Genomic DNA, 72,089 nt, shown 5'->3' with positions numbered 1-72,089 from the left:
ATCACACACACACATGGTACAGTGTATGCTAGTTTTAACATTTGATCTTGGAGGAAGTGTAATTTATGCCTGAAATCAATATTTCGAGCAGGCTGACAATTGAAGTTTATGTTTTTGTTAACCTACCCTGGACGACAAAGTCTTCGATTTTTATTATTTTCTTTCTTAAGTCAGCACTCATAAGTGGGCACACTTCTCAAGATCCAGGGACTTTCATCAAGTGCTGATGATCCTTTGTGCATAGTGACACAGACAGGGATTTTCTTGTCTTAGAGATACATATATGTACATGAATGACATAGGATGCGCATGTGTGTAGATCTCGTATGATAATATTCAGCTCATTTACTGACCTACACAAGATGCAGGTGGTGAACTGCCAACATGAACTGTAAGTTAAATGTACTTCATACCATTTTCTTCTATAAATTCGTTCCAAAACAACATGGTCTAAACAATATCAATGTCTTCAAGAAATGAGAACAGGCAAAATGAGTAGTTTTTTTTTCATAGAGAAAAGAAGCGATAATATTTTTGTTTATAAGTGGTTAAGTGATGATTCATTAATGCATTCCTTCAAGGACATGTACATGCGCCCAGATCTGGTTTCCATTCGTCAAGTTTATTAGTTTCACATAACACTACCACTATGATACAGTAGAACAAGGAAGTGCCTCGTAAATCATAAATAATCAAGAAGTTTGGCAATATAAATGACAAAGAAACATGAAAATAGACCATATTAGAAACCAAAACGGCTTACAAGTTTTGCCCCATTCTGTTAAAAACTACATTGTACAGTATAATCACTCATGCCACATGTAACTACTCAAGTTGAAATGTTGATATCTTGAAGGGAGTTGCATGTTTCAGTTCGAGAGTAGTTCACTGCTTAATACAAAATTAACATTTTGAAACAATTTTTCATCAAATAAACATGCAAATACTCTACATGTTTGATATGTGGAGGTTTAAAAGTGATATCAAAAAACAAAAATAATGTATAAATGTCAGAATATGAAGAATGATGTATTGTACAGTGAAAGCATGTTAATTTTTAACTTCAATTAAACATAGCCTCCATGTACATGTATGTGTACAGGGGGGGGGGGTTGCTGTACAGGGGAAAAGGGGTACCCCACCCCCTCGATCTGAAGTGATTTTAAAAAAATCCAGGAGAAAAAAAAGGTAAAGAAGAGTAGAAAAAAGATGATTTGACCATGTGTACATGTACACTGCTAATACTTGGAAAAAAAGAAGAAAAAAGAAGAAAAAAAGAAAAGAAAAAAGAAACACCTACACATGTAGTATTGGTAGTTACTTACTTTTAGGTCATATCCCCCCCTAAAATTCACTGGGTCGCTTCCTTGTATATATAGCTTTATACATCAGTACACTTCAGTAGTAAATGGACTATTAATGGTTATATGAAAATTGGAATGCAATTCTATTTCTATAATGTAGTTCATGCCTGGAAATCTGTCCTACAGCCATTCATGTACATGTACAGAAAATGACAAGGGAATTTTAAAAAAAGTCCTAAAACATATCTATTAGGACTTTCATCACGCTTGACAATCATCTTCTTTCTGTATGAAAGTAACCTTGGATCACGTTTACCAAATCACCACGATGACTTTTATCAAGAAGATAAGTTATTACCAATGTTCTTGTCGTTCTTTGTAAAGCTGCAGATGACATAACGCTTTGAATTTCAGGCATTTTGCCACAACTGTTTATCACCTTGGTGATAAAGTATAATCCCACAAATGAGAGTTTATTCCCATCTTGTTTCCTTGTGTAGATACTCTAAAATATGAGGAAAAATCAGAAAAATATGTGTAGGACTTGAGTAAAGCCTCCCCTGACTGCGACTGTCTTAAACAAAATCCAGTGCATGAATGCAAATCAAACAACTTTCAAGCAGGGACTTTCCAACTTGAACACAACTTCCCCTTTATTATTTGCTTGGCGAGCCATAGCAAATGTAACGTGAAAATACTTTTTCGATGTTTACGTCGTAGAAACCTCTCTCACTTGCACACATTATATACCGCTTCCTCTCGTACATCTCAGATAACTAGAAAAAAATATATATCTCATGGAGTCTCTTGTAACCTCCTAATGTCCGTCGTCGTAGGTGGATAAAAGAGCGGCCTCTACGGGTTCCATGCAAGACGGACACGTGAAAGAGCGCATCAACCAGTCGTCTATACATTTCGTGTGGTAGATGTGCATGCACGGCAGTAGACGGATGGGATCGTTTAATTGGAAATCAAGCATACATATCACACACCTGGAAGATTGAGGGGGGGGGTGGAGAAAAAAAGAAACAGAAAAACAATGACTAGTCTATCACTCAGTTATATTGTCCTAGGGGGCCGTTCATAAAGCTGTTCGTAAGTGAAGAGTGACTTTAAGAACAACTGGCGATCCTTTCTTACACACTAAACCATCGCCATACCATTTACCGTAAGAAAGGTTCACCAGTCGTTCTTAAAGAGAAATTCCAGTAGTTGCAGTTAACACTGATTTCATGAGAAAGTCTGTAAAACAAGGCTTAATTGCCAGTATATCATCGAGGATCTAGATCTGGTACAGTTACATTAACTGGACTTTGTGAAATCTTGAAATCTACGCTGAAAAATATTCACACCGAAATTCCCAACACAGATAAGCGCACGTGGGACAATGTATAATTATTGCTCAGGGCGTCGGGCCCGACGCCCTACCCGAATCCAGTGCTTATTTGCTGATTTCTCAGCAATTACACAATTTCTTCCAGAATCCTTTGGCACATGCGTTTTATTTATACAAACAGACACTTTAGTGGTCATTTCATTGGATTCTGTACGAACTCATTTTGATATCGTTACCAAAACTAGCATTTACCTTTAAAGTCGCTCTGACCTTACGAACAGCTTTATGAAGCACTCGCCTGGGCTGCATTTTAGCCTCATACATGTACATGTATCTCAAAATGTAAAGATTCTGAGGGCAGGTCGTACCTACATGTACATGTAAAATGTAATGTGGCAATCCTGCTTTTTGTCTGAAGTCTCTCACAAGTAATTCATGTAGAAAACTATTTCAAGGCAAAAGAAGTTTGTCATTTGTGTCGTGACCATTTTCCGAGCTATGCGTTACATTTACATGCATGTTTGAATTTTGAGATACAAGGTTTCAAGAGCCCAGCAATGATATGCGTTATGACAGCAACAAATGAAAATATATTTAATGTGGTACATCTGTATTATGAGAGAATACCTATAAAACTACAATGAAAATTTAACAATAATGCATTAAAAAAACGCTGCATAGAAAAACAGCCTTAGATAGAGAAAAATCTAATTGAATTCAAATCGACAGTGTACATGTACAACTGTACATCAGTTGAAAGTCAATAGCTTTAATAGCCCTTCTAAATGGGCTATACACTTGAGCTTGGCTAAATATCAACCGAGGTCTTTTAACTGATCGAATATACTGAAGAGTTAAAGGTCAAGTCCACCTCAGAAAAATGTTGATTTGAATCAATAGAGAAAAATCAGACAAGCACAACGCTGAAAATTTCATCAAAGTCGGATATATAAAATAAGAAAGTTATGACATTTCAAAGTTTCGCTCATATTCAACAAAATAGTTGTATGAACGAGCTAGTTACATCCAAATGAGAGAGTCGATGATGTCACTCACTATTTCTTTTGTTTTTTATTGTTTGAATTATACAATATAATTTTTACGAATTTGACAAAAATTTTAGGACCTCCTTGCCTGAAGCACAAAATGTTAAAATCATGGAATTCCATGTGTTCAGAGAGGAATGAAACTTAATTTCACATGACAATGACGAGAAAATAGAAATATTTCATATAATAAAATACAGAAGAAATAGTGAGTGAGTGATGTCATTGGTTCCTCATTTGCATATACCAACCGAGATGTGCATATAACTGTTTTGTGAAATGAAGCGAAACTTTTAAATGCCATAACTTTCTTATTTTACATCCAATTTTGATGAAATTGCAGTGTTATGCTTGTTGAATTTTTCTCTTTTTAATCAAATCAAGTTTTTGTAGGGGTGGACTTGTCCTTTAATATCAGGGCTTACTTCATTTCAAAAATTATTTATACATGTATGCCTTTTTTTACCTACATACATGTACAAGTACATGTACACAAAGGGTAATCTGCTGCGTGTACATGTATGTAGATCTTCTTTACACCATGTACCCCCAAAAGATTTATAATCATGAAGCCACAATGACCTCAAATCATTGTTTGCCAGAAATACACTTGGCAAAGAGCTTGAAAAGGGCTACAGAACACGTAGAACACTTACCCGCACTTCAAAAAATAATAATAGAATTTCAATATGAATTTGGCATTAATGCATTAATATCAGCTCGGCTGTTTTACTCAAGGTTTCAAGGTATTTCAATGAATTTTTAGAATAGGGGAGACCGGGGTTAGTTGGAACATGGGGTAAGTTGAAACATTGTGATTTTCTTTAACGCCTGTAAAGTAAATTTATGCAATAATGCCCTCAATTTATTGCAGTAATAATTGAACACTGTTGTATTATTAATAGCAATAAATTGAGGGCAGTATTGCATAAATTTATTTTACAGGCTTTAAAGAAAAATATAATGTTTCAACTTACCCCATGTTCCAACTAACCCCAGTCTCCCCTACAACAAAAGTGTATGGTCAAATTACAATATAGTCTGTTGTGTTGGTTTATTTTCAACTGGTCCAATGCCAATTCGTCCAATTACCAACTCGTCGACGTCTACTACCGATTGGTCTATACCATCAGTTTGTCCACTATACACATGGTCTAAAATGTCATTTCCCTGGGCGAAATTAAAGGAGAATGAAACCATTGGAACAAGGTAGCTTGTGTGAAAACAGAAAAATCAAAGAAACAGATCAACGAAAGTTTGAGAAAAATCTGACAAATAATGAGAAAGTAATGAGCATTTTAATATTGCGATCACTAATGCTATGGAGATAGCAAATTGGCAATGCGACAAAGATGTGTGATGTCACTTGTGAACAACTCTCCCCATTACTGTAGCATATATTTCACTTGAATTGCCTCTTTTATCACATCTATCCATAAATGATAAATCATGTGTTCTTTCTACATGTACATGTACATGAGGGCATGTACATGTAATACATATTTTTTTAAGAATACATCATGGATAAAGAGTTTGTATCATCATAAGAAAAAGCAAAAAGAGACATTTTGAGGGTATTTTATAGTCCACCAAAGGGAAAGTTGTTCATCAGTGACATCACACATCCTTGTCGCATTGCCAATAGGAGGATCTCCATAGCATTAGTGATTGAAATATTCAAATGCTCATAACTTTCTCACTATTTGTCAGATTTTTCTCAAACTTTCTTTGTTCTTATTCTTTGATTTTTCTGTTTCTACACAAGCCTATTTGTTCCAAAGGTTTCATTCCCCTTTAATGAAAGTAAAAGGGATATTAAACCAACTACATACATAGTTGTAAGACGAAACGGTCATAGACAAATTGGCGATTCGACGAAGTGATGATTTGACAAAATGGTAATTAGACCAAGTGGTTGTTACTAAAATTTTGATGGACGTAATTGCATTGTGGTGGACTACCAATGGGGGCATGTGGTGAGTGGACGAGTTGGCAGTAGAAAAAAATATTTTACCATTTGAAACCTCACTCTGACTGCAGTACATGTATGTTCTGATTGGCACTGCTATTTTGCTTGCTAACTATGAGTCAGCAAATGCACAACACCTACCAGAATTCATGAAAACAATAACATGACAAATATACTTCAATTTTGTCAATTCATGACGTTTGTGCGTACTGGGCTATTAATGTACACAAATATGCCATCAACATTTATGTAAATGTAATGTACATACTGTACATAAAGGGTAACAAAAAGAATATGCATGTCTGATATTTGAATCGTTACACATCTACATGTATATTGTCTCATGAAAAACTGATCATGATGCAGACATGTGATATGAGGCTTACAGTGTGCGTAAGGATCATGAAGTGGAATGATGATGTCATCACCTCATGTTTCATTAAACTTAGCTAAGTATGACACAGCTAGTATGAACAGCAATCTCCAAACCTACACGTAGGGCTCCAAACTAACCCTTTTTTCTACTGGTCAAACCAGTTTACATGTATGTCGGACCAGTAGATTCCCAGTTTTTCAATTTTTCACTGGTCCGAACCTAAAATTTACCGGTCCCCCCAAAATAAAGAAAACATAAAAAAGACTTTAGTTTATTAGTTCAAAGTATGAACAAGCCAGTTACATCCAAATGAGAGAGTCGATGATGTCACTCACTCACTATTTCTTTTGTTTTTTATTGTTTGAATTATACAATATTTCAATTTTTATGAATTTGACAATTAGGACCTCCTTGCCTGTGTTTTTATTGCCCCCCCCCCACAAAAAAAACATACAACAATACAGTACATGTACACTCACAACATATTCATGAGAGCAATTTCTCAATTTTGGATAGCCATTTTTTAAGATAACAGAGCAATTTTTTTAATTCACAAAAGAGGAGAAAATATCGTTTGTATCAGTTTGATATATATTTTTAATGGTGGGACCAATAAATCTGGCTATTTCTAAAAAGTTACTGGCCTGACAGGCTAGTGACAGCAATTGTTACTGGTCTGGGACCGTCGGACCAGTGCCAGTGTCGCGGACTGTGTAAATTGTATTACACACAAACCATATGAATCCTTTTATTATGAAATGCAATAGGTAGTCTATAAAGTGTACTGGACAAAGATGTACATGTACAAAGAAGAATACATTTCAATCTGATATTTGAAACATTTACACATATTTTTTACTGGAGATCAAATGACCATCAAATTCAAATTCAACCAAAATTTATATTTAATATATATGTATGTAGAAAAAGCTCTTTGAAGGGTTGCTCTTAGATAGGTGACCCAATAATATGAATAAATATCAGCTGAAATACATAAACTTGGGCCAAATAATTTTTGTATGTCATGGTGTCAGTACATAACTGTTGTTTAAAGCAAACACTATAAAAGAAATATCTTCAATAATTCATTTCACTGAACGAATGTCTTTTACTCAAAATACATACTTCTTGTTTGTGAAAAGGGAAGTGCTTAATTAGTGCACTAGGATCCAGGACAATCCGATAATTCCTTCATAGACATTCTCTACAGTAGAGCTCTGATCCTCCTTTTGTCACACCTTTCCCTTTTCTCAATACAAAACAAAAACAAAGAGGCCGCTTGGGTAGGCTACGGATTGTTTTCTAAAAAGAACAATCTGAAGGACAAGGGCAGAATGGATTAGGAGTCAATGGCCAATTGGCCATAGTGTATTCTGAACTTCAGTCTCTGTAATACCTCCATGGTTTAACCAACTGAAACGGTGCCGTTCAAAGAGAAATTCCAGTAGTTGCAGTAAACACTGATTTCATGAGAAAGTCTGTAAAACAAGGCTTAATTGTCAGTATATCATCGAGGATCTAGATCTTTGACAGACTTTACATTAACTGAACTTTGTGAAATCTTGAAATCTACGCTGAAAAATGTTCACACCGAAGATCCCCAACACAGATAAGCGCACGTGGGACAATGTATAATTATTGCTTAGAGCGTCGAGCCCGACGCCCTACCCGATTCCTGTGCTTATTTGGTGATTTCTCAGCAATTACACAATTTCTTCCAGAATCCTTATGCACATGCGTTTCATTTATACAAACAGACACTTTGGTGGTCATTTCATTGGATTCTGTACGAACTCATTTTGATATCGTTACCAAAACTAGCATTTACCTTTAAAGTAACATGTATGGTTTACCCAAGGAGGTACATGTAGACCATGAAAACCCTAATATTAATAGTAGTGTAGAAGTTCAATTTATCTACACTCTGGCAAACAAATTCTCAAAGTCATTAATATCTTGTACTTTTGTTTAATAGTTTCTATTTATTGGTGGATCCAGGGGGGGGCAAAGCCGGCCCATGCCCCTTCCCCCTTTTGAGAGGTGCACTTAAAATTTGTAAATGTAAAAATGCCATTAAAACCTTTTTTTTTGGGGGGGGCTTGTCAATTTTTTCCTCAGGAAAATGTGCCCCCTTTTGGACAATCCTGGATCTGCCCCTGTTTCTATTACTGCAAACCACATACAAATATACAGACAGTGTGTGTGTGTGTGTGATGGGGGGGGGGTCCCATTATTCTATGGACCATTGTTCATAACTCCAGTGTATGGACATACATGTACCCCATATACATGCATGTAGGCCTACATGTATGCCTTCATAAAGATCTACAGGTACATACTGGGAATCTCCTCTTTCAGAGAGAAAAAAATGCATCTGATATTAAAGTTTATGGTGGTTTGACGTGTCTGATGACAAATGATGAGGTCAGGCCAGTGAACATTCAAGAAGCATGCATCATTAAAGGTATTATTTAACTTTGTGAGCAGCTGATTTAAAAAATTCTCAAACCAAGATGAAACATGTGTACAAGTGCATGTATTAGAACTAATAAACCCTGAAAACAACCATTATTGAGAATGAAAAGCTAAAACTAAGGGGCAAACCCCGATTTTGTAAATAGGCGTCTTATAGACACCTAAATAGTACACATAAGTGTATGGGATGAAATTAAGATGGTGTTTCCGGTCACTTTATATTTCAATTTTTGAAGCACTAAATAATCATTTTCGAACGCAATTTTTTCTGGGCTTCATTTTTGGAACATATCACTGACACAGGTGACAAGTGTGACCTTCTAGCTCAGATTTTTTAAAAGTCAAACCAATGTTAACCAATCACTTTAAGGGTGTGTTCAATGTCAATTTTCAAATTTAAACAGCAATATGAATCATGATTGAAAACTCAATTACAAAACACCGAACACAAACACGATCAGCGGTGCACCGCTCAGTGTCGGAAATATAAAGTCGTTTATACGTTGGCCCTCTTTAAATTTCCTGCTTTCGATAGCTCAGCCTTAGTGCTCAGTTTGACCCATCCCAAGAAAGGTCAGTTCTGGCACTTGTTTTTTTTGTAGGCTTCCACTGTGAGAGCAAATTTAAAAACGCTTCAAAACTCAATTGTGTTCAATGTCGCATTCATGATGCTCAAGGTTGTAAAAATGAGCTGATCTCGTTTACAAACGCATCTTTTTCGATGTTTAAATTTTCCTCTGAACCATGATTTGAAAGACGTTTACTTTTAACTTTAAGACTGGGAACAGCGGACATTATATCTGCGTTTTGTAATCACTTTTTCAATCATGATCTATGTTGCCGTTTAAACTTGAAAACTGTTACTGAACACACCCTAAGAGCTGATATAAAATCCATTCAGATTTGGCAAGGTTATTGATTCATATTTGTTTGGACACAGTTTGGAGCTGACCAGACAAGCATGTCTCACTATACATACATGTACATGTAAGCTATTAAAAATCATTATCTTCATTTTATGACTATCAAGTTGTTTGTTTGACCCTGAACCGGGACAAATTATGCAAAAATATACTCACTCTCTAGCCTTTTTGCTACCATCATACTGCCCTATGGGCAAGTGCTGTATAAGGCCAATTCTTTTGGCAATTCTAACTTGTTCTTCTTCAGTCAGCTGACTCGCTGATCTTCTCTGATTTGGTGTCACATGGTAAACGGGAGCTTCCTCCTAGAAATAGAACAAGAAAAAAGAATAAATCTTTTACCACATGTATGATGTGCCAAATGCAAGCTTCACTTCAGTCAATATCATCATTCCTTTCTGATTTTCACTTCACATGTAATGCACAAAATGTTACTTTGTTAAATTTTAAAAGAATCTTCATTGTGCCCATCTGACTATAGCAGCCACCTGCCTATAGTGACCACTAAAACTGATTCCCATGGAGGCAGATTGTGTGTATAAGAATCTGTCTATAGCAGTCATCCGTCTATTATAGTGACCACTAAAACTGATTCCCATAGAGGCAGATTGAGTATACATACATGTATGTATAACATTAGCCTACGAGGGGGGGGGGGGTTCAGAGGGGGCAGAGTGCCCCCCCTGACAAGTCACAACTGATCCCTGGCCCGCTCCTATGAACTTGAGGACCTTTTTTTATGCTTGTCAAATTTTTTCCTGGTACGAAATGTGGTTGAAGACCTTTTTTTTTGCTTGTCAAATTTTTTTCTGGTTGAAGACCTTTTTCTTTCTTGTCAATTTTTTTGGCGGATGAATTTGCCCTCCCTATGGAAAATCCTAGGTATGCCACTGGTGTATAAGAATCTGTCTACAGTATCCAACAGCCATCTGTCTATTAATGCAACATTTTGTGTTTCCTTTGGGTGGTTGCTATAGACAGGTTTCACTGTAAATAGTTTATACCCTCTTATTATTTCATACATGTAAGCTTTGTGAAATAAAACAAATTTGGGTTTTATTGAATCTGAATTATTTTTTATGGTGATTTATTACAACGTTATACAATCGAGCTTTTACTTTAGTTTTATAGGTGCAGAAGAATCATTTTTCAAATCTTAGACCTACATGAAACGTCAAAATTTTGTTGATTATATAAATTCAAGTTGTAAAATTTGAAAGAAGAATGTGTCTCATTTAATCTGAATGTTTTTATGGTCCATTGCAGTTTGTACAACTATTTATTTTGAAGTTTGAACATAATTTGATTTAAATTAATTATAAACACAAAACATCATATTTTCATTAGACCAAACCCTTGAGGAAAGAGCTTGGTTAATATCAAGAAGTGATACAATTGGATTACCTGGTAAACTGTACAGTATAAAAAAATAAAATAAAAGAAACCAGACATTTTTTTTTGAGCTATGACTCATCCAAATTGGAACTTCTTTGTCCAATACATCTAAGGACATTACTTCATGCAGGGAGGCCACCACCTCTTCTGAAACAACAAAAGACACATTTACTGGTACATGTACTTGCCAATATGTTCATTGTATACTCCATAGAAAACAAGACAAAGATACGTGTATTGCAATGAACTTTCATATGACAGTATAATGCAACATGCTAATTTCTAGCAACCTCTACAATGAGATCCAGTCATCCCGATACATACATTGTAGGTACAGTCTCGGGTCATAAATCAGGAACTACCTGTACATGGGAACCCTTTGTGAAGACGTTACCCTTGAATGAACTACAGGTCATTGTTTACATACGCCATACAGAAAAAAAAACACTACTTGATACTGGGAACTTTGGAAGTCTGCAAAACTTCCTCATATCCTTTGTCAAAGAATAACTCACCAACTGAAAATCACTCCTTAAGAATCAAGACCCCCCCCTTCTCATAACTACATGTAGTAACAACCTCATTTTAGGAATGGGTTTACATGTACACTACCAAAGGTGCCCTTCACTTTATTTGACAGACAAGCCCGCAGACAAGAGAGTTGCTGTACATGTATTAAAGGTCACTGCCATGACCAGCACCATTACGCAGGTAGTGGAGGGGGGGGGGGGGTAAATTACCTGATTACAAACAATACTTACATGTAGCAACTACTTAGCAATGAATTATTTGTCTTCCTTTTGTAAGATCTAATTATTTATCAGAATATTCTATAAAAATATACACATACATGCAAAACATAGAAACAAATTATTAATCCATTAAAAAGCAAGATATTTTAGCTTATTTAAAACAGTTTCAGCAACCTGATATGAAAAAGACAAAATTATAGTATATACCTGCAGGCCTACATTTACCAACCCTGACAGGCAAGAAGTGGGAACTCAACTAAGAAATTTCCAGAAACAGGAACAGTCAGAGATAGAGGAACACATGGGCTAAAAACTTGTATTTTTCTTTACCCTAAGGGCCTAACCTACAGTGTAAAATAGGAGCATTCCTACATGTACATGTATAATAGTCCACACTCATCAGTTATTATGCAGTCTAGAGGACTGTTGCTTGAGGTGCAATGTAATATTGGTGGTCAGTTATTCACAGTCACAGGCTACATGTATGTAAGGACACAGGCTACACACACGATAACAGGATATTAGCAATCAACTTGCACTACATTAAACAAAGGTGTTACACTCGGTCACATATTCAGCCCCGGATCATATGGGATGAACATTTAATCACCTGATCTGGATGAGGAATATTTTCTGTTTGTTTCTTTGTATTTATATCAGCAGTTTTCATGAAAAGAACTGTGAATGTCTCTACAATTAACTGTAAAAGGCACAGACCTCATGATCATGTGTATGCACTTGACTGTAAAGGTGTCACTTTCCAATCCACTTCATGTTAAGTCTGACAACAGTTCCCGGGGAGGGTCCAACAGGCAATTTTTTACAAAATGATAGGTCTCCAATTACGATCTACCTTCTCTTTCAAATCAGGGTGTTTTTTTATTAAGATATTTTTTTGAATAAAAATTCCCATTCCATATTTTGTGGCAAAGTTTGAAAATTTGTTTTTGGAAGAAATAAAGTGTGTTGAGTTGACTGCAACACAATAGAGTACCGAGGTGATGACGTCACTTTCCTGGCATTTCAGCGTTTATACCATACCTCGGCAGGGCACGATGAAAAACTGAAACTACAGAAATTTGGTAGGAATTGGTACATATGGGGGCCTTACATATGACCTCATGAATACATAATTATCCCCACTGAGGGAGGGGGGGGGGTACTTGACCAGAAAAGTAGGAGGGTAGTAGGTATGTGCCGCGGGCGAGACAAAAAATGGGGGCCTTGGAGCGGGCTTATTGTAAAAAGGAGGGTCCTCTGAACCGGCTTCGGAACTACAAATGTTTGTGAATACGGGGGTCCTTGGAACAGGCCGCCTGCGTGTGAGTGCGTATGTATCCCTATGGAACGTGCATGCAGCTAGCCCAGCTGCACGGGCGCCGGGTTCGCTAGTACAGAGGCAATGGTTGGACTGCGCTCTGCGGCCGTTTTTTTCACCAAAATCACGGCACATTGTAGCAGACCAATACAACCGGAACGGCATAACGGAAAATATGCGAAGCTTTGGAGCGGATTTCTTTCTTTTTTCTCGATAAGAAGAAAATGCTACATGTATGCTTTGTAGCGGCTTTCTTTGTTCTTTTTCTCAATAAGGCAAAAATTTGAGTGTAAAAGTGGGCGTCCCCTCCGCGGCACATACCCACTATGCATTATATACTGAGTGCCCCCCCCCAGGTTTGGACGTTGATAGGAGGCTGCCTTTCCCAAGTAACAGAGAAGGACTGACTCTGTTTTTTATTTGAATTTTAATAATGTGCAATTATATACATTGAATGTGCAATATTCTCTCAACGGTTTTTCCATGAGGGCTCGCATGCCTCTGGGCAACAGTACTGAATTTTACTTTTGCAAGCCCTGGCCTAGCCTGGAGGCGTCTGGGGAGTAAAAAACATTTACTTTGTGGGCTTACTCCCCAATGACGCCTGGTAGTGGATCCCATTTATCTCTGTGTAGGGATGAGATTCCCACGGTCAAAGTAAGGCTAAATCAACACTTGTCCATTACGTTTGGAGCCCAAATTAACGTACATGGGCCCAAACCATATTAACCCCCGTTAATAATAAATTTCATTATGTTTATTAACTAAATAGTACTAAATTTGAAAAAACATAAGAGCACGAGCGTTAACTTACCCAGTCTGTTTACGTCACCATTTTAGAATCTTTTGTTATCGATACCAAGATACCACATGCATGTAGAGCTGCAGTCTAAGATTTAAGAAATACTTGCATTGGATAATAAATATTACGAATCGTAAAATATTTGTTTTAGTCAAAAAATATCATTTAGCACGTGTTGTATTTTTGACCGAAAAAAGTATTTTACGATTCATGATATTTATTGGCCGATTAAAGTATTTAAAAAAAATCTAAGTTGGCAGCTCTACACACGTGTGGTATCTTGGTATCGATAACAAAAGATTCTAAAATGGCGACGTAAACAGACTGGGTAAGTTAACACTTGTGCTCTTATGTTTTTTCAAATTTTTACTATTCATTCAATAAATATAAGGAAATTTATTAACGGGGGGGGGGGGGGGGGGGGTTAATATGGTTTGATATAGCGGACAAGTGTTGATTTAGCCTTACTTTGACCGTGGGAATCTCATCCCTACACAGAAGGTGGTTTCAGACCGCCTCAAAGTTCGTCAGTTCCAGGTATTCTCTGATCGGGAAATTTACCCCGATTAGAAAATACCAGGTATTTTGGTAATGTGAAAGCAAACTACGCATAATTTCCTCGAAAGAAAATACCCGCTAAATAGTAGGTACTTGGCGAAATTACGAGAACTGTCGCAGGGATTTTTCCAAGGTCGCAGCAAAGCAATTAACAGGAACTATTAGCCCAGCATGTCGTTAGGCGCGGGAGCTGTGGGTGGCTGCTGGGCTAGTGATTTTGAATCTCGCGCCTTGCCTGCTTATCAGACTATACTGCGCATGCTCGTAACTTCAGGAACTTATCCCGAAGGATATGCTTCGGGGCTGGGTGAATGCAGGAATAATTAATGGGTATTTTTTAGCCTAAAAAAGTTCTTGTAATTAAACAGGGATTCTTGTGATCGAGGCGGTTTGAAACCACCTAGAGATAAATGGGATCCACTACCAGGCGTCATTGGGGAGTAAGCCCACGAAGTAAATGTTTTTTAGTATTTTACTCCCCAGACGCCTCCAGGCTACCCTGGCTCATGGAAAAAACATTTTCTTACTCTTTTCTCCTCTTTCATTTCTACTTTATCCATATTTAATTATTTGATTTCAAATTGTATTAATGTAATTACATTGTACAATTTTTGTATGTTTTTTATGGCCAAATAAATAAATAATAATAATGATCGACTAAATTAGATCTTACATCTGTACAATTTCAATAGTCAATAGCCAAATAAGAACCTCTTAGTCTTTAATATGACCATATCTTTCAAATTCTTATTGCACCATTGAATGATTGAGGTCTGATTGATCATGATCAACAACAACAAGTTGATCATGTGCTATCTAAAGAATACAAATCATAAACACTTCTTTGATTTTTATTGTGAGGTTGAGTAACTTGACCTTGAGTTTAGTTCAATTAGGCCTATGACTTTCGTGTTTTCTGCAAGTCATGACGTAAACAAAGCCCCGGCCCCTCCAACTTCAAGTACATGTAGGCCCTAAATGTTCTTTGAAAATTAGAAAGGCAAAAAAGCCGTATTTCAGTCTCAAACCTGATATGGGGGTGGGGGTCCCAATCGCTCATGGACCTCGGCATCGTCGTGGAGTAACGAAATGTCATCAGCTGTTTGTCCCTGCAGACAGTTCCCCATCTTGAGTCGAGTGAAGGCCAAACGTCGTCAGTTTGCCTCTGCTACGACGGTAATTTTCAGCTGCAAATGCCAAACAACGACAGCATACTCAAAACAGACTCCCAAGAAATGAAGTCGGTTTGTTGTCAGCTTGGTTATAGTGGACATATTAACCTATTCATGGTGCTAAAGTGTTTACTTGACGCTGGGTCGGAGAACTCTTCGTTATAAATTCGTGCACGGCAAATTACTTTGGGAAGTTGCATACAAAATACACAGCAATATGGCAGCTCAGACAATAACATGCCTTGTATAGGTGCTACGGTTTTCACCTCATATACGCATGTAAAATAGTTCATTTTTGATGTCGCAATAAAGCAATTTAACTACAAGTAACTGAAGTAAGTGTATTTCTATTGTCAAAAATAATATCAAATTTAAAAGGGCAATAATCGTGACAGTAAATTACCTAAATATGTATTTTGCTGACAAGAATTAAAGATGATATATCAATGCGCTCTGCAATTTCGACTCTGACGTCATCTTATTTTGTAAACAAAGTTTTGTACAATGAGGGGTTCCCCTTTGAGGCAGTCATGTGTGTATGAGAAAGAAAATCGCAGGATGAAGCTCATAAATTTGGATTCTTTGCCGATTCTTTGTCCTTTGTTCCTTTGTCTTTCTCTCTTTCTACTCTCATGCAGATGCCTTAAAGATTTATACAAATTACCGATATCCGCTTTGTATCATGTTGGAGTGGCGATGGTCATGCATTGGGGATCGAAGAGGTACTTGCATGCCCCCCGGGGGGGGGGGGGGGGTGAAAATTTATTGCTGTACACACGAGTGGCCAAATTATTTCCAAACACCCCCTGAAATAGTTTTCTCTGTGTGCAAAATAACCCGGGGCTTATATAAGTTTTTCGCTGGCTTATTTATACATTTTTGGTCCCTAAACAAGTCGCCAGATCAGACCCCGGCCGGGGAAAAAGCTTGGGGGAAAAAAATCACCTTTCACGTATGGCTAAAAAATAAGCTTTGGAAAAAAAACATACCCTAAATACGTTTGACCGTGCAATATTCTCAGTCAATCTGGATTAATTGATCTCAGATATGGTTGATAAAAAATAATAGTAATAATGATGATGGTGATGATAACAATGACCATGATAATGTTAATTATAATAATAATAATATAATAATCATGCTAATAATCATAATAATGATGATGATAATAATTTTAAAAATGAATAATAACAGACATTGATATTGCGCCATCTATATCGAAATATTCTATTCCAATTAAGGCGCAAATGTGAGAGTTTGGACGAGTGTCAAAGTGCCAGAAAACTAATAAACTGTTGGTGACGACCAAAATTTGTGTGCGCTTTTTCCTCCCTTTTCCCGTTTTATTTTTCCTCACTGAATTAAAAAAAAATTATTTTGACGGTTTTCCATTGTTTTGGTGCTCTTTCCCTTTTCAATGCTTCAAATATGCCTTGCCCCTGCAAATATCAGAATATGTGCTGGTCTGGACATGTATGTGACTTAAGTGACTTTTAATCCTCAATAAAGATTCAAAGTTCCAAAATTTGATCTTCAAGTTAGCCCTCCTAACACTAAAGCCTTATTTACACAGTCACCCCGTTAACCTAGGCCACCTTGGAAGAGCGAGGGGCGTAATGACCCCCAAATATATATATATAAATAGAAATAAATGAATTAAATAAAAATGGGGGACATGGCATGTAATGTGTGATGAAATTATAAGATAAAAAGTTGTGAGTAAGCAAAGCGAGCGAATTTATATATATTTTTAACCCCTTTTTTTCAAGTGAAAATTTTGTTTAGGATTTGTACACAATATCAAAATTAATGATTATACATTTCACTAGCCCTTTAATTTTCTCCTTTTATTTTCTTGGCCGTATATATATATAACTTTTTTTTGGGGGGGGGGGGCGGGTGGGCTCTGATGTATTTATATATAAACCTGCAAGTACCTGCATTATTGCAACAGTTATAGAACACACACAAATATATTTAGAACCCACTCAATTACAATGTGAGTTCAAGGATTTTTTCCTTTTAGTCTATTTTCAATTTTTTAAAAGAAAAGTTCCAGGTCATTTCCGCATAGAACACGTAGACAGGCCTCTTCCAAGGATGGAGAACGACTACTGTATACAGTGAGCACGCCAGCTACGGCGAATGCATGGGAATTTCGTGCATGCCATTTCACGATAATAAAAAAAATAGTTATATCGGGAATTATATATATTCGGTGAGCTCGTCCAACGCCATTTCTTTCGGAATGTCACCAAAGTAATGAAATATCACCAAAACTTATTGTGAATTAATTTTCATAACGTAGGACTGAATAAACGACTAAACGTAATGGATTGAGGACGAATTCACGTTTTTGTTGTTTTTCTCTCTAATTTTATGTTATTTTAATTAGTGTCCCATACGTCACGTTACTATTACAGATTATAATCAAATCAAATAACGTCTTTGTTCTTGTTCCCCTTCTGGAACTATTTGAGGATCACCACCAATCAAAAAAATATTGTACTATTTTTATGTCGAAAAGGTACAAAATGTTGTCAAACCTTCCCATATACGACACAGCTTTGTCAGACCGGTGAGGGAGGGGGGCGGTATACTCGAATTATAACATGATACCTATGTGCCACACCAAAGAAAAAAAAGGGGGGGGGGGGCTCTGGAACTAGATATTGGTCTTAAAATAAAAATTGGTTACACTTCGTAATTCCGAATTAAGGTTCGTAATTCCGAACGTTCTTTATTCCGAAGTTTCGTAATTCCGAAACACGTAAATTGCCTATACCTCGATGTTCGTTAATCCGAAAACAAAAAAGGGTTCGTTAATCCGAGCATTTGTGGCGTTATTCCGAAAACAAAATAAGGTTCGTTGTTCCGAAGGTTCGATAATCCGAAAACGAAATAAGGTGCGTTGTTCCGAAGGTTCGATAATCCGAAAACGAAATTATGTCCGTTGTTCCGAAGGTTCGATAATCCGAAAACGAAATAAGGTTCGTTGTTCCGAAGGTTCGATAATCCGAAAACGAAATCAGGTTCGTTGTTCCAAAGGTTCGTTAATCCGAAAACGAAATGAGGTTCGTAATTCCGAAGGTTCGTTTGTCCGAAAACGAAATAAGGTTCGTTAATCCGAAAATTGAATAAGGTTCGTATTTCCGAAAATGAAATTAATTCATTTTGGTAACAAAACGGTGTTGTTCATTGCAAGATAACATGATATTATGCAATAAAAGTAAAAACGAACGATGATACACGTGTGTGTTGTGGCCAAAGCATGTATTGATTTAAGAATAGGCGCCCGGATCAAGCATATATGCTTAATTTCGATTTTATCTGAGCCATTGCTGCCCAAGCAAATGGTTTAAAGATGCAGGGGATTAAGTGTGTTGGTCGCGTGCGAGTAACCCCAGATAATAGGATTTGTATTGGAGGGGACGTCATTTTTATTAAGAGCTTCTCCTGAAAATTAGTCTAAAATGTATACTTTAAAAAGAGTATTTATTTTGAAAAAAAAATGAATTTACCATTTTGGTTATTCATTTTGGGGTGAAAGTGCCCCCTGCTACCCCCGGCGGATTCAACTTTCGCCAATAGGGGAGGTTGAGCAATTTTTTTCGCCCATAATTTCCCCGATCAACAACTTATTTGTTGGTTTGTTTCTTTTTGTTTCTTTGAAAGGGTAGTCCCAAGCCAATAACCAGCTTTATTTTTATGAAATAAAGCAAATGTGTAATAATATCATAAGCCCTTTTTAAATAATGCGAGAGCGAAGCGCGAGCTATATTTTTTGTTGAAAATATGATGGGCAAAATGTTTGTGATCTTCAAAACGAGATGGCTATGTAACTAGATAACCGCTGCGAGCAAGAAGAGCGAGCAGACATTTTAATTATAAGCTCTGACCAGATCCAAAAGGGACATGTTAAGGGATTTATGCAGTTAGCCATGAAGACGATACATGTTTCAACCAAGGGCGGTGGAACTTATTTTCCTGTGGGGCATTGCCGAAAAAGGTGCACCTATATGCCAAAACGGGCATTTTGGTGCAAACGGATATTTTCACCTTGAGATTATCATCTGTGTAAAGTTGTATGTTTTGTAGTAATTAAGTTGAGCAAAGTTTTTTCAATTCATTTTTGATTAATAAGATATATATTTAGGTTTTATTTTTGCGAGAAAGAGTAGCGAGCAAGTGGTTTTAGGGAAAAAATAGATTTTTGGTCAATTATGGACCTAATTAAAAGGGTATCCTTGTGAGATATTGCGAGCGAATCACGAGCTCAAACTTTGGAAATTTCATGTAGCCTAGGCCTAATAAGACATGATAATAATAATAATGATAATAATAATAATGGTATTATTTACCAAGGGAAGCCACTTCAGTTCTGAAAACTGTTTTCCTAGTGGGCCCTGCTATTATCATGATTATTACACCACGGCTTCTGCGTAGGCGCCCAAAGGAAGGCATTTAATCAATTTCTTAATACCGGGTACCTATTCACCTCACCCGGGTTGAGTGCAGCACAGTGTGGATAAATTTCTTGTTCAAGGAACCTACGACCCTCTGTTTCATAGTCAGAAGACAATTCCACTGGGCCACAACGCCCCACATAAAAAGTAAACATTCCGAGCATTCTTTTTGATCATGAAAAACGGATTATTGTTAACACTAGGCGTAACGATCAATATTTTTTTAAATTAAATTTATATTCTTTATCACCATTTTAATTATGACCATCGTTTGGGATTAATATGATCATCATTAGAATTATTTTTATTACCAGCTCTTAAAACTGACATCCCCTCCCGATACAAATTCTATTATTTAGAGGTTATTCGCACGCGACCAACACATTTAATCCCCTGATTTTTCAACCATTTGCTTGGGCAGTTATTGCTCAGATTAAGGCGCCTATCTTAAATCATTACATGCTTTGGCCACAACACTTACATGTATCATCGTTCGTTATTACTATTATTTTATAATATCCTCTTAATTTGCAAGGACATCACCGTTTTTCTTACCAAAATGAATTAATTTTATTTTCGGAAATAAGAACCTTATTTAATTTTCGGATTAACGAACCTTATTTCGTTTTCGGACTAACGAACCTTCGGAATTACGAACCTCATTTCGTTTTCGCATTAACGAACCTTCGGAATTACGAACCTCATTTCGTTTTCGGATTAACGAACCTTCGGAATAACCGAACCTTCGGAATAACGAAGCTTTGGAATTACGAATGTATGCGCTTAAATCAATACATGCTTTGGCCACAACACACACATGACTTGTATCATCGTTCGTTATTACTATTATTGCATAATATCCTGTTAATTTGCAAGGACAACACCGTTTTTCTTACCAAAATGAATTAATTTTATTTTCGGAAATACGAACCTTATTTTATTTTCGGATTAACGAACCTTATTTCATTTTCGGATTAACGAACCTTATTTCGTTTTCGGATTAACGAACCTTATTTCGTTTTCAAAACAACGAACCTTCGGAATTACGAACCTCATTTCGTTTTCGAATTAACGAACCTTCGGAATGACGAACCTTCGGAATAACGAAGCTTCGGAATTTCGAATGTATGCGTAAAAATTGGGGTCTCCAGAATGGCCCTTGAATCAAAATGAAGATTGCTAAAAATTGACCACCTAACTCATGTAATACTCCGTGTCGATCGGGCTCACCGTCGATTGGGCGCGCACTGGAACGAGAAACCCCAAATTTGGGGGGAAAATGGGAATTTCTATGGCTTTTCTAAATTGGTGGAAAAACGGGGGAAAATAGGAATTTCTATGGCTTTCTAAATTATTGGTGATGCTCTGGAAGGGAAATTTGGGCTGAAAATGGGGTCTCGGCCGCGGCTCTTATGTATCATACATTTTAAGTAGCCCCCCCCCCGGGTGTCAGACATTGATATTAATTACGCTATTCAGGATCCCTTAAAAAGGGCAAAAATGTCGATATTCTGATCCATTGCTCAGTCGCGCACATTTTCTAAATCAGCTCACCCTATCAAAGTTCAGCCAACTCATGGCCGTCATAGTGCATCTGCTTATTATCGCTTTTTAATGCTATATAGGCCTTGAAGCGCCATTGTTTATTATCACTATATTGCCATTGCAACATTTTCGATACCATTATAATATCAGCTCAAAATTCAGTAACATTGCTCTCGCAGTACACAAATTATATCTTTTTATGCGCGGTATAGAATATTTGCTTACGAAGGGAGTATACATGGGCTTAGTAAATAGAATAAAGTTTTTCAAGACGCACGTCGTAAAGATTTGTCCGTGCAGAGATGTGTAGCCCTCAGTCTTCCAAGGGGGGGGGGCAAATTAGGCCGCAACAAAAAAAAAAGACAAACAAAAACTAAAAAAGGTCTTAAACCACAAATAAAGGATTTCGTACTTGAAAAAAAATTGACAAGCAAGCAAAAAAAAGTTCTTCAAGTTTAAAGGAGCGGGCTCAGTACTTGTGGTTCGTCAGGGATCAGTTGTGACTCGTCCGGGGAGGCAGGGATACTCCCTTGCATGGCTTGTGACTCGTCGGGGGGGGGGGGGCGGTATGCCCCCCCTTGGGTACGCTAATGGATGGGGATAGAAGATGAAAATCCATGTGGAAGAAATGTGTTAAGAAACATTACAACGTGTTTCTTAATGTAGGCCTATATTTTTATCCACTTTTTGCTTTATGTGAAAGAAACCATAGAGTGACAAAAGCAACATATTTCAATTATTAGACATTGTTGCGAAACCTGTATTATTTAAGGTCAACTCGACAAGGCATTATTTTCATACAACGTCTATGATTATATTTTGTGTGTGTGTGTTGTGGTGGTGGGGGGGGGGAGCAAAATATCCAAAGGTGTACCAACGCCCCTTAATTGCCAACCAGTTATTTTCTGTTCCACTAAAGTTCTCCATAAACACGGTGTTCGTGGTAAGGTTTTCCGCTTGTGACCTTTCCCAATGATGTTACCCTCATAATCATGATAATGGTATAACCATCGTTCTTAAAGGCCAGGGGGCGTTTCATCAATATTTTCGTCCGACAAGTTGTCAGATCTGACAACTTTCCTGGATTCTGATTGGTTGAGAAGTACTTTTACTCTAGTAACTGTCGGATTAAACAAGACTTGTCAAATAAAACGTCCGACAAGTCCTTTCATGAAACGCTCCCCTGGTCACACCGCCCGAGCGTTGTTGGAGCGGTCGTGGAGCGGAGAGAAAAAATCATCACCGCTACCGTTCACCATTTTCGATTTCGATTTTTTTTCTCGATTTTTTCCCCAATTTTGTGAGCGAAATTCGACCCTCTCTCCCTACCGCTCCCCAACCGCTCCAACAACGCTCGGGCGGTGTGACCAGGCCTTTACACCATTAAACTCCGATATATTCAAACGCCCACTGCACTTCGCAGGGGTCGCGGAACCGTGGGGGGAAATGAAACTGAGATCATTTGACCAAAATTGCCCATGAAGTATATAACTGCGAACTTGTCTATATTATCATCAAATTATGGCCCGCCCCCCCCCCCCGCTCCATGACAGCTGCTTTAATTTACTGCACCGACACGATGCAACCGAATAATAAACAAACACAAGTCAACTTGTATTCAGAGCCATTTTGAGTCGGACACGCACTCGTCAGTCGAGTCAGTCTTCCAAACTTGATTGAGCTTCTGATAATAGATTAAACAATAAAAACAATCATGAATCGTAAAACTATGAGTGTTTCCAAGAGGACCGACAATGATCCGTTTTTGTTGGATAATAATGAGAAGAATACCGATCACAAGTAAGTAAACATTTTCATTATTTTCCTTTTAGTCATGTTTTTGCTGTAAAATGCGCTTGTCTGGAATGACATACGGGATGGTTTGATTCGTCGTTATGGTCTCAAAGATGATGTAAATGAACGCATTTAAAATAATGAATAATCGCATTAGTTGCACTTAAATTGTTTGGATTATCATAACGGACGAATAAAAAAAGGCGATTGAATTTTATTCTAGCGTTAAGGTTGAAAATTTTAACCGGCATTTTGTAAATCTAATTCTGGTTTCACTTTGATATAGTGTACAATCCTGTTATAATCTAATGTGAGCTTTGACACTGGAATAGAATGGGACTCTTACATGCACCATGGTATGTTATAAACGAGGGTGGGGTGAAATGAATTCATACAATATTAATAGATTAAAGGATAATAGCAACGAAAACGTAATACAACTAAATATGAAAAGAGTACAACAATTTGCAAAAGCAAAATTGAAGTAAACAAAATGAAAAGTATAAAGAAACGAAATAATATACAAAGTAGTATCAAATTCAACATTAATACCCTCCTAAAATGAGGTAAGTTAATTAATATAATACAGTATCGACGGGGGTGGTCAGAGGGGAAGGGGAGTAGTTGGTTATTAAGAAAATGAAGAGACGTGCAAATGTAGACGGATTTTTTTTTGTAATCGGATGGTTGTGGGTATAGGTTATTGGATAATTTGTAAGCTGAATTAAGGGGCTGGCTTTTAATTGAATTTTTCATTAGATATTATGCTTACCTCGTATAAAAGATATTCTCGTGAATTGAGTGTGATTTGAGTACAAAGTATAGATGGGGCTAGATTATTGATTAATTTAAAAATGCTTTTAAAATTCACATCTACTGTTGAGTTGGTCAACCTTTAAAATGTGATATATAGTGGTAGTACTACTATACCACTGTCTTAGGACAGATTTCAGTGCCCTGTTTTGTAAAAATTTGACTCGATTTAGTTGGCTTTTACTGTCATAATTCTCCAGATTGAACAATAGTCAAATATCGGTTGGATCAAAGCCTTATACAACATACATGACATAAGTGTTGTGCTTTTTGGTACTATAATATAACAAAGAATGAAAAAAAAAATGTCTGTTAAACCTTTTTCCGAATACTGTAAAAAATTATTTTACTTTATTTATTTATTTATTTATTCATTAATTAATCATTGATCTTATACCCACTATAGCATGTATTGGTCTGTATTATCACCTTAGAGGTAAGGGCGTGTCCATGCTAGCTGCTTGGCTGTTGGAAGTGAAGTGTAGTGTAGTGGAACAACAATGGCATTCATCCTACAGTAGAAATGTTAGGCAGGTGCATACATCTATTGTTCCAATGTCACTGGCTCGCTCTGCTTACTTTCACATGTATTAGCATGATAGGGGTGGGGGTCCAGGTTAGGCAACTGTCTACTATTACGCCAAGATATTTACATTGCAGTTTATTGGGTTATCCTCTGTAATTCATAACTTTGCATTTATATTTCGATATCGTCAAACAGACGGAGCTTCGCTTTGGATCCTAATAACATGAATTGACACTTATCGGTGTTGCTTAATAGTTCATTATTTGAGAACCATTTAGAAATTAACCTTAATTCTCTGTTTATAGTCGTTTCTAAATCTCTGGGCTCATTGGATAGGTTTATATAGTGAATGCATGTATCGTCTGCCTATAAAGAGAGGGAACATTGTTCTTCAGATCTGACCAAATCATTCAGCGTGATTATAAAGAGAAGGGGGCCTAGGATACTCCCCTGAGGAACTCCTCTTTCTCCAGTACGGAAGCCTGATATGTTTACCATCGACAACCATTGATTGCTGCCTGGAATAATCGCGGAAGCATTTAAATGCATCCTGGTCAAATCCATAGTACAATCATTTCTTTAATAACAATTCAGACGAGATCAAATCAAATACCTTTTCCAGGTCTTTGGTAACCATACCATTATGACCTAACGTACCTTGATCAACTTTGTTAGCAAAATCATCAATGATATTTAACAAGGCCGTGGTCGTGGAGTGGCCTTAATTGGGGGGAAAACCATACAGGCATGGATCGAGCAAACTATTGTCTTACACGCAGGTAGTTTGATTAAACACAGTCATTTCTAGAACAATAGACAACTCTGGGATACCGAGATTGGTCTATACGTATAGATTGACGGATTAGTCATGTTAGTATTGTCACCGCGTTTGAAGATTGGTGTTCCACGAGCCCTTTTCCATGCATCAGGAATCCCCCTGTGCACAGTGAAGTATTGACAATATGTGTCTATGGCATAATGATGTAGTCAATAACTTCTTTAATTACACATGGACCATGGCGGAATCATGGAGCTAGCCCCGAGGCCCTATTACTTGCAATTTCATTGATGCGTTTTTTTTAACATCTCAACTTGAGATCCGCTTAAAATTGCGAAAGTGATTGGTCGCTATTGTATTCATCGAATTCGCAGTCAAAGGTAAACCTTTCTCAGCGTTAAGCTGCCATGTCAACAAAATGATGCAAATACATTAAATCCCCAAATATCTTCACCATTAAAGGACAACTTTGGATCAAAAGCAAGTGATTTTTATAAGGAAGCGTGCGTCTTAAAAAATATTCCACATAGCAGAATGATTTCCTTTGTAGTGGTTAAAACTGATCTCTGAAATATATTGCTTTTTTGCCTTTCGTAATCATATCGGTAACAGTATATTTCTAGATTTTCTGTGTGATTTCCATGCAGTCTGTTAGATTACGAACATATAGCACGGTTGTATATATATTTTATTCCTTTCTCCTCTTTTGGTCAATATGTCACCGTTTATTCGAGGAATTTATTTTTGTCGCACTCTTTTTCTTTCTAAGAGGTGCAATGGAGTGCTTGTTCAATACTTTACAGAATTTACTGGACCATGTCTCATTTAAATGTTAGCGTCTGTTTCTGAAAGAACATCTTGCCAACACACATCGCTCAAAATAATCGTTCTTAAAATCTCATAAATTCATTTTTTTTAAGATTCCTTGAATAAACATTGTATGACACATGTGCTTTCATAATGAACAGATCACCATGTAGTGATCACTCATCCCTAGTGGATTGACATTACAATAGTGATTTTGTTATGATTTGAAGAGTAGGCCTATGCAATATCAATAAGAGTACGGTGGCAGATGTAGGCGTTATCCTCGTTGGCTTATCAACAAATTGTTTGTAAATGTAAGCTCAGGAGGTGCCGTGGTCTAAGGCGCCTGGCTATGGAAAGTCCGGGGTTCGATCCCCGGCTGCGGTACCTATCCCCTACAATTCTCTTTATCTTGCTTTCAAATAAATGAAAATGCTATATGCATTATTGGTAACAAGGTGTGCATTATTGAAAATATTGTAAGCTCAACAATCGTTTTGTTTGGCAAGTGGGGGCTGTTTAGTGACGTCACAATTTAGATATATAAAGAAATTGAAATCCTTAGACAACATTCTAAAAAAAACACACAGCACTTTGAGAGTTTGGTGATCTATATACGCAATGATAAAATGTTTTTGCTTCTTAATACTCTTTCAAGACACGTAAATTCACCGAAAAGGTCACGTTAAATATTGAACAAAATATTTTTAATGTAGATAAAATCCCACCTCCGTTTCGGTTTTTACCCCTTCTAGCAACTCTATAACCTTGGACATACATTAAATACAAATGAGTCTAATCTTGTCTCGCAGACATGACAGCGACATACTGTTTGAATGTTTCACCTCAATAAGATATTGCGAACACTGTTAAAAATAATTAAACAATGTTGTTTACAATGTGAATCGCACAGTAGTTGTTTAAACATTTGTTTAAATGTTTAAAGTCTGAAACAAATTTGTTGTTGAAAACATCAATGATCAGATGATGAGCTCGTCAGTCTTTTCCTTCTGGCCCTCCAGAAATACCATAACGTCGCAGTTTCTTCTACAGTAGGGGAAGGCGGGGTAAGTTGTTACACTTTTGGATTTTGCATGTTAGAATTGATATGACCAATGATATTGTAGAAATAAGTACCTTGCCTTTAAATTTGATTCTTGGGAAACATTTTTCACCTATATATAACTTTATAACCCCACACTTAAAGTCAATGTGACCTTTGAAAAAAAACGATGTCAAATGGCCCAACTTGCCCCATATATGGGGTAAGTTGTACCCCCCTCTAGGGTAAATTGAGCAAAAAAAAATATGTACAAAATCTATGCGGGAAGAACCAGCAGGTATTTTTGTATTTAAAGTTTTTTCACTTGCTAATTCGCTGTAAATACTAACATCCTCGATATAAGTAGAAGTGCCATGTGAATTTGCTCCTTTCTGCCTGCATATCAATGGCTTTTTAAGGTTTATCTGTTTTTCTTATTATACATTACCATAAGAATGACCATGGCTCAACTTGCCCCATGTTGGTTGGCTCAACTTACCCCATTCCGACTCTTCATGCAATATTTTCACATCCACACATTATATGCATCCATCTTGTAAAAGACCATGACAAGAATGAGAATCTATACCTGGACTAACAATATTGTTCATACTTCTTTAATATATTTAAAGACGTGTGTGTGTGAAAAAAAACCCAATGATCTATTTCACACCTTTTTTTAAAATATTTTTTTGGCTGGAATTTGTATTTTCCTCTCTAAAAGACGTCTAAAAAGTACTTTTTCTTTCAAAGTTGAAAACAATGTGGTGGGGTTAAGGGTTATGTAATGGGTCATCAGTACATGACAGCACCAACATATCTGACTCATTCAATATTGGTGTGGGGGTGATGGCTCAACTTGCCCCTATGCTCAACTTACCCCGCCTTCCCTATACTGTTCTGCCTCTTCATCCGGTCTTGTAGCATATTTGTTTACTGCTTCATTTCGGAAATTTCGTGCCCCCTTCTTTTGAGAGCCATAATAAAAACGAGTAATGTAAATATACCGCTTTTACCCAAGTGTGCCCCCTCCCGCTTGGAAGTGAGAACCTTTTTTTGTTTTCTTTGTAAATTTTCCGCGGACGAAATGACCTCCAATTTTAGGTGAAACCCCTTTTTTTTCTTGCTTGACATATTTTCATCGGCAAAATGTGCCCCCATTTAGAAAGTCCTGATCCGCCCCTGCCCAGGATTCATCCTCTTCAGTTGAGTGACCAGCTGAATTTGTGTTATGGTAGCTATCGCTGTCTTCCCTTAGAAATGTTAGAGTTACAAGCTACATGTATATCATCGGCTCCGCTTAGTGTCTTCATAATTATAATCAATTCTGTTTCTCTCATTGGTTACATTTTTATTCGACATATCATACGTTACTTGGATGTTCAAAAACACCAAGATAACATATATTACCGGCGTTCACGAAATACGGTGCAAGAATATCACAAATAGAATATTGAAATATAGTTGAAAATGATTGACAATTTTGTCTGTGTCCCTGTCCGTTTTTTCCTTTTTCGTTTTTGCTCCCCTTAAGAAAACTAAAATGCCATTTAATGTTTCGAAAAAAATACCAAAATCCTTTATTTTCTTTATGCTTTATTGGCGAGTTGTTGTAAATCGAGCCAAATATAAATTAAACTGCGTGCCCTTTGACAAAATGCGCTATAAATATAGCAATAATTATGTATAGATCCAGCTATTATCATTTAAATTGAGGGGGCAAAATCCTCTGAATAAAATTTTCCCTCTATGCGTCTTTGTGCCCCATCAAAATACGTCGGGGGGGGGGGGGGGTCAGCTCCCATTTTTTTTTCAAAACCGTGTACAAAAACGTAATGACCAACGGATGTCAGACCCCCCTTCAAAACCGTCTACGCCCCCTGTCGTGTGTATATTATGTCTCCCTTGTAAAAAAAGGAAGAAAGAACTGCAACGACGATTATCTTATCATGAGTCAATCCATTTTATTCCTCCATCCTTGGAAGACAAACTTTGAATGAATACATTTTCATAATAAAATTCACAAGAGTGCATGAGAATATGACACAATCAGCTTGCTCATTCCATATTTATGAAGGCATGCACCGACTTGTTTCACTGAAAATGAATGTATGTAAACAGAAAAATATCATGACTTTATCATTCCTTATCTGATTTTGATTTTCAGTGCTTTTGTTTGTCTGATTTTATTTTTTCTGTTTAAATTAAAACGGAATGAAACATTTGGGACAAGTAGGCTTGTGTCAAAACAGTAAAATCAAAGAATAAGATCAAAGAAAGTTTGAGAAAGATCAGACAAAATAATGAGAAAGTTATGAGCATTTGAATATTACAATCACTAATGCCATGGAGATCCTCTCTCGTTGGCAATGCGACAAGGATATGTGATGTTACATGTTAACAACTTTCCCTTTGATGGACTATAAAATACCCCCAAAATGTCTCTTTTTGCTTTTTCTTATGGTGATACAAACTCTTTATCCATGATGTATACTTTAAAAATCTGTATTACATGCCCTCCTGTAGAAAGAACACATAGTCTACTGATGGATGTGATAAAAGAGGCAGTTTAAAAACTAGAGTAATGGGGAAAAGTTGTTCACAGGTGACAGCACACATCTTTGTCGCATAGCCAATTGGAGGGTCTCCATAGCATAAGTGATCGCAATATCCAAATGCTCATAATTTTTCTCAAACTTTCGTTGATCTTTTTTTCTGTTTTCACACAAGCTATATGTTGTTCCAAAGGTTTCATTCTCCTTTAATCCATTTCCAGCCTGGACTACACCATTAAAAGTAACATCGGCCTTTGTTGTATTCGGCACTGTGCATCAGAAGGAATAAACTTGAATTTGGGTTATTGCCACAACAAACAAATTGTTCAGATCCTTTTTTCTGTGTAACTCGATGAAGGATACGCCCATCTCTGAGTATTGAGGGGTAACGGAACGGTTTCAAAAGTTGGGGGAGGGGAGGCTGACCATGAAAAATAGCAATAATATGATAATTCGCACATTTATACAGTGCACGTTTTCTGAAAAAAAATAGTGAGGGGTTGAAGTCTCCTAGCCCCTCCCCTTACAGTATTAGTGCGGCGCCTACATGGATAGATCCGATTTTTTTCTTCTGGGCCCTGTCTTACAAAGAGTTACGATTGATCCGATCAATCACAACTATGGACGGCCAGCGACGTCAACATCAGTCATTCATGTTTGCTCAAAATATTTTCCGACTATGATGCATATTCATACATTCGTTGTTTTCTTGAAAATTCACTGTGCTTCTTTTTGTTTACAAAGGACATTGAGCACGTTTCCTAAAGAAAAAAATATGACACTGATGGATTACCATAGAGTTACGATTGATTGGATCAATCGTAACTCTTTGTAAGACGGGGCCTTGAAATCATGACGATAAAACATTCCAGTAATCTAACACTGACGGGTCTTTTTCCATCAGTCTGAGTCAAGCCCTGAGTATCGACTCTAACTTGAAATTCAACATAATATAAGTTTAAAAATGACAAGAAATGGCACTGATGGAGATGTCATGATAGAAACTCAAACAAGAGAAGAAGGATGATAAGGAAAGGAGAATAAGGATTAAGAAAGGGGAGAATTATAATAATAATAATGAGAGGAAGAAGAAGAAGAAGGGTGAGAAGAAGAAGAAGGATAAGAAGAAGAAGAAGAAGGGTAAGAAGAAGAAGAAGGATAAGAAGAAGAAGATGAAATAAGAATGAAGGAAGAAGGAATAAGAAAACGTAGAAGATGATAAAGCGGAGTGGTGTGTGAAAATGAAACTCGGACCATGTTTGTTGCTATGTCAGACAACGCAGCAGTGAAAACTCCTTCGTCTAAAAGAACAATTGAAATGTATGCCTTACTTTTACTATGACTTTACTCCAACCTACATTATGACGTGTCATATTGAAAGGCTGCACATCATGGATAAAAATGACGACATTGTAATGATCTTTGTTCATAGTTCATAGCTTGCCAAATGAAGTTGGTACCTTCTCTTCGAAATACAATTCAATTCAATTCTTTCTTCCATTTCCATTCAAAACATACAACGTAATATAAAGTAATAAAAATCAAGTACAATTTTACAGACGAGCATTCTTACTTCTTAAAAAAAAACCCAGTATAATATTGAGCATAAACGGAAATGAGTGGGGGGGGGGGGGTCCACGAAAAAGCAAAGCTTGTAAAGTGTGGATCCCCTTGGGAATGAAGAAAATATAATCGACTTATTCATATTTATGCGTATATATCACAAGAAAGAAAAGAGAAGGAACAAAAAGGTCGAAATCATATTGATGTAAACATAATTACTGAAAAAATGCAAAGCTATTCACACAATGAGGTCTTCGCTGTGGAGGATATGTTGCGCAATAGACAGAAGAAAAAGCAAAGTGAGAGAGAGGGGGAATGAAAAGACATAGAAAATAAGAGACAGGACAGTACAAGACAAGAAAACATAATAAGTAATTTTTCAACGAGGAAAAGTCATCCACTTACTGCATATTCATTGCCTCATGAAAGGAGATAACCTGAGTTTGGAATTATTGTTTCTTGAGAAAAACGTCGAAATTTTCGATTTTTTTATTTTGTCTCGTCTGCACAGGAGAGCGATACTATAGGCACCGCGTCGACGTCATTAACATTTAAATATATATCTCCAAAACCTTGAAAGGATATAAACTAATTTCATGAAACTTGGACATCAGGTTAATCAAATATCATTGATCATCTTCCATGAGGTTCAGGTCACGTGATTACAGTTAAAAGTCATTTAGGGTCAATAAAGTTTGACCATACTTTGGGTATCAATTGTCACCATAACTTTAAATGATTAAGGGCCTAATTTATGAGACCTTGGCATTATGGGATGAATATCACTGGTCGTCTGGCACAATGATTATAACAGGCATTAGAAATTAGATGAGGATAATTTGAGGTTACTGGGATATGGTTATTTCCGATCAGTTATTGGATAAGAATTTGTGATATTTTGTTCATTATTCTAAAATCTTAAATATCTAATCACCTAAAGCTAACTTTTATGCCATATATTCAATCTATCGTTAGCCTCTGGGGTATTTCCTGAAAATATGAAAAAATTAAGAGTTTCTCCAATTTTTGAAACTGGTGACAAAGAGCAGTTCGGTAATTATAGTCCCATATCAGTGCATTTTATTTATTTTTTCTAAAATATTGGAAAAGATTATATATAAAAGGACCTACAATTCTCTTGAAAATAACAAGCGTCTTTTTGAATCTCATTACAAATTTCACAGTGACCACTCAACAGAGTTGGCCCTTCACGAAATAACAAATACCTTAATTGACTCCTTTGAGCACGACTTATTCGCAATATTTATTGGCTTCTCAAAAGCTTTTGACGCAATTAATTGTAATATACTTTTATCAGAACTAAATAATACTAATCGTGGAACTGCCCTCGACCTTTTTAAGTCAGCAATGCACCAATTATAACTCTGTTCAGTCTGAATTTAAGACAATTGAATGTGGAGTATCACAAGGGTCATTATTTGGCCCACTTTTGTTCATCTTATTTATCAATCACATTTATAGTTCGTCTAATCTCCTTTACTTTATCATGTACGCCGACGTCACAATTATTGTTTATTCCGATAAAAAATTATCACTTGTGTGAAACTGTAAATACTGAACTAACAAAGGTTTGTCAATGGTTTTGTGAAAATGAGCTTACTACTATAAAAAAACAACTACATTATCATACTCCACAAGGTATATTGATTTTAATCATTTAGTTGTTAAGATTAACAATCAAATTATTCCCAGAGTTAAAAACATTTGGTCGCTGGCGTTATAATTGCCTGGGGCAGCACCCACCAAACCATTTTTTTTTTAGATAGACTGTTATTACTGCAAAAGAAGTCACTTCGTGTTATTCATAATTCAGCTTTTAGTTCACACAATGAAACACTATTTTTTTATAGCAAATTGCTGAAGATAAGGGACCAATACCTATATATTTCATTTAGAACAATTATATGTTTAAATTTGACAAAAACACCCTTCCACGTGTATTTGATTCTATGTTTCCTCTTAATCGGGCTTTTCATAATTACCTTACTAGGCAATCTAACAAATTTCATTTACCCCGTTTTAGAACTTTATTGGCAAAGAGTGCATTTATGTTCGGTGGCCCTAGATTTTGGAACTCCCTCGACAATAACATTAAAAACAGCCCTTCCATACATTCTTTTAAAAGAAAACTAAAAAAAACTTCTTACTTAAATTCTACCGATGTCTTCATTCATTTATCATCTCCTCTCAGACTTCAACTTATTTTTGTTAGTCTTTATCATTTTGTTTTATCCTCTTTTCGGTCGCAGTTTGTCCTGATTCTATTTGTGTTTATTTCTCCTTTCGTCGTCTTGTTTTTTTATATTTTATTTTATTATTATTATTTTTTTAATCTTGTTTTTGAGTTATCCTGTTCTTTTAAATCTAATCAATAAATCTTCGTAGGCAAATAGCAACCATTGCGTCTCTTTCTCTTCTTCCCTCCCTCTTTTTATCTTCCTTTAGGGGGTTCACATTATACAAGCTATGCTTTTGAGTGAATCCCCCATTTCCACAGATACTTTTCTTCTATTCAAACTATATATTATAATTTGTCTACAAAATGTTTTGTTCTGTCTTTATATGTTAATTATTAATTATCATGATTATCATTAATGTATTGTAAATATTTGTTATAATGTAACAAAAATGATTTGTATCAATATTTATGTCATTTCTGTTGGAAATAAATCTGAATCTAAAAAAAATTGACAATGATTTAACATGGATACATCACATAATTGAAATTGAGAACAAAGTTTGCAAAAAAATATTTGAAATGATTATCGCCGAAATTTTTACTTGCCTAAAACTGTATTGCGTACATTATATTGCTCTTTAATCTTGTCATATCTTCATTACTGTAATTTGGTCTGGGCTATAACACATACCAAACCATCTTAAAATTATGTTCCCTTAAAAAGAAAATTGAACTTATTATTTCTCCAGACGACAAGATACAACTAGGAAGTATTTAAACTTTTATTCATTTCCCTAAAATTGTTGAAATTAGACGACGTCAACTACTAGCTTTAAGTATACAAAATTGGTTTTGTCATCCTATATATGAATATTTTCCATCTCTCGTTTCCTTTTGACTTTAAGTTACCATGATAATATGTACAATTGTTGTTGCGGCATTTATATTTTGCCCCCACTGATACATTTGTTGAGCACTCTATTCGATTTAGTACTTTTTTAAGCAAGTGCACACCTGGTTACCAATAATGCATATAGCATTTCCAATTATTTCAAAGAAGGGGAAAAGAGCATTGTACATTCAATGCTTTGCTCACGGGCGTAGCTAGGTGCCGCGGCCAGGGATCGAACCCCGGACTTTCAATGTATAGCCAGGCGCATTAGACCTCTCGGCCACGGCACCTCCATGTCCGCCTCCCCGCTCACGTCTGCCTCTCTAGTTCCCTTTCCTTTCTTCTTTTCTCTTCCCTTTTCTAACCCTTCGTCTTTTCTTTGCATTGTTTAACTGTATTGTATTTATGTCTATACACGTATTCATTCCGCCACGAGCCCTTTGCTTTTCGGGTATACGCCTTCTGTGCATATTTATATTCTTCATAATAAACTGATTTTTGTATGAATTCATGTTTACGAAATGATGTGGAAATTTGTGAAATGGAAGAAAAATTAATTCTTGTTTGAAGTGATTGATTTGAATTGGAAAAAATATATGAGATGTTTATTGGATATCACAAGAGATAGACGTGAAAAACAAGGTTCTTAGTCAAGGTCAAATGTCGTTAGAGGTCCACGACCTTATGATAATACTTTTCATTCATTCGAATAAAGATTTGTTTCCTTCCATTATTACAAAGCATCATTTTTCAATATAAATCATAAAAAAACAAAATTGGCTTAAAGGGATATATATATAACACATTTGTTTACAAAAGGAGGGGCAATTCGCTGTAAAAGCAAAGTTTATTTCCAATTCATCTAATGCCAATTCCTCTACTATCATTTGGTCTACCATCAGTTCGTCCACTATCCACATGGTCTAATTGCCAATTCTTCCACTCACCATTTCGTCTAATAACCAGTTGATCCAATAACAGTTTCATTTTCATTCATTTTGCACAATTAACACTCCGTCCAATAGACCGGATTGTATATGAAATTTGTACATGAATGTCAACGGTTTCTAGACTTATGATTCTTGATGATACAAGTGTCGATCAATTCTACCTTTATTGTCAATCGCTCAGATAAATAATCATGCATGTAACTATAAAGTAATAACAAACATTAACAAATAACTCTTACTATGAAAGACACTAATAATAATAATAATAATAATAATGGGTATTTAGAGGCGCTAAAAACAAAAAGTACCATAGCGCGTACAAAAGTATGAAACATTTAATATTTGCAATGATTACTATACAATATTCAAGATAAAAAAGGAAAAATATTAATTATTGAGGAAAAAGGTATGTCTTAAGGGATGATTTGAAGCCAAGAACACTGGAAACATTTCTAACACTAAATGATTTAAACAATGGTTGATCTTTTACATAATTATGTTTTGGTTAATTCCTAATAATCATGGTTTCCGAATGGAGAAAGATTGGTTTTAAGGTGAGTTTTCTAACAAGCAACAAGTATCATTATGCCAATGATATGGACCCCGTAGACATCGTTATTGGAATTATAAACCATATCATCAGGTAGTTTGATTTGTGCGAGCTTTTACGTTTTTGAGCATCTACTAGTATGAGTACCTCTTAAACGCATTAATAATCTTACCATACGGCCTTGAACAATCGGTTGCAGATAACATGCTACTTAGCAACTGGTACTTATCATGGACGGATAAACATGGTATACATGTTCCTGTGTTGTTGTGATTAATGTATTAATGCTTAAATATAAAAGATGTGGTGCACATGGCTCACAAAAATCATAATCATAAAAACACATAAGTATTGATTATTGAGGAAATATGTTACCTAGCAACCGTTGCTTTGGTGCTCATTGGGTCTACCTATGGAAACAATCATCACATAAGGAATCTATGGAACAAAATTAATTTCTGAGCTCTTCTGAGTAAATTATAATGATCTGAACTATTTTTTTGTTTTGTAATGATATTTATTAATCATTCAGTTCAAAATCAAAGTGATGGTTCGGTACATTATAAAATATTACAATTCTATATTTACAAAACACTGTTCACAAAAGACAAATAATTATTTATAATACAGATAATCGTACAAAATGTCATGGTATTAACATAATCATTTACAGTGGATAAATTCAGTAACAAAAATTAACTATTTATAACCAATATAAATTCACAAAATCATACATGTACAATAGTTATGTGGAAAATTGATTACTCAACATTGATTAAACTGAATGAAATTTACAATAAAAAAATGGAAACTCGTTCGAGTGCTCACCCCCCCCACACAGACACACACAGAAGAGAATAAAACAATCAGACAGAACAACAACAAAAAACAATACAAAAACAAAATAAGAAAAGCAGAAGGAAGGAAAGAAAGAGAGAGAGAAAAAAAGAAAGAAAATGAAGAAAAAAAGAGAAAGAAAGAATGAAAGAAAGGAAGAAAGGAAAGAGTAACAGGCAGAGTAAAGAAAAGAGGACAGTTTATCGTGACAGACAGACCAGCCAAGCCCGCACGACGTGTGCAAACCTAGTCCAGATTGGACCTTGTTGTTAGGAAATGCACTTTCCCAAAAGCTAACATAGAGGGCACATGTCTCCAATCTCTAATCAGCGCCAATCCACTCATCTTTCGGCTCCCCACCAAGTGGGGAGCAAAGATGCTTGCTTGTAAAACTGTTCCTCAAGCCCAAGAAAACTCGGTTACTAAGGTAAATATGTTACCTAGTAACCGTTGCTATATTTGGGAAACTCACGTTGGCACCCATGTTATAAATGTTTAGGATAACTTATTCTACCTTTGTGCCAATTTTCATGCTTGTACAATTTTCTAAACTAAGACGTGAAAAACAAGGTTTTTAGTCAAGGTCAAAGTGTCGTTTGAGGTCCACGACCTTATGACAGTACTTTTCATTCATTCGAATAAAGATTTGTTTCCTTCCATTTTTACAAAACATCATTTTTCAATGTAAATAATATAAAACAAAATTGGCTTAAATGGATATAAATATAACAGATTTGTTTACAAAAGGAGGGGTAATTCGCTGTAAAAGCAGTTTTTTTTCAATTTTTCTAATGCAAATTCGTCTACTATCATTTGGTCTACCATTAGTTCGTCCGCGATCCACATGGTCTAATGTCAATTCGCCCTCTCACCATTTCCTCTAATAAGCAGTTGATCCATTAGCAATTTAGTCCATATACAATCAGGTCTATTGGACGGAGTGTTAATTGTGCAAAATGAATGAAAATGAAATGGATATTGGATCAACTGGTTATGAGACGAAATGGTGATTAGACGAAGTGATGATTGGACCAAATGGTTGTTAGACGAAATGGCATCAGAATAAATGAAAGTAGACTATGTGGTGAGTGAACGAGTTGGCAATAAAGTTAATAGAATTTGTAATGTTTGATTTGTGACGTCATATGCGAGCAGCTGCACCATATGTTTTGTAATATAAAATGCATAAATTTCATTTTGTTGAGGTTCGTGATGACCTTTTTTTCCATTTTATTTTTTATTTTTAGAAACTGGTGTGAAATGATTTGTCTATTGATATACCGAAGGTGCAATAAAAAAATTAAATTCTGCTGCGAAAATGACAATTTATTGTTATTTATCATACAATTTGTGGGGAAGCTGCTCGCATATGACGTCACAAATCAAATAAGTCAACTTCTAATAACTTTTATTTCTTTGATGGAATTTCCGCGAACCCTCGGCAATATTTGTTATTATTTTTTCTGCTATTTTCACAATAAAGGTTTTCTCAGGGTGAACTTCCCCTTTGAGGAGATCTCAGTGACAAAATCGTTCGTATGTAGCCTTTGTAACCATTCGTGACGGTATATTTTCGCTGCATCATTGTGTACATAATAATAATATTGTAAACCTTTTTATCATTGAACAGAAAGTTGGCTGGCTTTGTGGTGGTGATAGTGCTTGCTGGTGCTATAGCAGGTGCTATATACCTCGCTATCACTCTGGCATCACGTGTCGACGATGCACTTCCTGTCGATAATGGCTATTACACTTATAGGGAGGCAACAGTTGCGTCCGATGCACCCCCGATGCTCGGAGATGGGAAGGTAAATATTTTATATTGATAATTTCATTTCATTCAAATTCACTATATTTCGAAAAATGAATATGCAATATCATTAACCATTGTAATTTTTATGATTCGATAATATATGATTATGCATTACAGAGCATGCTGAGTGACGAAGCCTAATAGCGACAGTTTCTTAATCTGATATTGATCGAGAGCCTGTTGGATGGCATAGTTATACGATTACAGTAACTTTGCCATCCAGTGGTAGCTAGCTGCCATGGTAACAATGCTCATAAGCTTATCATAAACAAGGATTTTGGCGAAGTTAACATCGGATGGCAAAGTTATCATACCAACTTACATGTTACGTGCAACGGGACGCGCCACGGTTGTTGACGATGTTGATGGCCATGATAATAATTTAAAAAATATCAATCAACCTTGCTAACTTCTCTTTATTCAAATAATAACCCCATCAAATTGGGTGTTGTATGAAACCTACAATTGATTGGGTCAAATTTGAGTTAAATTTTGGGTTCCAAAATTAATTGAAAGTCATGCGTTTTATTGCAATTTTACATTTTTTATTATGGTCTTTTTCTTCCATCAAAGAATATAAATTGATCTCCTTTGGTCAAAATTGATCTGTCATTTCTAAAATTATTACGGAAAATCTGCAATTTTGCAATCGATCGCCAATCTTTGTTTACAACACCCACTTAATCTCTCAAATCATTTATCCCTCTAGAAACGTGTTATTAAATAAAGGAAGTGCAATTGATGCCGCCATCACTTCGCTACTTTGTGTGGGGATGTACAACATGCAAAGTGCCGGGCTGGGAGGGGGAAACTTCATTCTCTTCTACGACAGAGAACAAGAAAAGCCCTACTTCATCGATGCTCGGGAGAGGGCGCCAGCCGCTTCGCATCGCGACATGTACCAGAACGAGTCGGAGGACGCCTCAACATTTGGTATAAATGTACTATGATTGTATTGGTATCAAGTATGGTTGTATTTGTATTAACAAAGATCTTTAAGTGTATCCATTTGACAAATATACTAAGGCCATCAGCTTTCTTGAGTGTAGATTATCAGCGGGCATTACCCCACCTGCTCTTAATCACATTTCCCCCTACTAGAACTTGGTTCTTGGTCCCAAATCAAATATCTGAAGAAATATTAACACCCTATAAAAAAAGATAATCATAGCAAGTGGCGCAATGAGCCAAACAAAATTGAGGAAAGAGCAAAAGTACTACCAAAAAAATGAAGCGAGAAGCACAAATTTTGATCTTTTTTATGCAAAAAGTATTGTTTATATTATATTTCAAAAAAAATAGTAGAGAATATTTCATCCATTCCCTTTCCTTCTCTTCCTATTCTCCTTTTTTCTTGGACGTGAAAACTTTCTGGGGTGGGGGGGGGGGCAGGGCACGGCCCCAAGCCCCCCATCAGTACGTCAGTGATTGGGGGGTGATTGAAAAGGTGCAAAATTGAACCCATTTTCTTATTGCATACGATTTTAAAATCATTATTCAGGACCACTTGCCATCGGTGTACCGGGTGAGATCAAGGGGTTCTGGGAGGCCCACCAGAGCTTCGGGAAAAGACCGTGGAGGGAACTCCTCCAGCCTGTCATTGAGCTCGCTGAAGAGGGATTTGAAATTGGTCCGCCCTTGTACGAGGCAATGGATCGGTACCAAGATATCATTACGAATGATCCAAGTCTGAGGTTAGAGTCAATGTACAAAATGATTTTGATATTCCAGGAGATATCAGTACTTGATGTCAACGATGTCTTATATCAGACCAACCTTTTTTACATCACTTCTCCTTATCGTACAAAATCGAGTCATGGCATATATTCTTTTTGTTATCTCTCCTATTATACTCTCTCTTTCAGCCTTTGGTTACGCAGCAACGGCAAATAACCCCCTTTTCGAAGAAAGACAGAGAAAGAGAGAGAGGGGGGGGGGGGGGGAGACAGACAGAAAGACAGAAGGGCGGGGATGGGGGGGGGGTAACGATGCATGCCTGTCTTTCATGGGAATGGGTATACGAGTTCTTCCTCAACCAGTGCCAAACTATGAACATCGATTGACTTTACAGAAAAGAGATGATGCATGCCGTTATCAGGGTTTACAAAGGAAAAAAAGTAACGAGATATTAAGCAATTTAATCAATAATACAAATTCTTTTGAAAAGGGGATGAATGGGCAAAAAGGCAAAAAATATTTGTGATTAAGAAATTCCCTTTGTTTTAAATCTAATTCTTCAAAATTAAAATAAGTGAGTCGTCACATGCAGCCTCCTAATTGGGTGCAATTAGACCTAAAGGTGCCAAATCTATTAGGAAAATAATATAAAGAATATGAGTTTGTTTTCCTCCATTCCAGTGAAATACTGACAGATGGAAACGGAACCATCCTAAAAGAGGGCGATATTGTATACCGCCCCAAACTGGCCAATACACTCCGAATAATAGCTGAGAGTGGGGCTGATGCATTCTACAATGGCCAAATTGCAAGAGACATAGCTTCCGAAATAGCTGACAGAGGTAAGACTGAGGGTCGTGGGTTCGAATCCTAGCCATGTCATGTTTTCCTTCAGCAGGAAAATGTATCCACACTGTGCTGCACTCGACCCAGGTGAGGTAAATGGGTACCGACAGGAAGTAATTCCTCAAAAAAGCTTTGCGCACCAGAATCGATAGACTAGCTTAGCCGGGGTAATATCTGAGCGCCTTGAGCACCTAGCAATTGGGATACGTGCGCTATAGAAACCCTATATTATATTATAATTATTTAAAAACTAATATCTTGTTGTCAGAGGGGAAGATTATATGACATATTTTTTTTTAATCGAAAGTGAATGATTTCGTGTGTGGATAGAAATAGAGAGATGGAGGGAAGGAATGGAAAGAGAGAGACTCGTGAAAAACAAAAGAGAAATATACTCCATTATATTCTTGCAATCAGATAAAGGTTGTTGGATTTTCTCTGCCTGAACACCAAAATTGCGTTATTAACCCCCCGAAAAAGCAATCTATAAAATGGTATTTTGATTTTTTTTATCGTTTCACAATTAACTGTGTTATCAGATTGGATTTACTCGTTTGTCTACAACCCGCCAATGATGGTTATAATGAAAAATCTTAATTTTAGTTAGAAATGGCCCCACCCCTAAAAAGAAGCTGATAGCAATTAAGACAACAGGGGAACAACAGCGGTGGAAGCGGGGGGGGGGGGAGACATGTCCTCCCAAAAAATTGAGGTGGGGGACGATCCCACTAAGATATTAGTTGATAAACTTTTTATTTTTGCTTGTCAATTTTTTTTTATTTTGGGGCTTCCGCCGCCATTGTCCAAAGGGTTTCACACCGGAATTTGCGGAGAGCTATATGTTGGCAAAACGAACGGCGGCGTAGTGTTGGTAGTTTCTACGCAACACACATCTCTACGCAGATCCCGATTAGAAACCCCCTCAAATGTAACCCTTCTAACCGTATCAATTAAAAAAAATGAGCTTAATTTCGAAAAGTATTTTAACCTTTAAAGTTTAGAAGTGTATAAAAGGATTTTTTTTTAATTGTCGTTTTGTTTGTATTTTTATAGTGTCTTCGTTTGTTAGATTGTTTATTTTTACAATTTTCAGGTGGTTTGATCACAGAGGAGGATTTGGCAGATTACCAAGTGGAACGAAGGGAACCGTTGATTGTGGCAATAAATAACATGCGTGCTTTCTCTGGTCCCCCTCCCAGTAGTGGCGCTGTCTACTCACTCATCATGAATATACTTGAAGGTAATGTACGACGACTACGACGACGATGACTACCACTTCTACTGATGCTGCTACTACTTCTACTACTACTACTACTACTACTACTACTACTACTACTACTACTACTACTACTACTACTACTACTACTACTACTACTACTACTACTACTACTACTACTACTACTACTACTACTACCAGGGGCCGCGGAACGGTTTTCAAAGTGGGGGGGGGGAACTGACCATGCAAAAATCATAATTCTATTGTCATTTTTACGTGTATGTATCGGTTTTGGAAAAAAGTGGGGGAGGGGCTAAAGCCCCCCACCTTCCGCGGCCCCTGACTACTACTACTACTACTACTACTATATACTACTATACTACTACTACTACTACTACTACTACTACTACTACTACTACTACTACTATACTACTTACTACTACTACCACTACTACCACTACTACCACTACTACCACTACTACCACTACCACTACTACTACTACTACTACTATATACTACTACTACTACTACTACTACTACTACTACTACTACTACTACTACTACTACTACTACTACTACTACTACTACTACTACTACTACTACTAACTACTACTATACTACTACCACTACTACTACTACTACTACTACTACTACTACTACTTCTACTACTACTACTACTACCACTACTACTACTATATACTACTACTACTACTACTACTACTACTACTACTATATACTACTACTACTACTACTACTACTACTACTACTACTACTACTACTACTACTACTACTACTACTACTACTACTACTACTACTACTACTACTACTACTACTACTACTACTACTACTACTACTACTACTACTACTACTACTACTACTACTACTACTACTTTTACTACTAGGCTTGTTACTACTTTTCATTCTTCACCACTTCCACTATCCATCCCGGTATCAATCACGATGATGATGACTACATTTGCCGTATGCGCAGGAATTTTATCACGGAGGGAGGCCCATCGCATTGTTTTTTTCCCCAAAAATCATGCAAGCGGGTGTGTAGCGCAACCAAGCCGATTAAAACAATATAATTGTTTTTGTCTGATCACTGTTTTGTTTAATTTGATATCTTTTTAGGATACGGATTTAATTCTAGGACGATGCAATCAGTTGAGGGAAAAATCCTAGCATACCATCGGATCATTGAAGCTTTCAAGTTCGCTTATGGCAAGAGGAGTGCTTTAGGAGATTCAAGTTTTGTTAATTTAACAGAGGTAAGCATTATTCGTTGTAGAGTAAAGAAACATTTCTAAATAATCAAGTCGTTCTATATCACATTTGTTTAAGGAAGCTTTCAAGTAGATCATAATTTTTACTTAGTATAAGCAGTAGGAGTAACCAACGCGCAGTAGAGTATATTTTAATATAGTGACTGCACTGTACAAATCAGTATCATATTATCATTATCAATGTCGCAAAATGGCTACACCTTTTCGCCAATTCCCAATAAAAGAGAATATACTTGTAATGAACCAATATCAAACAACAACAATGGAGCGTTGTGGCCCAGTGGATTTGTCTTCGGACTTTGAAACAGAGGGTCGTGGGTTCGAATCCTTCAGCAAGAAATTTTTCCACAGTGTGCTGCACTCGACCCAGGTGAGGTGAATGGTCACCTGGCAGGAATTTATTCCTTGAAATGCCACCGCACTGTAAAAAGGCTGCGGGGCTCAAGCCAGGGTAATAGTATCCAATTAAGCGCATAAGGACGCATTTGGCAGTAATATGCGCTATATAAGCAAGTTGGTATTATGATTATTATTGCTATTTAACAGTAACGGGACTATTTTATTCACTTTTTCCCCATGCTAGCTAGTAAGAAACATGACCGATCAATCGTTCGCCGATGACTTCCGAACTAGAATCGACGACGACCGGACACACAATTATACGTATTACGAACCCGAGTTCCAACTGGTAGAAGACAGCGGAACTACCCATATATCGATCGTCGACCAGTACGGCAACGCGGCTGCGATTACGAGTACCATCAATACTTCGTAAGGAAGGGGAAATAAAATATCATAATTATTGTCTCTTGTATCAATTGGTGATAGTTTTTTTTTTTTTTTTTGGGGGGGGGGGGGGCTGCAGGGGCGGATCCAGCCTTCGCCAATAGGGGGGGGGGGGGGGCGGAATTTTTTTCAGCCATATTTTCCCCGATCGGCCGCTCAAATATGATTTTTGCCGGGATTTTTTCTTTCTTTGAAGGGGTAGTCCTAATGGTCACTTTTAGCTTTATTCTTAGGAAACATAAATGTATAATACCATAACCCTTATTTATATAATGCGAGCGGGAGCGCGAGCTAATTCTTTTTGAAATCTTATGTACTTATTCCTAAAATTTTGATTTTTCTGGGAAATGTTTGTCTTCCTGAAAAAAAGATGTGTATGCAAGTTAATAATTACTACGAACGTAAAGAGTGAGCAGAAATGAAGTGATGGAAAGGGTACTGTTAAATACTTGCTTGCAATTAGCCACGAAGACGTTACACATTTTTAAAAATCAAATAATGCGAGCGCGAAGCGCGAGCCGAAATTTTTTGACATTTTTACCTTAGCACGTTTTGTTTAACAGAATAGGTATATATTTAAACATGCGATCACGAAGCGTGAGCAAAAAATTTCGAGATTTAGACCTACTGAACAAGACACTCTATTCAATTAGTTTTGTAAATCATGAAAAGGATGAGTAAGTGGGGATCTTCCTTACATTAATAATGCAAGCGCAGAGCGCGAGCAGAAAATTTTTGTATACGTTTTGAACTGTTCGAAATTGTACCTGTTATGGACTGCTTGCATTTAGCCATGAAGACGTTACATATTTCAACATTCAAATATTGTGAGCGCGAAGCGCGAGCTGAAAAATTTTGACCTTTATTACCTGAATAATGGAAATGCTAAGCACTTTTTGTAATCTTGGAAGGACTCTAAGTATATAAACTAAACTTTATTGATGCGAGCACGAAGCAGAAAAATTCTGGACACTCTATTCATGTTTTGTAAATCATGAAAAGGATAAGTTATTTATCCGCGAGCAGACACTTTTTGATATTGTGATCTGAAACTGGATATTGATTTATTGATCTGAATTAACGTGTGTTTTAGATTTCGACCTAGAATTTGGGTATTCTATGTACCTTTCTTATCATGATACGTTTTGACAATCTGACCTGAATAGGGAACTTTTTGAGAACTTTATGGAATACAGAAAATAATAGGTACCTGACAAATCAAATTTTGCGAGTGCGCAGCGCAAGCAGAAAATGATAATATTCAGACCATAACACAGACATTTTTATACAGAGCACTTTTTTAAAATCAATTTGTAAATCAAACAAAATAATGAAAGTTCAATTTCCCAGCTGAAATATGTTTTGTACATTGACTTCAAAGATTGATATTTCAAGCTCCATATTGAGCAAGTTATGCAAATCCCCTAAAAGACAATAAGAGCGCGAAGCGCGAGCGAAAATTTTATATCCTTACAAATAGATTTTTCAAAAAAATAATTTCAAAGTCTTCCCCTCATGTTATTTTATTCAATCATGTTCCTCCTCTTATGTTTGCCTTTCTTCTTTTCTCCTCTCATTTCCCTTCCTTTTCTTTTTTCCTTTCTTTTTTCTTATTTTTTGCGTCGCCAATAGGGGGGGCCCGGGCCCCTCGGCCCCCCCCTGGATCCGCCTATGGGCTCTGTTCTGCCCTATGTTGCTAACATCATGAATATTATAAAAACAACAACAGAATAACAGAACATTTCCAGTGATAGTATAGCCTGCATAGTATGATGATGTTGTTACCACTATACACATTTAAGAACAATACACGATGATTATCCCAAATTTCGACATATTGTATGATTCAGAAGTGTTTTGGCCAAAAGACTTTTGCTGTACATAAGCTACTCCAGGCAAACATTAAACAGGTAATAACTTAAATATAACATTGATCAGAGGAAAGGAGGGAAATAATGAAATAAATGGAATGAAAATGAAAAGAAAGACTATGATAATGATAATATTACTAAAGAAAATTACAGAAATGCTGTATTGAAATCATCTAAAGTTCATCTACTTTCTCTTTTCATCACCTCTTCCCTCTTTCTCATTGCCACCCTCGCCAACCCCCGGTCGAGCCCCTATTACTCTATCATAGCTTTGGGTCCAAAGTCCGAGGAGAAAAGACGGGGATCATTTACAACAATGAAATGGATGACTTCTCCAAGCCAGGAGAAAACAATATTTACGGTGTTCCTCCCTCGCCGTCGAACTACATTGAACCGGGAAAACGTCCGATGTCATCGATGACGCCTCTGATCCTGATCGACAGGGAAGGTGACGTCAGACTTGTTGCAGGTGCATCGGGAGGGCCAAGGATAACATTGGCTGCCAGCTTGGTAGATTTTTTTTTTCATTCCACTTTCATTGTTTTAATTCGATTACTTGGAAATTCGGTCCATTTCATTGCTATGTTAGACAGCACAGCAGTGAAAACTTCTTCGTAAGAAAGAGCAATTAACAGAAATGTCTGCTTTCCTTTTACCATGATGACTTTAGTCCAACCTACATTGTTTTGAGTTACGTATCATATTGAAAGCGGCCCCTCCGGGATTGGAAGGCTGCATCATGGAAAAAAATGATAAAATTGTAATTCTTTGTTCATAGTTGCTTAGCAAATGAAATTGGCACTTTCTCTTCAAAATCTTTCACGCACTCTGGCAAAATCATATAAGAAGAAGAAAGAGAGAGAGAGAGGATGGATTAGTAAAATAAGAGGACTTAAAAAAATAAAATTCTGTTTTGCTTTTTCATCATGTCCAGGTGAGCGTTGAAAACCTTTGGTTCGGTTCGAGTATCCGCGATGCTATTGAGCGAAAACGGATATACCATCAATTAATACCCGAACAGCCGTACTATGAAGAAGGCTTTCCCCAGGTAAGTTTAAATCGTTATTCGTTTGGTTTTTGACAAGTAGCATTGTCACGTAAATTCAGATACATTTTAGTTTTGAGTTAGTAAGTTTCTATTCATATGTATACAGACATATTGCATTTGGAATATAAGATCTGCTTAATTATTCAAGGACAAATTACGAAAGAACATTATATTTTTTTGTTTGTAAGTCACGTGTCAATCGGCCGATGACAACTATATTTTCATATGCGCATCCTTAGAGCAATGTTATCGAGGGCCACCACCCACTCTTTAAATACATTTTCCATTATTTTCTCTATCTCACTTTATAGGAAATCATAGATGGTCTATCAAGGAAAGGTCATCGACCGGTGGTGTCTGGGAGGACAGCTGTGGTCCAAGGCATCGAACGCCTTGATGATGGTTGGTTACGAGCTCATTGTGATACAAGGAAAGGCGGTCGACCTTCTGGATTCTAATTGACCACGCCCTTCATGACCAAGCCCTTCATGGCCACACCCATGGCGATCGAACTGCCATTTTTGTTTTACCATTTGACAAGGGGAGCGGTTTATTACATTTCGTCCGACAAGTTGTCAGATCTGTTCCCGCGAATTTGATTAGTCTGAGAACCACTGTTACTATGGTGACTGTCTGATAAAACAAGAGATGTCGTATAAAAAGTCTGACAAGTCATTTCATGTAACGCTCCCCATGAATTCACTCATAGCCGTAGTTCAATTGGCCAACTGAGACATTACCATTCATGTACATGGTTTCCTTTTTTATCAGATATATATACTTTATCATTCCTGTATTATATTTCATACCCTTTTAAGCTAATAAAATTAATAAATCGAAGTCAAATATCTGTTGCCAGTTAAAAGAGTTGCGTTTCACTAGGAGCAACACAAATCAAACACAAGTCCCAAATTATCCGCGCATCTGATTGGTTGAAAATTAAATTGCGTTTGTACATGTCTTCCTGCAACCGGGTCATATATTCTATACCTAAAAAGCACAAAGTCTGTTTATCGTATCTTGGCTTCTAACTGAATATTCTTTTGATAACATTTTATTTACAAATCTGTATTTTACTTTAATTTTCATAGCTCAATATATATCACTTGGGAAATGTTTTTAATAATATGCTATATGTGTAGAAAAAAATCATAAAATGTGACGAAAACCCGCCATTTTGGACAATGCTGCCAATTTGAGTACCGTTGAGTACCGTGATACCATTTTCAACCTGTTTTAATTAAAATTGAGTTGGATTTAGTGTCAAAGTTTCTTTCAGATGTGGACTAGAAGTTTTCATTGAATATTCAGTGTGTTAATTCTATACGATACAAAATGCAAAATAATATGTATATTAGCTAAAATTTTATTAAATGATCGAAAACTTTATTTTCTCTGAAAGTCTTTTCTAAAGTGTTTGTTTTAATGTCAGCGCATAGAAACGTATTTCATGAAATTATATTTAGTAGAATTGATTCGTTTTGTCAATGGTAATCATTGCTCAAAGATATCAGTCAACATGTCAAGATGGAGCTTGGTAAAGCGTATTGACACTCATTCGGAAATAAGAAATAAAATGAAAAATCACAGTTAAGTACAACTTCGGGCATTGATTGCAAATCAAAGAAGAACGTGGCCAGGAACCGTCTTACATAGAGTTGCGATCGATTAAAATCAAACTCATATTGCGATTGATCGAAATGAGTGCAGTTAAAAGGTAGGAGTTTTAGGTCGATTGCAATTTGAGTTTGTTTTGAATCTATCACAGCTCTTTGTAAAACAGGGACCAGGGGCCCGTTTCATAAAAAAAGTTAACTTTGCCATTATGGCAACTATCATGGTAACAGGGCTCAGTAGCCAGTCATAATCAAGGTTACCATGGTAGTTCCCATAATGGCACAGTTGCAGCAATTGTAACTCTTTGTGAAAAGGGCCCCAATTCTCGCATGATTCACTCATGTTCAGAGATGTGCAATTTAACCAATCCCAAGTCTAGGGTGAAGACTAGACTCCAAACTCTCCGTCTGTATCAAGATAGCCAGTGTACAAAGTAAATCTAGTCTTACTACTCCAGACCCTGCTTATGCACTGTGTGAAAAAAGGCACACAGAAGTCCGTGCCTGCAGATTACTCGTCGATAAGCATACAGTAACTTCGGGACAAATGAATGCACCATCACTTCAAACATTTGTTAAAATGAAGTTTAACTCGAACTATATGTAGGGGCGGTCCTTGGGTATTTCAAAATGGGGGTGGGGGGCAAATCTAAGGGTGACATTTTTTTTCAATTGCACGATAAGGGGTGTCATATAATTCCATGGTCATAATTTTTTTCTCCCTCCCCTTTCATTTTTTTTTGCTTTTCTTTGTTTTTTTATTAATTTCTTCCCCTCTCTATTTATTTTCTTTCTTTAATTCTCATTCATCCTTTCTTTCGTCCTTCCTCCCCTCCTTCCTTTCTCATTCGTCCTTCCCTTCTTTCTTCCTTCCCTCCCTCTGTTTTCATTCCTTCCTTTCCTTCCCTCCTTTCCTTCCTTTCCTTTCTTCCTTCCTTTCCTTCCCTCCTTTCCTTCCTTCTTTCTCTCCTTTCTTAGTCCTTTCTTTCTTATACGCTATAGAAACTTTAAAGAAATAACAAACACATAGGATGTAAAATATTTCTAAATTATTTCAGTTCCACACTTGACTATATACAAGCATCGAAAATCAATACAATATTGGTGAAAAACAAATCTGAATTTTGGTGTATAATACAAACATCCAAGCACGGAATGCAACATTCCAATGACACTTTTTTTTCAAAAATTTATAGCAGACCTTCTACTAATTGCATGTCATTTGAAGCAAATGTTAAACTATACACAAAAGCATCTATATTAAAGCCATTGTACTTTTCCATTTGCTTATATAAGAAACGGCAGGGCGGGGGGTAGTTGAAATAAAGTGCTTGAAATCAGGAATTTACAAACTTCCAAAGTTGGGAGTAACATCAAACTCACAGTTGTATTTAATTTTTAAACACCTCCTGTACAATGTGCATGTGTATAATACATGTATATTCAATAGGCAATAACTACATTGACATTGACCTTGGAAAACCAAATTATGATAGCATTGTTTGTTCGTTTTTTAACCAAAACAAACATATTCTACTAGTCTGTTTTTTATTTTATTATTCTTCAATCTCCAAAGTTTGGATTACATGGATCCCCACCTGGTATAACAGTAAAATGTAGCTAGAATTGAAAACGCACTTCAGGATCCCGTAACACAAAACTTAGTCACTAATCATAAACTTGATTTTCAATTGATTGGACATTGTGCTGTAAATGCAATTACATCATTGGAAAAATCAATAGCTACGCTTTGTGTAATGGACCAAGAACACTGTTTCATTGGAAAATCATACTCTGACAACCAGGGATGGATCCAGGATTTTCCAAAAGTAGGGGGGGGGGGGCACAATATCAAGAGGAAAAATTTAAGAAGCAGCAAAACTCCCCCTAAAAAAAGGTTTTAACACAAAATTAAGGGCATTTCCTCCACAAAAAAAATTAAGAAAAAAAAATCATTTAAAAGGGGGGAGGGGGGGGGGGGCACAATTCTGTTTTAACGGCATATTTACATCACAAATTTCAATTGTGCACCCCCCCCCCGTCCACCAGTGCTGATAACCTAATTAGTGAGTATTTCTCACGCAATTAAGAGCAATGATTTCCAAATTATCAGTGAAATGTTAGGGATTGTAAGAGATAGGCCTTAAATCAGGTTCAGAACATTGCCTGGCAAGAAAGACCCAACATTTTGCTTGAATCCCTTGCTTATTTTCATGCCTCAGCAATTACATAATATCTTCCAGAATCCTTTGGCACACAGGGAATAATTTTGCTCTACAAATTTGAATAGCATTTTTGGTCATAATAGAAAAGCTCTCCACCAAGTACAGTCCTATGTAAAAATATAGAAAAGATTTCATGTATAGCAGTCTTTCGAAAGTGTGGAGAAAACTTGCGATACCAGGAAAATTATTCCCTAGCACATATACGGTATTTAATTTATGCCTACACATGCTTGGGTGGTCATTTTGAGATTCTGTACAAAGTCATTTTGAAATCATTATACACGCAGCTGGCATTTATCTTTCTTGGATATTTACCAGGAATGCTTTATAATATTTTCAAAAGAATAAAGTGAACGCATATTCAGTGGCAGCATACAGTGTATTCCAATTCAACCAAGGCAAGTTTGAATGCACATGTACTATCTGCATCCCTGCACATGTATGTACCGGTACATGTATTCAGTTCAAGAGTAACTTGAAAATATGAGATACATGTATACGCTGTAATGGTGCAAATACGTACATTTCGCTCTTTAAAACTCAAATCAAAATACTATCAGGTGCAAATTTAAAAAATTGTGAACAAATATGCTTTACATAAATATATTGATAAAGATAAAGTGTATTTCAAAATGCAAGACAGCGTCTACTGATTCTGAATGTACTCGCATCTTCTAAAATTATTGTTTTACCGTATCTGTTTAGGCAAGGAAACACAGAAAATTGTTTTACTAGTACATCTGATGAAGCATCTAAATAATGATAAATAAAAGTACAAGTATACAGTGATGAGACATAAGAGTGAGGTAAAAGCATAAGAAGAGGCGAATATATAAGAGCCAGAACAAAACAAAGATCTAAAAAGCAAACCACGTGTTCAGTCATCACTTTCAAAGCACTCCAAACCTCGCGATACAAGATCCAAGCAAGCGTCAACATATTCATCACGATGCTTGGCAAGATGCTCCAGGTGATCACCGTCCTCCCAATATGCCTCGGTTACGTCGCAGCCCTGCTTCCTCCGCTTGACGACGATGTCCTGGATATCCTTGTACCAAGCGATACAATCAGCTTTGGAGTAGATGAACAGCTGGGGACAAGGCATCTTATCTGATATGATGGCTGGAATGTAGGAGTTCATGAGGTTGTTGGCTTCCCAGAAGCTTGGGAGGACTATATGTTTGACCAAGAGCCAAAGCCAAGCTGGCGCCATCTTCATGTAAGAGACATACCAAGGCTGCAACTGCCTGTCGATGTCAGGTGAGAAGAGACAGTAGGCCCGGATTCCAGAGAAGAAGGTGGGTCTGCAGGGAGCACTGTCCCAGATTACACCGCAGATCTTGAGAGCTGCAAAAACTCCGGGATCGCGCCCATTCAGCAGTTCTGTAACTGCGCGGTAGATGTACCCTCCTCCATTGCTGAACAGGTGAAAGAATATGGGATTCTCCTCCAGGCCCAAATCAAAGAATGCTTCCAAAACTTTCACCGCGATGAAATTCACTTCTCCAAGCTTACCCTCGAACAAGAACTCTCCAGGGAGAACGTACCGGATGGTGACGTAGCCCTCAGACTGGTAAATTGCACTGTACTTAGCAAGATCTTTGTCATCGGCACCGTACCATCCAAGGAGAAAAATGACAGGCTCTTTGTCTGGACTACTTCTTTCAGTCAATTCCACATCTCCTGTAGCAGCAGCAGCTTCAGCTCCTGCACTTCTTCTTTGAGCCCTTGTCCTTGTTGCAACACTTGAAAATTTTGTTGGAAAAGTAACATGATATTCAAGTTCATCAGCCATTGCTAATAATGATAAAATTCACTGCTTTGTATGGGTAGTATGGAGAAGACGTAATTGTTTTAAAAATGAAGTTTAGTGTAGGCCCTAACCAGTTTATCAAAAAATTTACAGCTAGGCTACAGTCCACAAACTTCAGTTCAGGCTTCAAGCTTCAGTAACAGTTGAATTAGCTCTAGCAGATTTAAAAAACAGTGAATTTCACTTAATTCTAGGCTGAGGTGAGACCCAACTTGTTAGGTCTAGGCCCTAGGCCCTATTGTTTCTAGAGTAGAAATTCAATCATCATACGTTTCACAAGAACAAGATGATTTATTCATCTGGACTTCAAAATGTTTTATTTTCCCAAAAGATGTCTTAATCATGCAATTAATTTGTTTTCTAGCTTGTGTTTTACTTGATATTTCAAAGTGAAACATTTGAAGTAATGAGAGTTTGCAGGCCACCTCAGTCCTCGCGAGGCCCGGATAAGATTAGAAAAGCTGAGCTGCAGATACGCACCACGACACTCTCCAGTCGTCTCCACCCCGGTTGCCTCGGCGCAGTGCAACTGCAAGTCACGATGCCTGGGTCTGGGAGTGCGAACAATACTTGTCTTACACCGACATATTCATACTTATTTTCACGTTCGGCTCATAGCTTCATGATCCGTTTACCTCTGTAAATATTCCCAATAAATACAAGAGAAAGCAGGTACTTCAATGCAGTCTCAGGAATAATGAATAACACTGTCTCAACCTCGAATTTCTGCGGCAAATTCTGATTGCTCTGGGCAACAGGGTACGCGATTTCAGGAAATGTATGGTATCTTGGTTGAAATAAATAGAAATGGAAAAATTGTTCTTGTAAGACCATACCATTAGGTGAGCGCAGCGAACGAGACCTAGGGTTAAATGAAACTCCGGGGCATTCATCAGCTTCTGAAGGAAGGGGGGGGGGGCACTGAGCAGGGAGAATGTATGATGGGAATCGTACACCTCCCTAGTTGGATTAAAACAAAAATCGCACTGACTTATATATCAGAAAGCAATTAGTGTGTCGAGTTGATGCATGCATTAAAAAAAAGAAGAAAAAAAAGAGCCACAATAATACGAGATCTCATGGGTCCAAACACCATGTCTAGAGTGAATGGACTCTAAATTCTTGTAAGACAGCCGCGGTACTTTGTAAATCTAAATTGTGATCGTCATATTTGTGGTCAAATGACTCCTGCATGGATAACGCCCTCATGAAATCATGGTGTATTTCAGTGTATCATGATATATCATTCCTTATTCGATATAATCACCATCAATATCCCCATCGTGCATGGCCAACTTAATTCCCACCCACTTCATCTTTATTATATTGTTACCATCCTCCTCATCCTTATCATCTCCATCATGGTAATTTTCATCCCCATCCCCTTCATCTTCATCATTGTTACCATCATCCTCATCCTTATCATCTCCATCATGGTCATCTTCATCCCCATCCCCTTCATCTTCATCATTGTTACCATCATCCTCATCCTCATCATCTCCATCATGGTCATCTTCATCCCCATCCCCTACATCTTCATCGTTGTCACCATCATCCTCGTCCTTAACATCTCCATCATGGTCATCTTCACCCCCATCCCCTTCATCTTCATCATTGTCACCATCATCCTCATTCTTATCATCTCCATCATGGTCATCTTCATCCCCATCCCCTTCATCTTCATTATTGTCACCATAATCCTCATCCTCATCATCTCCATCATGGTCATCTTCATCCCCATCCCCATCCCCTTCATCTTCATCATTGTTACCATCATCCTCATTCTTATCATCTCCATCATGGTCATCTTCATCCCCATCCCTTCATCTTCATCATTGTCACCATCATCCTCATCCTTATCATCTCCATCATGTTCATCTTCATCCCCATCCCCTTCATCTTCATCATTGTCACCATCATCCTCATCCTTATCATCTCCATCATGGTCATCTTCATCCCCATCCCCATCCCCTTCATCTTCATTATTGTCACCATCATCCTCATCCTTATCATCTCCATCATGTTCATCTTCATCCCCATCCCCTTCATCTTCATCATTGTCACCATCATCCTCATCCTTATCATCTCCATCATGGTCATCTTCATCCCCATCCCCTTCATCTTCATCATTGTCACCATCATCCTCATCCTTATCATCTCCATCATGGTCATCTTCATCCCCATCCCCTTCATCTTCATCATTGTCACCATCATCCTCATCCTCATCATCATGGTCATCTTCATCCCCACCCCCTTCATCTTCATCATTGTCACCATCATCCTCATCTTTATCATCTCCATCATGGTCATCTTCATCCCCATCCCCTTCATCTTCATCATTGTCACCATCATCCTCATCCTTATCATCTCCATCATGGTCATCTTCATCCCCATCCCCTTCATCTTCATCATTGTCACCATCATCCTCATCCTCACCATCATGGTCATCTTCATCCCCACCCACTTCATCTTCATCATTGTCACCATCATCCTAATCTTTATCATCTCCATCATGGTCATCTTCACCCCTTCATCTTTACTCATTGTCACCATCATCCTCATCCTCATCATCTCCATCATGGTCATCTTCATCCCCATCCCCTTCATCTTCATCATTGTCACCATCATCCTCATCATCTCCATCATGTTCATCTTCACCCCTTCACCTTCCCTCATTGTCACCATCATCCTCATCTTTATACATCTCCATATTCATCACTCAAATTATGAACTGATGTTTTTCATTTTAAAAACGTGTTAATCGTGCTTCGTGAACGTCCTCCTTCAGATTGTGTTATATCAATTTGGTCGGAGATTACCTTTTTTGTAATGATGTTTTATTTCTCTTTGTCGACGATTCATGCCAAGAGAGTATTCACCATTATGTTATGTCATAAAAAAGTATTCTACGAATGTCGAATCAAATAAATTTATCAAAATAAATTTCCTTTTATTTTTTGAATGAAAGTTGGTCTGTTCTATTTTTTTAATCCAATAAATTGCTATTGCTTTTCCTTCTTTCCAATATTCTACTACAAATTACAATTTCACATAGTTCTCCTAACGTCTAACCTTGGGCTGAATATATTTTTCCTTCTCTTACAATCTCTCACTCCCCGTTTCACCCCCTTTCTCTCCCTCATTCCTGCCCCTCCCCCTCTCTCCATATACATATATTCCCCTTGTCTCTTGCTCCTTTCCGTTCTCTCAAGTTCTATTTATCGAATTTTCCCATGTTTTCCACTTACATGACTTAGATCACGCTGTGTATAGACCAGTTCGTAATTACTTCATGGGTAATTTTGGTCAAATGACCTTTCATTTCTTTCATCATGATAGGCAGATTTCAAAGCAAGATATTATGTAAGCTTGCCTTACATAGCAGGATGAAGAAATTGAATAGACCAGGTGACTAGAATAGCACACCAATGAACACTTAATGAAGGTATTTGTTGCATTCCTACTTTGAATGCATATCTTAGCATGTTGCACAATGTACTTGACAAACTATGAAATACCAGTCGTTCGTGGAAGCATTGTTGTTTTTGTGGATGTAAATGAAAACGACAATTCAAAAGAATATATGAATAATCAAGACATCAAAGTTGGTGCTTATCTCATTAGATTTTAAAGCACCATGCCACTTTAGGACAAATGACCTTCTTCTGATCATGCGTAGAATCTTTTGATCATGCGCAGAAAGGAACTACGAACTGGCTTATTGAACAACATGGCTGTATTTTTCCTGTATGAGACGGGGTTTGAAAAGAAATGTGATGTATTTTCCCTTTAGATCACCCTAGCGTGCCTTTCAGGGGAACCATGAGAGTGATGATATTAGTTGAATGAATTAATTACATTTTTCAGACTGATTTAGCACAAGAAAAACAATGTGAACAGAAATGCATGCAATGCTCTGTTTTAATGAACTAAATATGATTTTTTTTAACCTTCGTGACTGATACGATACTTAACAATTGAAACTTAATTAATGCTTAATTTAACATGACCTAGATTTCGATAAGACGAAATAAGAACAGCTTCAGTAACTTATCGCTACACAAGTTAATTATTAGATATCACTGTGAAACCTTAGGATTTTTTTTTTTTGGGGGGGGTGCGCCAAAAAAGAGGAGGAGGAGGAGGAAATTTAGTGTATGTTAGAGTCGTTTTTTTTTTTTTGGGGGGGGGGGGTGTTTGTTCATCCCCAATTCTAGTTTTCTAGGGTAAATTTTCCAAAGTCAAGAAATTACACTTCAGAACTGTAGTAGCGCATAATTACGGCATCTTTTGAATGTGCCCCTAGTCATGATTTGGGTTTCGTTTTTTTAAGATGAAAAGGGGTTTTCCCCCCTTATAGTGCATATAGTTCAATGACTGAATATCTTCATTCCTGTCATTTAATTCATTACACTATACAAATAAATTTATACCACAATGCCCAAAGAGCTCGTCGAAAAATAGCATTGTGAAGATTTTCCTTCTTTACCCCCCCCCCCAACCGTCCTTTAAATTCCACTCATACGTCCTACCTCTTGCTTCCTAATTCTCACCTCCTACCTCTCATGTTTTCTATCCACTCATTGCACGATATCGTGAGAAAGTTACGAGCAATTCTAAAAAAGTTAGAATGCTTGTCGAAAGACGAAAGATTTGCCCCCCCCCCAAAAAAAAAAGATCGGTGCCTATGTTATTGTCGGTTATTGAGTGTAAATAATTTAATGGCAATAATATGGTATCACTCGCTTTCTATGATTTTGATATGCATTTTTAATCTTCTCAAGTACAAGGAGTTGTACAACCTTGGTGATTTGATTTCCATGTTTAGAGTATTTGCTAAATTGCAGTTAAGTGAAATACCCACCCCCCACCCGCGATTTAACATAACTTTATTACTCTGGCGCAATTATCGAATACATGAATAATATCAACTACAGGCAGGAAAACTGTATAAGTATTGACCACTAAAAGCACTTTCGAACAAAACGATACAAAAACGTATGCAATCTTCCGATAAACTATTATAATGATAATTAAGTAAGGGGATTAAAGATAATAAAGTATAGACTTATATAGATGAAGTTATTTAATTTCATATTCATACGCATGATAAGCTACCGATGTTAGATGATGCATTTAAGTCACACTGATGGTAATCAAGTTCGTGTCTTGGATGATAACGTCAATGGTGTTCCGACTACGATGTTCCTTGCGGTCAATAAGGTCTGCGGGCCAATAAGATCCTGTATCTTGGATCAATGAACGGGGAGGAGTCAGCGGGGGTAGAGAATGAGGGAAATTCGGTCAGATTGGATTAGATTAGATGAAAAGGGAGCAAGAGGAATGGAGGGGGTTGAGACGGAGTGAAGAGAAATAGAGGATACAGAGGAAATAAAGGGAGAAAAGACAGAGAGAGGGAGAGAGGGGGGGGGGAGGAGGAGAGAAAGATAATGGGAAAGGAGGTTGAGGGGATGGGGTGGGCAAAGAGAGAGAGAGAGAGAAAAAAATCATTTAACAGTTTATTTATTTCTCCTCCAGACACTACACGACAACTCACATAATAATTAAGTCTGAAAGAATCTATTGAAATGGAGCAAACCACTGGTGTCGATCCGTGACGTCAAACTATTCAAATGAGGGGGCGGGTTCGTTGAAACAATAGATCCCCCCTTGAACAATTGATTCGCATCACAAATCGACACCCAAGGAGCAAACCATAACGGAAATAAGATGTTTGTCATATTTATATACACCAAAAGGAAATATTCATTCAAGGAAGAATAGAAGAGTATACTATCATAATCACACATAAAATGTATAATGGATATATATATTTTATAATATATTTTATAATATATTTTATAATATATTTTATAATTATAATATATATAAATGTACAGCATAGACAAGGGGGCAATTCGGCTATATTCATGTTCCTAATAATAATAATAATAATAATAATAGGCATTTATATAGCGCCATCTATCTAGAAATATTCTATTCCGAGGCGCGTTGTTATTATTATTATTACCCCGGCCTTAGCTCGAGCTGCCTCTCAGCGCTCATGCATTCAAGGAATTAATCCTACCGGGTACCCATTCACCTCACCTGGGTCGAGTGCAGCACAGTGTGGATAAATTTCTTGCTGAAGGAAATTACGAAATTCCTACACGGTTGATATCAACAGTCTCTAGAACCATCGATAGATACCTTCATATTAATGTCTTAAAAACTAACAGAAATTATTAAATGAAAGATTCGGCTGTTTGTAACCGTACATTTTAGGCATACTGTTGATAATAATGAATTGCATTTATGAGGCGTCGATAATCTAGATGCCTGTTCAATACCGCACTATAAAAATATATTACCCATCTAAAGCTCTAGGTGCTACTGGCGCATGGTGTATGTAAGGGATTCATCCTGACCAGGGGACCGTTTCATAAAGCTGTTCTTAAAGGACAAGTCCACCCCAACAAAAACTTGATTTGAATAAAAAGAGAAAAATTCAACAAGCATAACACTGAAAATGTCATCAAAATCGGATGTAAAATAAGAAAGTTATGATATTTTAAAGTTTCGCTTATTTTCAACAAAATAGTTATATGAACGAGCCAGTTACATCCAAATGAGAGAGTTGATGAAATCACTCACTATTTCTTTTGTATTTTATTATATGAAATATGAAATATTTTGATTTTCTCGTCATTGTCATGTGAAATGAAGTTTCATTCCTCCCTGAACACGTGGAATTCAATTTTCTTAACATTTTTTTTTCAGGCAAGGAGGTCCTTATCATCAAATTCGTAAAAAGTGAAATATTATATAATTCAAACAATAAAAAACAAAAGAAATAGTGAGCGAGTGACATCATCGACTCTCTCATTTGGATGTAACTGGCTCGTTCATATAACTATTTTGTTCAAAATAGCGAAACTTTGAAATGTCGTAACTTTCTGATTTTACATCCGATTTTGATGAAATTTTCAGCATTGTGCTTGTCTGATTCTTCTCTATTGATTCAAATCAACATTTTTCTGAGGTGGACTTGACCTTTAACATACTCTTGACATTATACGAATACGCAGCTTTATGAAACGCCCACCAGTGCCCACACCTTGGCCCCGTTGTACAAAAGGTAATGTTATGGTAGGTTTGCTATCTAATGGTAACTACCATGGCACCGAAGATCAATAGCCAATCAAAATCAAGGATTCCGTACCATTGCATGGAAAAGTTGCCATGATGCAACGGGTCCCTGGATAGCCAACAAAAAAAGCCTTGGAGGGAAATTTCTGATAATATAATCTTCAGCACTTCCAGTAGAATTGTTGAATCCATCAGTCCAAAATGTAATCATTGACAAAGTAACAAAAAAGGAAAGCTGTGTTGTGAAATGATTTGTAATAGCCTATAACACGGGCGGATTTATCGATATAACTGGATGGCACTTTTAAAAGCATGCTGAATTTCGGTCAAATCATTACGCGCGAACGATAAAAAAGTAACATGACATGACCCGCGGAGCCAAGACCATCTTTACATTTCATGAATATAGGGGGGGGGGGGGGGCTACGAGGAGGGCCTAATTTTACTCCAAACTACCGGTATAGACTGTACAGTATATTAGTTGCGCAATTTTAGGCCTACTAGTGGAACGAAAAAATTGTCTAGTTGTAATTGATCATATGATCAATTGATCATATGTGTTGCTTAATGACAGTGATATTTTGGGCTACCTTTTTCATATTTACGTTGGTGGTACTATACTGCTGTTGCTGCTGTTGTTGTTGTTGCTGTTGTGGTTTCCTCAGACTCTGAAGAACCTGAAGAAGAGCTTGATGAACTGCTTGATCGTTTGTTACGGGCCAATACGCCATGCACGTCATCGTTTCGAACATCGTTTTCTCTGTCCACCATTTCAACGTCGTTGACTAAGGTTTCGATTAGCAGATCAGACAAAAGCAAATAGACAAATAAATCAATGCTAATCTAGATGGGCATTTTTGTATAATGATAAGAATGGAAACGTAAACACTTGAAAAATTTTAAAAGGGAGTGCGTGGTTACTCTTTCCAGTTGTATCATTTATTTATACGGGAGTGAGCCGAGTGAACGAGTGAAAAAAATTACTCTCAAGCTAGAGCAATATTTTCTATTTTTGTGACGAATAAAAACTGCAAAGATGAAAATATATATATTTTCATTTTTTAGAGACATTTTTAACGCAATTCAAGGTATAATAAAATATTACAGGATATAAAATTTTAATGATACCAACCCCCTTTAATGAGGTGAACGGGGAGATATTTTACACTCCTATATATCTGAAGCACTTTGCCATGAACCTCCAAATAATTAATGTAAATCTACAAGATCTTTACATTACAAAAAAATATTAACTATGTTTTTTTTTTTAATTCTTCATGTGCAAGAAAACTGTGTTAAAAATTAGGCGGGCAGATCGTGCCGAAAATTTTGGATGTCCCCCCCTCCGATCAGAAACACGGATCGACATCACAGACTCTAAACTATATCTTTAAAACTTAGCCTCTGCAGGGAAAACATTTAAAGCGACATAACCATTTTCTTAACAAATATAGTAAAAGTTTTAAGATTAGAGCTAGCTTGACGATATGAATTGAATACTGCATTATTCAATATGCATACAGGGCCATATATATATATATATTTTTTTTCTTTTATGGATTTTTTTTTTTTTTTTGGGGGGGGGGTTTCGGCCAGCTAAGCTTCCCTCCAGAACCGCGTCTGAGAAAATGCAGGATCTCATTGAAATGTTACAGATGTAGGGATGATTTCATTGTCTGATTTCTTATCAGTTTGCTTCGGCACGCCTTCTTAAGATCAATAAAATCAATCAATCAATAAGATCAATCAATAAAATCAATCAATCAAGATAAAACAACAACCAAATGGAACAGTTTTAAAACCATTGTGAAATTCGTATATATAATTGAAAATATAAAAAAAAATACAGAGAATTTCCTTACCATATACGTGAACGCTTTTTGCCTCGACCATCACTTGGCTTAGCATGATGCACATGCAAATTATCATGCAAATGAGTGTCAACTTGGAAAACGCCATCTGTAGTTAACGTAAACAAAAAAAAATCATAATTTTTTTCAATCAAATCAATTCTGTAATGTACTTTAATCATCATTGTTATCATTATCAAAATAAGGGTGGGGGGCTGATTCAGCCCGAATCTAACCCATTATTACTATCGGCTTGAAGGTTGCCCATGATAAATCTCAGAAAGTGTTCGGCATTTTTTTTTTTCACAAAGCAATTTTGTATTTTTTTACTCAATTATGTTAATTTGCAAATTTATTAATGAAATCCGATTTCGGCTCCTCTAAATAACTAAATAATGATTCAAAATTTTAATACTTACGTTCAGGTTATAACAAGTTGTGGTTTTCAAAATTATTTTCTTGTGTACGTTATTATTCTGGTTTAAAAAAAAACTGTTACTAACATTCTTCACCGGAATTTATCGGCATGATTATATAAGACAACAACAACGACGACGACGACCACAACAGCAACAACAACATCAACAACAATCCAAGCGAGGTGTGGACCCCGTAACACAAAGTTTATCGATTAATCGCTAATTTGAAAGAGCAATTTTGATTGGTTCCTAGTCAGTCTACAGAGCAAAATGCACACGCAACGATGATCTTGATAGGCCATTTCATTTAGCGATTGTGGTATGGGTCCTGCTCTGGTTACAAACTTCGCAAAACAATAAAAATAAATAAAGAGGCCAGTCAGCCCCCACATTCTTTGAACTAGATCAAACTTTGAGAAAAAGATTCTCGATATATTGTCACCGTGACATTGCTATACTGATGATAATTTTTTTGTCGAAGCTAGGGACCACCATTTAAAGGCACCGACCGCAGGGCATACACGAAATCGATGTCTAAAGAGTAAAACACTTTTACCTTGTTGTTGCCGATAGATGGATCCCTCAAAACTCTGAGTCTTTGCTGGATTCGGAAATTTTCGAAAAGAGAAGGCTGGAGATGCGACAGGCAGAGATTAGTGTCAGGAAATGGTCAGAAACTTGCGTCGCCATCCCTTAAATAATGTCAAAGTTGTGATATCAAATATTCCCTGCCCAAATCCCCCTCCCTTGAAACCACTAAAATGTACATTAATAATGTGTACATTCACTCATTGGTTATAAGCCGCAATCCATATTCGAAATGAAATACATTTCTTTACCCTTGGTTTATTTGCATATTCTCAAAGCGTGAAATTATTTCCTCATCTTTTTTTTCCTCGAATAACTTCATTTTTTTAATGCAAGCCATTTTCACGGTCATCCACTGGTTAGTTAATTAGTAAGTCTTAAAATGGACTAATTAGGATGAATAAACATTGTACTGATTCAGAATAAACAATGTCATAATTAGAACGTTGAATGGAAAATTGAAAAAAAATCATCACTTTAAAACCATCTATAACAATTTGCACAATTTTATACGTCATGGCCTACTTACTAAAAAGTATCATAATGTTGCCATAACAGGCGGGTATCTGCAGCCAGTGAAAATCATGGTCATCTGGGGCCTGTTGCATAAAACTTTTTACCTGAGAAAACTCTGGTAAAAACTGAAAACTAAGGTTAGACTGATTTCTGCCATTGACTTTAACACAGGGCAAAAACTCTGGTAAAAACAACCTGAGTTTTCTCAGGTAAAAAGTTTTATGCAACGGGCCCAACTTATGAAACGTGACCAAAATAAATTAATAATATCAATTTTACGATGTTTACCGCGATGTCTGGATTAGTTTTCATCTTACAACTGCATCACCCTTACGACCAGTGGCGTAACTAGGGGGGGGGGGCATGGGGGCACGTGCCCCCCTAATCGGCTGCCCCCAAAAAAAACAAGGGGAAAAGGAGAAAAAGAGGGAGAAAGGAAAAGAAATTTAGTGGGAAAGAAGAAATTATTGTTCATTATAATTCTATATTTTATTATAATTATGTAATGTGATATTACATAAGAGAAATATTTTTTCATAACTTTATGAAGCATAATTTACTCAGGGCCTATGTCTTCATTGTTCTTGGTGCTCGTATTGTCTGTTTAACGACATATATAATCCCGTTGTGCTAAAAACCTTTCGTTTTCAAGTCAACATACACCAAATATATTTTATTCGCACTAAGAGTTATTGTTGTTTTATGTAGTGGCATATGCTTCTTTTTCATAGATAGATAGATAAATTTTATTTTCACACGGTCAAAAAACCCAGACAGAAACAGAGTCTGATTTGCATTGGGGCCGTGCCATGAATAAAATATATATGTAAAGTAAAATGCACCCAATTTTAATATACATGAATAACATATAAAACCTAATAGTTTAACCGTAATTCTTATCATGACAACTTGAAGCGCCTCCCCCATTCTAAGGTCTTCATATAAAACATTTCCTGTCCGTGCTCACGTTCGCAATAGTGGATTGGTGAGATGTGCCTGATATTTATGAATTCCTAAAATCAGTCCTTAAAATGTCCCTTTTCTGACCTGAAAATCAAAAATTTTCAGCTCGCGCTTTGCGCTCGCATCATTTGGTTAGTGAAATACGTATAGTCTTACTGAAAACCTACAAAGAAACCTTAGAATTTCACTCTTCAGGTCTGAATTTCCAACATTTACAGCTCGCTCTTCGCGCTCGCAATATTTGATTTGTGAGATGCTCGATAATCATGATTGCAATATGACTACAAAAAGTAATTCATGTGTTTAGATGTATTTCTAACAAAATCAGCAAGCGCTTGGCACTCGATTAGATGACAATGGTGAGATATGTATACTCTTAATGGATTCCTTAAAAAGTAGTCCTAAGAATATGCCTGTTGGGAGTCAATATATACAAAATTTCAGCTCGCGCTTTGCGCTCGGGTTGTTTGTTTAGCGAGACAGGTACGTATCACGATAACAAACATTTGCTTATAATGTCCCTTTTTAGGTGTGAATACCAACAATTTTAAGCTCGCGCTTCGCATTATTTCATGAGTGGGATACATATCCGTTTGATGGCATTGTCCTTAAAATGTATATAAATTCACTATACGTGGCAACTGAGCGCGCTTTGCGCGTTCATTGAATGACTCAAAATTTTTGCTGGTGCCCCCCCCATGCCGTGACCCACGGTACGCCACTGCTTACAACGATCATGTTCGTAAAAAGCGTATAAATTATTAGCTGTTTTTTTAAGGGGGGGGGGGGATAGCTCACTATCTCCGATTTAGTCAAGAAGTTAGACTTATGACAGTGTCGAGAAACGGGCCCCAGGGTACGCGATTTCGGGAAATGTATGGTATCTTGGGTGAAATAAATAGAAATGGAAAATTGTTCTTGCAAGACCATGCCATTCGGTTGAGCGCAGCGAACGAGGGTTAAATAAAACTCCGGGGCATTCATCAGCTTCTGAAGGAAGGGGGGGGGGGCACTGAGCAGGGAGAATGTATGTTGGGAATCGTACACCTCCCTAGTTGGATTAAAACAAAAATCGCACTGACATATATCAGAAAGCAATAGTGTGTCGAGCTGATGCATGCATGCATAACAAAAAAAAAGAGCCACAATATCTTTATTATTACGAGATCTCATGGGTTCAAACACCATGTCTAGAGTGAATGGACTCTAAATTCTTGTAAGACAGCCGCGGTACTTTTTTAATCTAGTCTCATACGCAGATTGCGAAAAAAAACGCACAAAAGAAATATGCCTGCAGATCCGTCGCCCTGTTCTGTCGTGATCGTCATATTTGTGGTCAAATGAATCCTGCATGGATAACGCCCTCATGCAATCATGGTGTATTTCAGTGTATCATGATATCATTCTTTATTCTTGTCTCGTCTTTCCGTTAATGCCCACAATCATTATATTGATTATTATGGCATATGAACGTCAAGATTGACTTGACTTACCAGGACCGGCAGGTGCAATACACCGGGTGAACACCCTACTGTTTGACGAATAGTGTATTGGTTTTAACGTGCATAAGTTGTGACTCTCCTATACACGGGACCAACATTTGCGTCCTTTCCGACGGACGGAGTGTTTTCCAACTGCATTCACACCTGCACTGAATACAGCGGTGAGGCACGATAACACACAACGCTATAGCATCAGATTTTTTGTTAGACGAGTTTCGGCATGAGCGGGACTCGAACCCCTCACGTTGAGATCTACGATCTTATCCGAAACATGCGCTCTAACCGACTGAGCTACGCTGCCTCTCAATATAATCACCATCGATAGAATCACCATCAATATCCCCATCGTGGCCAACTTAATTCCCATCCCCTTCATCTTTACTCATTGTCACCATCATCCTCATCCTTATCATCTCCATCATGGTCATCTTCATCCCCATCCTCTTCATCTTCATCATTGTCACCATCATCCTCATCATCTCCATCATGGTCATCTTCATCCCCACCCCTTCATCTTCATCATTGTCACCATCATCCTCATCCTTATCATCTCCATCATGTTCATCTTCATCATTGTCACCATCATCCTCATCCTTATCATCTCCATCATGGTCATCTTCATCCCCATCACCTTCATCATTGTCACCATCATCCTCATCCTTATCATCTCCATCATGGTCATCTTCATCCCCATCCCCTTCATCTTCATCATTGTCACCATCATCCTCATCCTTATCATCTCCATCATGGTCATCTTCATCCCCATCCCCTTCATCTTCATCATTGTCACCATCATCCTCATCCTTATCATCTCCATCATGGTCATCTTCATCCCCACCCCCTTCATCTTCATCATTGTCACCATCATCCTCATCCTTATCATCTCCATCATGGTCATCTTCATCCCCACCCCCTTCATCTTCATCATTGTCACCATCATCCTCATCCTTATCATCTCCATCATGGTCATCTTCATCCCCATCCCCTTCATCTTCATCATTGTCACCATCATCCTCATCTTTATACATCTCCATCTTCATCACTCAAAGTATGCAGTGGCGTACCTATCATTTTCCACAGGGGGGGGGCAAAAAAATGGTCTTCAAGCTCGTCAGGGGGGGGGGCAAAAAGGGTGTTTTATGCTCGTCAGGGGGGGGCAGGGATACATCCTTTGCATGGGTCATGACTCGTCAGGGGGTTGGGCAGAGTGCCGCCCCCGTAGGTACGCTAGTGAAAGTATGAATTGATGTTTTTCACTTTAAAAATATGTTAATCGTGCTTCGTGAATGTCCTTCTTCAGATTGTGTTATATCAATTTGGTAGGAGATCACCTTTTTTGTAATGATGTTTTATTTCTCTTTGTCGACGATTCATGCCAAGAGAGTATTCACCATTATGTTATGTCATGAAAAAGTATTCGACGAATTACATGCAAATTCAAATTCAAAATTTATTGATTATAATCACAAACATGTTGGATTGTTCTCAAAATTATACAATGAAACACAAACAAAAACAATTACATGCATGTCGAATCAAATCACATTAAATCAAATCAATAAATTCCCTTTTATTTTTTTTTCTAAGTTTTTTTTAAACAAATGAATTGCTATTGCTTTTCCTTCTTTCCAATATTCTACTACTAATTACAATTTTACATACGTTCTCCTAACGTATAACCTTGAGCTGAATATATTTTTCCTTCTCTTACAATCTCTCACTCCCCGTTTCACCCCCTTTCTCTCCCTCATTCCTGCCCCTCCCCCTCTCTCCATATACATATATTCCCCTTGTCTCTTGCTCCTTTCCGTTCTCTCAAGTTCTATTTATCGAATTTTCCCATGTTTTCCACTTACATGACTTAGAACACGCTGTGTATTGAACAACATGGATATATTTTTCCTGTATGAGACGGGGTTCGAAAAGAAATGTGATGTATTTTCCCTTTAGGTCACCCTAGCGTGCCTTTCAGGGGAACCATGAGAGTGATGATATTAGTTGAATGATTTAATTTCATTTTTCAGACTGATTTAGCACAAGAAAAACAATGTGAACAGTGCATGCAATGCTCTGTTTTAATGAACTAAATATGATTTTATCTTTACCTTCGTGACTGATACATTACTGAACAATTGAAACTTAATTAATGCTTAATTTAACATGACCTAGATTTCGATAAGACGAAATAAGAACAGCTTCAGGATCTTATCGCTACACAAGTTAATCATTTGATATCACTGTGAAACCTTAGGATTTTTTTTTGGGGGGGGGGGGGTGGTGCGCCAAAAATGAGGAGGAGGAAATTTAGTGTATGTTAGAGTCGTTTTTTTTTTTTTTTGGGGGGGGGTATTTGTTAATCCCCAATTCTAGTTTTCTAGGATAAATTTTCCAAAGTCTAGAAATTACACTTCAGAACTGTAGTAGCGCATAATTACGGTATCTTTTGAATGTGCTCCTAGTCATGATTTGGGTTTCGTTTTTTTTAAGATGAAAAGGGGTTTCCCCCCTTATAGTGCATATAGTTCAATGACTGAATATCTTCATTCCTGTCATTTAATTCATTACACTATACAAATAAATTTATACCACAATACCCAAAGAGCTCGTCGAAAAATAGCATTGTGAAGATTTTCCTTCTTTACCCCACCCCAACCGTCCTTTAAATTCCACTCATACGTCCTACCTCTTGCTTCCTAATTCTCACCTCCTACCTCTCATGTTTTCTATCCACTCATTGCACGATATCGTGAGAAAGTTACGAGCAATTCTAAAAAAGTTATAATGCTTGTCAAAAGACGAAAGATTTGTCCCCCCAAAAAAGAGCGGTGCCTATGTTATTGTCGGTTATTGAGTGTAAATTAATGGCAATAATATGGTATCACTCGCTTTCTATGATTTTGATATGCATTTTTAATCTTCTCAAGTACAAGGAGTTGTACAACCTTGGTGATTTGATTTCCATGTTTAGAGTATTTGCTAAATTGCAGTTAAGTGAAATACCCATCCCCCACCCGCGATTTAACATAACTTTATTACTCTGGCGCAATTATCGAATACATGAATAATATCAACTACAGGCAGGAAAACTGTATAAGTATTGACCACTAAAAGCACTTTCGAACAAAACGATACAAAAACGTATGCAATCTTCCGATAAACTATTATAATGATTAATCATATATTGATAATTAAGGGTGTTAAAGATAATAAAGTATAGACTTATATAGATGAAGTTATTTAATTTCATATTCATATTCATACGCATGATAAGCTACCGATGTTAGATGATGCATTTAAGTCACTGATGGTAATCAAGTTCGTGTCTTGGATGATAATGGTGTTCCGACTACGAAATTCCTTTCGGTCAATAATGTCTGCGGGCCAATAAGATCCTGTATCTTGGATCAATGAACGGGGAGGAGTCAGCGGGGTAGAGAATGAGGGAAATTCGGTCAGATTGGATTAGATTAGATGAAAAGGGAGCAAGAGGAATGGAGGGGGTGGAGACGGAGTGAAGATAAATAGAGGATACAGAGGAAATAAAAGGGAGAAAAGACAGAGAGAGGGAGAGAGAGAGAGAGAGGGGGGAGGAGGAGAGAAAGATAATGGGAAAGGAGGTTGAGGGGATGGGGTGGGCAAAGAGAGAGGGAGAGAAAAAAGAAAAAAAAAGTCATTTAACAGTTTATTCATTTCTCCTTCAGACACTAAACGACAAATCACATAATAAGTCTGAAAGAATCTATTGAAATGGAGCAAACCACTGGTGTCGATCCGTGACGTCAAACTATTTAAGTGAGGGCCCGGGGGGGGGGTTCGTTGAAACAATAGATCCCCCTTGAACAATTGATTCGCATCACAAATCGACACCCAAGGAGCAAACCATAACGAAAATAAGATGTTTGTCATATTTATATACACCAAAAGGAAATATTTATTCAAGGAAGAATAGAAGAGTATACTATCATAATCACACATAACATATATAATGGATATATATTTTTTCTTCTGAAATAAATGTACAGCATAGACAAGGGGCAATTCGGCTATTTTCATGTTCCTACACGGTTGATATCTACAGTCTCAAGAACCATCGATAGATACCTTCATTATTACAGAAATTATTAAATGAAAGATTCGGCTGTTTGTAACCGTACATTTTAGGCATACTGTTGATAATAATGAATTGCATTTATGGGGCGCCGATGATCTAGATGCCTGTTCAATAGCGCACTATAAAAATATATTACCCATCTAAAGCTCTAGGTGCTACAGGTGCATGGTGTATGTAAGGGATTAATCCTGACCAGGGGACCGTTTCATAACTGGTGAACCCTTCTTAATCGCTAAACCTTAATAGCTCTACGACTAAACCATCGCCAGTTCAATATCATTTACCACAAGAAAGGATCACCAGTCGTTCTTAAAGTCGCTCTTAACATACTCTTAACATTATACGAATACGCAGCTTTATGAAACACCCACCAGGGCCCACACCTTGGCCCCGTTGTACAAAAGGTAATGTTATGGTAGCTTTGCTATCTAATGGTAACTACCATGGTACCGAAGATCAATAGCCAATCAAAATCAAGGATTCCGTGCCATTGCATGGAAAAGTTGCCATGATGCAACGGGTCCCTGGATAGCCAACAAAAAAAAAGCCTTGGATGGAAATTTCTGATAATATGATCTTCAGCACTTCCAGTAGAATTGTTGAATCCATCAGTCCAAAATGTAATCATTGACAAAGTAACAAAAAAGGAAAGCTGTGTTGTGAAATGATTTGTAATAGCCTATAACACGGGCGGATTTATCGATATAACTGGATGGCACTTTCAAAAGCATGCTGAATTTCGGTCAAATCAGATGAAAAAGTGACATGACATGACCTGCGGAGCCAAGACCATCTTTACATTTCATGAATATAGGGGGGGGGGAGGCTACGAAGAGGGCCTAATTTTACTCCAAACTACACTGTTAAAAAAAGTGATTTTACAGAAAATAAACAGAAGATTTTGCAGAAAGCAATAACAGAATCATTCTGTAAATTCATAAATCAGGAAATTTTTCTGTAATTTAACAGAACAGGTCTGTTTAAAAAGGGGAAAAGGATGTTTTATTCAAGGAAATTTGTAAGATTCCATACTCCAAATACCAATTTCTTGTAAGATTACGCAAATCGGTAAGATTACAGGTGTTCTCGAGACTCTGCTGCAGGAACTTCTTTTATTTTGAGGATAAATTTTCTAACAGTGTACCGGTATAGACTGTACAGTATATTAGTTGCGCAATTTTAGGCCTACTAGTGGAACGAAAAAATTGTCTAGTTGTAATTGATCATATGTGTTGCTTAATGACAGTGATATTTTGGGCTACCTTGTTCATATTTATGTTGGTGGTACCACTGTTGTTGTTGCTGCTGTTGTTGTTGTAGCTGCTGTTGTTGTTGTAGCTGCTGTTGTTGTCGTTGCTGCTGTTGTTGTTGTTGCTGTTGTGGTTTCCTCAGACTCTGAAGAAGAACTTGAAGAGCTTGATGAAGAGCTTGATGAACTGCTTGATCGTTTGTTACGGGCCAATACGCCATGCACGTCATCGTTTCGAACATCGTTTTCTCTGTCCACCATTTCAACGTCGTCGACTAAGGTTTCGATTATCAGATCAGACAAAAGCAATTAGACAAATAAATCAATGCTAATCTAGATGGGCATTTTTGTATAATGATAACAATGGAAACATAAACACTTGAAAATTTTTAAAAGGGAGTGCGTGTGTTACCCTTTCCAGTTGTATCATTTATTTATACGGCAGTGAGCCGAGTGAACGAGTGAAAAATAATTACTTTCAAGCTAGAGCAATATTTTCAATTTTTGTGACGAATAAAAGCTGCAACGCTAAAAAATATATATATTTTCATTTTTAGAGACATTATTATTGCAATTTAAGGTATAATAAAATATGACAGGAAATAAAATTTTAATGATACCAACCCCCTTTAATGAGGTGAACTGGGAGATATTTTACACTCGTATAGCAATCGAAGCACTTTGTCTTGAACCTCCAAATAATTAATGTAAATCTACAAGATCTTTACATTACAAAGAAAATATTAACTATGGTTTTTGAAGTTCTTCATGTGCAAGAAACCGTGTTGAATTAGGCGGGCA

At 37.0% G+C, this 72,089-nt stretch overlaps 3 protein-coding genes, 1 long non-coding RNA gene and 1 pseudogene across 4 annotated transcripts in view; 1 reads left to right on the top strand and 4 right to left on the bottom strand.

Moving 5' to 3' along the window:
- LOC121423644 (RING finger protein 11-like) overlaps nt 1-15,664 on the bottom strand; it is a 16,090-nt gene extending 426 nt beyond the window's left edge. Inside the window, exons 1-3 of the mRNA XM_041619059.1 lie at nt 15,283-15,664; nt 9,586-9,734; nt 1-2,296 (exon numbers count right to left, since the gene is read on the bottom strand). The exon at nt 1-2,296 is cut by the window's left edge and continues 426 nt beyond it. Of these exons, the coding sequence (XP_041474993.1) occupies nt 2,122-2,296; nt 9,586-9,734; nt 15,283-15,381 (423 nt within the window). The 5' untranslated portion in view covers nt 15,382-15,664 and the 3' untranslated portion in view covers nt 1-2,121. The remainder of the gene's footprint in view (nt 2,297-9,585; nt 9,735-15,282) is intronic.
- A 7,399-nt stretch (nt 15,665-23,063) lies between these two features.
- On the top strand, nt 23,064-48,762 carry LOC121424474 (annotated as a pseudogene).
- A 1,180-nt stretch (nt 48,763-49,942) lies between these two features.
- LOC121423993 (transmembrane protein 53-like) lies at nt 49,943-53,159 on the bottom strand. Its single transcript, XM_041619554.1, has one exon. It carries the CDS (start codon nt 52,921-52,923, stop codon nt 52,006-52,008), a length of 918 nt encoding a protein of 305 aa, XP_041475488.1. The 5' UTR covers nt 52,924-53,159; the 3' UTR covers nt 49,943-52,005.
- Nucleotides 53,160-57,702: 4,543 nt separating this feature from the next.
- Nucleotides 57,703-62,023, bottom strand: LOC121423441. Its single transcript, XR_005971282.1, has 3 exons — nt 61,953-62,023; nt 60,681-60,875; nt 57,703-58,184 (listed from the first exon to the last, which is right to left on the bottom strand). It is a non-coding gene; the product is annotated as an uncharacterized LOC121423441 (long non-coding RNA).
- A 9,289-nt stretch (nt 62,024-71,312) lies between these two features.
- Nucleotides 71,313-72,089, bottom strand: part of LOC121423496 (uncharacterized protein YGR130C-like) — a 5,328-nt gene continuing 4,551 nt past the window's right edge. Inside the window, exon 3 of the mRNA XM_041618844.1 lies at nt 71,313-71,563. Coding sequence (XP_041474778.1) covers nt 71,313-71,563 — 251 coding nt within the window. The remainder of the gene's footprint in view (nt 71,564-72,089) is intronic.

Source organism: Lytechinus variegatus, chromosome 11 (assembly GCF_018143015.1).
Source record: "Lytechinus variegatus isolate NC3 chromosome 11, Lvar_3.0, whole genome shotgun sequence".
Lineage (NCBI taxonomy): Eukaryota > Metazoa > Echinodermata > Echinoidea > Temnopleuroida > Toxopneustidae > Lytechinus > Lytechinus variegatus.
This window is presented reverse-complemented; position numbering and strand designations above follow the sequence as displayed.

Bases quoted from the DNA above. Each gene is read 5' to 3' on its own strand.
- LOC121423993 (XM_041619554.1), bottom strand. From the start codon at position 52,923: ATGGCTGATGAACTTGAATATCATGTTACTTTTCCAACAAAATTTTCA.